Source organism: Vicia villosa, linkage group LG1 (genome assembly GCF_029867415.1).
Source record: "Vicia villosa cultivar HV-30 ecotype Madison, WI linkage group LG1, Vvil1.0, whole genome shotgun sequence".
NCBI lineage: Eukaryota > Viridiplantae > Streptophyta > Magnoliopsida > Fabales > Fabaceae > Vicia > Vicia villosa.
The window spans coordinates 33180082-33252170 of NC_081180.1; the positions used below are offsets into that span (position 1 = coordinate 33180082).

The 72089-nt window shown below is 33.4% G+C and overlaps 5 protein-coding genes and 1 long non-coding RNA gene across 7 annotated transcripts; 1 reads left to right on the forward strand and 5 right to left on the reverse strand.

The window, feature by feature from the left end:
• Window positions 1–4985: 4985 nt before the first annotated feature.
• On the reverse strand, window positions 4986–6762 carry LOC131633483 (uclacyanin 1-like). 2 transcript variants are annotated; one of them, XM_058904204.1, is made up of 4 exons: window positions 6369–6762; window positions 5818–6276; window positions 5419–5712; window positions 4986–5379 (listed from the first exon to the last, which is right to left on the reverse strand). In XM_058904204.1, exons 1-4 carry the CDS (start codon window positions 6550–6552, stop codon window positions 5189–5191), a joined length of 1128 nt encoding a protein of 375 aa, XP_058760187.1. In that variant the 5' UTR covers window positions 6553–6762; the 3' UTR covers window positions 4986–5188. The 2 variants fall into 2 exon arrangements, with proteins under 2 accessions (XP_058760187.1, XP_058760181.1); XM_058904198.1 differs by having other exon boundaries at window positions 4986–5712; window positions 6369–6757.
• Window positions 6763–12761: 5999 nt separating this feature from the next.
• LOC131633503 (early nodulin-like protein 14) lies at window positions 12762–14221 on the reverse strand. Its single transcript, XM_058904220.1, has 2 exons — window positions 13842–14221; window positions 12762–13748 (listed from the first exon to the last, which is right to left on the reverse strand). The coding sequence occupies exons 1-2, from the start codon at window positions 14050–14052 to the stop codon at window positions 13348–13350; spliced, it is 612 nt and encodes a 203-aa protein (XP_058760203.1). The 5' UTR covers window positions 14053–14221; the 3' UTR covers window positions 12762–13347.
• A 1477-nt stretch (window positions 14222–15698) lies between these two features.
• On the reverse strand, window positions 15699–19552 carry LOC131633495 (glucan endo-1,3-beta-glucosidase 11-like). The gene is made up of 3 exons (XM_058904212.1): window positions 19164–19552; window positions 17471–18498; window positions 15699–16246 (listed from the first exon to the last, which is right to left on the reverse strand). The coding sequence occupies exons 1-3, from the start codon at window positions 19213–19215 to the stop codon at window positions 16163–16165; spliced, it is 1164 nt and encodes a 387-aa protein (XP_058760195.1). The 5' UTR covers window positions 19216–19552; the 3' UTR covers window positions 15699–16162.
• Window positions 19553–52143: 32591 nt separating this feature from the next.
• Window positions 52144–53638, forward strand: LOC131633520 (thylakoid lumenal 16.5 kDa protein, chloroplastic). The gene is made up of 4 exons (XM_058904235.1): window positions 52144–52525; window positions 52633–52775; window positions 53168–53240; window positions 53335–53638. Exons 1-4 carry the CDS (start codon window positions 52204–52206, stop codon window positions 53442–53444), a joined length of 648 nt encoding a protein of 215 aa, XP_058760218.1. The 5' UTR covers window positions 52144–52203; the 3' UTR covers window positions 53445–53638.
• Window positions 53639–53805: 167 nt separating this feature from the next.
• Window positions 53806–57860, reverse strand: LOC131633512 (methyl-CpG-binding domain-containing protein 11-like). The gene is made up of 3 exons (XM_058904229.1): window positions 57750–57860; window positions 57466–57576; window positions 53806–55130 (listed from the first exon to the last, which is right to left on the reverse strand). The coding sequence occupies exons 2-3, from the start codon at window positions 57568–57570 to the stop codon at window positions 54099–54101; spliced, it is 1137 nt and encodes a 378-aa protein (XP_058760212.1). The 5' UTR covers window positions 57571–57576; window positions 57750–57860; the 3' UTR covers window positions 53806–54098.
• Window positions 55895–57459, reverse strand: LOC131633532 (uncharacterized). The gene is made up of 2 exons (XR_009293347.1): window positions 56287–57459; window positions 55895–56151 (listed from the first exon to the last, which is right to left on the reverse strand). It is a non-coding gene; the product is annotated as an uncharacterized LOC131633532 (long non-coding RNA).
• Window positions 57861–72089: the final 14229 nt, after the last annotated feature.

Here is a 72089-nt window from a genome sequence, read left to right on the forward strand (position 1 = left end):
CTCAAAATTAGTGAGAATTAAGGAAATTATCCTTTGTTGCACATCTCAAAATTAGTGAGAATTAAGGAGAGATCAATATTGTGGTTGACCATGTTTTGCAGCCATATCCAAAATCTTAGAGGCAAAAGGACAATAAAGAAAAAGGTGGGAGGAGGATTTTGTGGATCTTTGACAAAGATTATAAATTGAAGGAAAATGACAATTTATTTCATTAGGTTCTCATCAATTGACATCCTATTGTGAATGAGTCTCCATACCATTTTGAATTAGGAACGAGGGATTGCAATATTTAAAATTTGATATATCTAATATTTCTTAGTTGAAGGATTTACAACATAGTTGTCATCTTTGAGGACAAGACGGCCAAAATTTGTGTGTTTCCGGACAAGCATACCTTTCATAATCTCAATAGGAATGGTGATTTTCCTAATATGAGTAAAAGATTAGGCATAAATATATGGAGATAATGAGGAATGTGTATGTCATTATTAGAAATAAAATCTTCCACTATTACTTTCAAGTAGGGTTGAACCGATGGGGATATTAAAGAGTTCACTAATAACACCATTTTACCAATCATTCAGCCAAACGTTAATCATAAATCTTGATCCAAACAACCATTTTACCAATCATATTAAGTTAAAAATAAGGCTTAACACTAGTCCAAATTGAGAAAAATATGTTATATTTTGATGCTAGTTTGATTCCTCATAATTTTGTATCTCATAAAAGAGACCCATTGATAAGACGAGTTCAACAAGTCCCAACCTAATTTGAGGGCATCCCCATTTAGAGTGATTAAGGGCCTTAGACCAAGCCCTCCATTAGTATTAAGGGATGTGCTAAAATGAGATATGTTCCAAAATATCACTAACTTTAAATCATTGAAATGATAATAAAATTATATATTATAAATAATTCAGTTAACTAAATTTAAGTGAAAAATCATTTTAAATTGTTTAACTAACTTTTTTTAAAATATTATTCAAAAATATTTTTTAATAAAAAAAAATCTTATTAAAACTTGTCTTTTGAAAATTAATTTACAAATTAATTTTTCTAAAATATAAAATTTTAAGAAAAAAAATATTTGTTTTAAAAAATGTTTTTCTATCCGAAATATTTTAGTTTTTGAATACAAAATGAATTTCTTAAATAGATGATACGATATATTTTATTATGTGTCAACCAAATAGATGATACGATATATTTGGTATCATGTGTCAACCAAATAGATAATACGATATATTTTATCATGTCTATATTATATTCTATTTTTTTATATTAGAGGTGACTAAATAGGTCGTGGTCAGCCGGTTCGGCTTGCGCACCCGCTTAACAATGACGGGTTGAGTAGGGATTTTGACCCACCGCCCATCAAAGCCTGCCCGCTAAAGTCCCTCTCACGCCAAAGCTCTTCTTGCAAAATCCACCGCTCGCCAAAGCGAACCACCTATTCGTTTAACTCGTCCCTCCTTAAACCATCAGCCTTTTTTTTAGTTAATTCTAATAATTATAATGATGATTTTATTTTATATATTTATTTGTGAATATATGTAGGGTCTGTTTGGTAAAAATAGCGGTTGACAGATAAGCTAACTGATAGCTTATAGCTTATGACTGATGGCTGATGGCTTATGACTGATGGCTGATGGCGGATGGTTGAGACTGATAGCTTATAAGCTAATTGAAGTGTTTGGTAAAATTAGCAGTTCAATTAACTTATAAATGTAAAATGATCTAAAAGATATTTAATATATAATTATTTTATTTTAAATTAAAATAAATTATAAGGGTTAAAAATTGATATTAATTAAAATAATAAGGATAAATAAGGAAGAAAAAATAATAAGCTATAAGACATAAGCTAAAACGCTATTTGAAATAGCGTCTGGAAAATAATCTATAAGTTAGTAAAATAAACTATAAGCTCGTGATGAAAAGACCGTTACCAAACAAGTCTAAATTATATTATGAGCTTATAAGACATAAGACATAAGCTATAAGCTCGAAAATATGTCTTACCAAACAGAGCCGTAATATTTTTTAAGTAAAATTTGTTTAAAAGATGTTTTATAAAAAATTGTTCTAAATAATAAATAAAAAATCTAATTGAAAGATAAAAAACCTATTAATTTATTAAAAAATAAAAATAAATAAATAGGCGGACAAGCCTGCTGTCCACTAACCCGTCACCTTGATAAAGCGGACTAAATTTTTATACATATTTTTACTTAACGAGCTTATCCGCCTCACCTTTTTTTACAAACTTAAGGCAGACATACATGTCTTCTGTTGCCACCCCTACTTTATATCTATCTAATTTTTATCTAATTTTTATCATATCTTATATCTTATGCATCAAACAATATCTTGCGTAATAAACAAGTTCTTAAATTCTATTGATACATATGTTATATTAGTAGAACTACCTCTATCATTCAATAATATACTCCCTTCCCTTTTTTTTACTATAAATATCTTTTTAAAAATTTACTGAATAAATTATGCATCTAATTTATTCCACAAGGTAAAAACATTCAAATTTTATGTAGGTTAAAAAGGGCCGAGTAACAGATAATTTATTCAAATGTTACTTCCTCCGTTTTTTATTATAAGTCGTTTTAGACTTTTCACACAGATTAAGAAAAATAATAATTGTTGTATGAAAATGAGAAATTATGAAGGTTTTACAAAATTATCCTTCATTAATGACATGTGGAAGATAAATTTATATAATTGAAAAGAGAGAATAATAAATATTTAAGGATATAATATGAAAAATAGCATTAATTATTCATTAGAATTGTAAAGCGACTTATATTAAAATACATTTTTTTTCTTTCTAAAATGACTTATTATAAAGAACGGAAGGAGTAACAGCTAAACACTTAAAAATATAAATTTTCATAATTTAAAAGGTACTTTCGGGACACAAAATGATTTATCAACATCATTAGCCACAATAAGATAATATTCTAGTCGTTTCGATCAGGGACCACAAACAAAACTAGATTAGTATTAGTTTAGCTAAATGTTGAATCTCGTGACCACAACGCTATGGACTTTTTTTCATCAATGAAAAGGAAGGCAAGTGACTTCCAAATGTCACTATATTCTTTCTCCAATTAAACTAATAGCATCTTTTCAAGGTTTTTAAAGAAAAAGAAAGTAGCATCTTTTCAAAATTCAAAGAAGTGAAGTTATCAACCCTCGTTTTAATTCAAATTTCAAATTAAAAAAATGTCACATTTTCTCCACTGCCCCCCACAAAACGTGATTGCCACTTCCGCCAGAGAATGTTACTGCCACTTTGTCTATTAGAAAGTCATTCATTCAGCCCACGTATATGCATTCAGCCCACCTATATCACATTCATCCTACATATTGTACCACTCTGACTATTATTATTTTAGTAGGGGAACTTATATTCATCTCCTCTAAAATATACTAAAATGACACTAATATCACATAAGTTCTTATTAAATAGATAAACATCTTCTTTTATTTTATAATAATTGACATATATATCATTAATAAAAGTTTTTAAATAACATATTTGAGTTGTAAATACTTTTTTACAATTACAGATAATATTGTAATATATATTTTTCATGTCAAGAATCAATTTCTTTCTCCAAATTTTATATAGAAATACAAAAATAATAACGTAATACAACTTCGATTTACAAGTAATTTTATAATATTTTTTTTATATATTTAAATATTTGACACTATAATAATTAGAGGTGGCAAAATAGACCGTCAGCCCCATCCAGTCTAAAGCCCTTCAAAAAGAGAGTGAGATGAATAAATCCGCCAAGTAACATGGGTATAAAAATCATTCCGTCAAGGAGGTGGATTGGCGAGCGGCGCACTTACCTGCCTATTTATTTAATTATTTATTTATTTATCATTCTTAATAGATTAAGAGTCTTTTTTTACCTTTCAATTAAATTTTTTACTTATTTTTTAGAATATTTTTTTATAAAGCATCTTTTAAATAAATTTTACCTAAAAAAATATTGCGTATATTTATAAATAAATGTATAAAATAACCCATCAAAAATTTGAATTACTAGAATTGATAAAAAAAAAATACGAACTTAAGACGAGACGAGCTTAACATATAGGTGAGACGGGCTTTAACGGGCGGCGAACTTTTGCAAGATGAGTTTAGGCGGATGACGGATTTTGACGGGGCGGACTTTGGTGGATAGTCGGCCCAAAATTCTAACCAGCCATTTTTTTTCCGGATGTACGGACTGACCCGACGAACCACCGTCTATTTTGCCTCCCCTTACAATAAGTGGTAATATGTAAACTTTTTTAGAAAAAACAAGCTTTGAAACACTTAAAAAAACATATAATATATCATTTAAAATGATTTAATTAACTTTTTAGTTCCTCTAAATATTTCAGATTTTAAATTTTGTTTTTAGTCATTATAAATATTTCTTTCAAAATAGTTTCTTTAAAATTTTTCATCCACACTTTTAGTGTCTCCTATTAATTATGTCTGTTAAAAAGAGCTGACGTGGAACTGTCAGTGTGGCAAATATGCTGACATGGAGGCCACGTGCCATTTGATCCTCATTTTATATTTTTTATATAAATTTTATACCGAATTTATATATAATCCGTAGCTAATTTTAACTAATTTAGCGACGAATTTTAGAGACACTATTATTTGAAAAAAATATTTAAAAAATTAAAAACGAAATCCAAATTATTTAAAGGAAATAAAAAAAATCATTTACCTGTAAAAGAAAATCTACTATCCAATCAATTCAATCCACAAATAAGTGATGGTTATTTACCTCACTTAAACTTAATTTTGGTCAAACCAAACTAGAAGAGACCCGTGAACACCCTTAATAATTGGTTAAGAGTCATTCGTAATTATAAAGACAATGATCTTAATATTAAATAAATAATACAGCGATATTTATTTCAAAAAAACTATTTATTTATTTATAAGCATATTAACACAACCGTACACCACCTATTATTCTCATAAAAAATAAAAATAAAATGTAAAACCAAAACTGTAGCAGAAGAACATCAACCTAACATCATTGTATAATGTCCCAAATAAAAACTCAATCACAAAAGAAACATAAAGAATCACGTACACCAACAAATCAAAAACAATCCATCCTCCTAACTAGGATCTCATCTCGTTTCTCTAACAGAAAAATGATGCAGCAACCGAGAGAATAGCCACAAATAATCCAGCAACTCCAAGAGATGCGGCACCGGAGTCCCCAGGAGGAGGGCTGACAGAACCACCTGGAGACTGAGTAGCAGGGGTAACGGTAGGAGACGATGGAGGAGAAGCAGAGGAGGAAGGTGGAGTAGCACCGGCAGCAGGAGACGGTGATGAAGCAGGAGAGGGTGATGATGCCGATGGAGAAGGTGATGAAGCAGGAGAAGGTGATGATGCCGATGGAGAAGGTGATGAAGCAGCCGGAGAAGGTGATGTGGCGGGGCTGCTGCTGCTGCTGCTACCACCAACATTGATGGAGAGCTTTTGTCCAGCAGAGCAGTGTCCCGGAACACCACAGATAAAGTAATGAGCACCAGTTTTGTTAAGTGTGACTCTCACCGGTGGGTTGCTAAAAGTTGCAATCGGAGAAGATGAGCTGCAAGAACCATATTTCTCCTTTGTCACCTCTTCCACGTTGTGTGCATTCAACGGAAAATTGAAAACTGCATCATTATAAATACATTCAAATTTTTCATTAATATATATATCTCACAAAATATGGTATATATAATATATCTAACTTTTTGCCTCTCTAGTTAATAACTTACCAAGGACGTCTCCAACTTTGAAAGATTTGCCAGAAGCCCAAGCGGTATAAGCAGCGGCACCGTTAGAGGGAATAGTCCATCCGATCTTGTCACCAACTGTGTAAGTGACAGGTCCAGTAACAGGTGCTGAAGCTGGGGAAGTAGTGGTGGTTGGTGCTGGTGCTGGTGTTGGTGTTGGTGTTGGTGCTTGTACTGGTGCTTGTTTTGGTGGAGAAGAAGCACTGGGTTTAGGAGCAGAAACAGGTGAAGTTGAAGCTTTAACAACGTTAATTGAAACTTTCTGACCAAGAGAACAGTGAGTTCCAACGGTACAAATGAAATATTGTTGTCCCGTTTCATTCAGAGTCACCGTAGCTGGACCGTTTGTTAAGATAGAAAGTGTGTTCGCTCCATTACAACCATCAAACGCTGATTTTGTTACCTTAGCAACATTGTGTCCTCCAGTTTGAAAATTAAACACTGCAAAATCAAATTTTAAATATATATAAAAATTAGTTAATTACACGAATCGAAACGACAAAGACTGAATTAGTAGATCTATTGTTTCTTACCAAGAGTGTCGCCTACTGTGAAGGTATTTTTTGAAGCCCAGTTGACATAAAATGAAGCACCATTGTTTGGGATAGTCCAGCCTGTGGTATCACCAACCACGTGTCGTTTTTGAGCTAACGAACCATGGAGAAGATTTGCTATTGCAAGAAGAACAAAAACAAGAACATTTAGGTTTCTTGCCATGGTTGTGTGTAGTGTGTTCTTTTGAGGTTTGGGTCGCCCCTGTGTTTTCTAGGAATATGAGTTTGTTGTTTTTGTTCCGAAATGGAAGAAGTTAATTGTAAATGAAATGTGTTTTGGTTTGTATTTATAGGGAAAAAAAAGAGAGGTTGCGTTTATACAGAGCGTGTTATTTTGATGCTCCAAGATAATGGACAAAAAACAAACCAACTAGAAGGATCAAACGGTGACGTTTAACTGTTTAAGGCGGTGTGGGGGTGTGTGCTGTTTTTCATGCAGTAATTTGTTAGGTCAACGAAATTAGTGTTTAGATTTGCGGAAATTTGAGACTTGGAAGTATAAAGAAAGTTAGAAAATGGGTAGCCGCGTGGGAAGAGACTAATGAGGTAAGTTTACCAAACCAATTTGACTTGTAACGTTTGCATGAGACAGAGCAATAGACATGGAGTCAAAGTCAATTATTGAATCTTTCTACACGTTTTTATTCTACTTTATTTGATTTTAATTTATTTTTATTTTTAGTATTATTGCTTCAAAATGATGAAATTGTTGCGTAATTTTTATTAGAACTTTTTATTAAAAAATAATTTAATTGAGTTATTAGATTTTTAAAGGAGTTGCTAGTCGATTCTTACTAACTATCTAATTTTTTTAAGACAATATATTATAATTAACTTTGCTATTAGTATAAATATTTGTTTGAAATAAGTAATTCTTAATTTATTTTATTTGAAAGATTTATTTAAGTCGTCTCAACAAAGACCCAAAAGAAAAGGAACCGGTCCTCTCAATCTACTTACTTAGTAATACTATTCTTTTTTGGGGTTACATTTACTTATTTTTCTTTAATTTATTTTTAACAATAAAAAAAACTTTTTAGTTTACATAATTTTCATGAAAAAGAATGTAGAAGAGAAATAGATGTGCCTAAAATTTTAAGGCCAGGGTGTTCTCGAAATGAAAATAGAGTAAATATTAAAAATTAATTATAAAGTATTAAGTATTATTGTTTGAGTTCCTTTCTATTTGTCGTTTAAACATTATTTACACTAAATATTAGTAAGATCCTAAAATCTCACATTGGTTGGAGATAGAGCATTGAAAGAGTTTAAATAGAGTGACACTCTTCACCTTATCAACCGATTTTGTAAGGATGAGCTAGGTCAAACTCTAATATGATATCTGAGCCTATCGATCAGACCATGGGCTGCCCACCATTAATATCCACGCACCAAGCCCAAAGAGAATGTTGGGTGTGAGGGGGTGTATTAGGAAGATCATAAAGTCCCACATTGGTTGGAGATAGAGTATTGAAAGAGTTTAAATCGAGTGACACTCCTCACCTTACCAACCAGTTTTGTAAGGATGAGTTAGGTCAAACTCTAATATTAAACAACAAAATGAATAAATTTTGTTAGTTTTAATAGAATTATAATTTTGTGGAACATACACAAACTATGTTAATTATGTTGGTGAATCAGTGGAGAAAAGTGATAATTGAAAAAAAATGAAGTAAGAAAAATGCTAGAGAGAGAGAGAGTAATTGAGACGAGAAGTGAATTTGACATTAACAACAAATATTACACTTGAGGGTACTTATATAAGCTAAGTAAAACCAGTCGAATACAAAACAACTTAAAAAATAAGCTAAAGAGCCCAAAAACGGGCTCGTAATCGGTTAGGTCACGCCAAATGTTGTGACCGGTCACGCCTACTCAAAACAGAAGTGCAAAACTGAAAATTCCTCCCGTAATCGGTAACGCCTTTTCACGTAATCGATTACGCCCTCTAAAACCCAATTCCTGCAGTTCCAGAGTGCTTATTTTAATTTGCTCTCATCAGTTTGCTCCCAAAAGCTTATACAATGCAATGAATTATTATATACTTTCAATATAATGCTCTTAATTATTTGGTCCAACATTTTTTATAAGAAATTGAATTGTATTTGTTCTGGTCTGGGTCGAGCAGGTCCAACACTTAGGATTAGACCGAATGGGCCCAGTCCGTTACCCTTGGCCGAACAGGCCCAACTCCGTTCCAGGCCCAATAAACACATGGATTGGTCATTATAAGCAACAATCCCACGTGCTCATAGAAGAGCACATGGTCAACACCACTAACGAGGAATTCGGGAAGCTTGCTCCGAACCCTACGCTCCATTTATCCAGAATATGAGTCATTTGCTGACTCACCCCTACCACGTGGAATTCTGGCAGTTTTCTAGCACGTGGGTCTCGAATGGATTTGGTCCAGTTAGGAAATCTTGGCCCAGCGTCGGGGGCTATAAATACCCTATTTCACTAGAGGCCCAGGTATTCATTATTCACTCTAACCTCTCTCCACTCTACTTGCTCTCCTTGCTCTCAAACTAACTTAGGCATCGGAGTACCTTGCAGGTACACCCCCAATTCATAGAAGTCCACCATGTTGCCGACCTTGACGATCCTTCTGATCCAGTAAGATCAGTATTAAACTTGAGTATAAGGGAGTGTGCAACCCACTACAAAAGAGAAACAAGTTAGAAAGAGAAAAATCTTCAGACTATAGAAAGCAACTTAAGGGATTTAATACGCTCCATTTATCCAGAATATAAGTTATTTGCTGACTCAGCCCTACCACGTGGGATTCTGGCAGTTTCCTAGCACGTGGGCCTCAAATGGATTTAGCCCAATTAGGAAATATTGGCCCAATGCCGGGGGCTATAAATACCCTCTTTCACTAGAGGGTTAGGTATTCATTATTCACTCTAACCTATCTCCATTGTACTTGCTCTCCTTGCTCTCAAACTAACTTAGGCATCGGAGTACCTTGCAGGTACACCCCTTAGTTCACAGAAGTCCACCATGTTGGAGACCTTGACGATCCTTCTGATCCGGTAAGATCAATATTAAACTTGAGTATAAGGGAGTGAGCAACCCACTACAAAAGAGAAACAAGTTAGATAGAGAAAAATCTTCCGACTATGGAAAGCAACTTAAGGGATTCAACAACCAATGAGCCTTATTACAAATAACATTACCCTTAGTTCTAACTCCAAACCAATCCCACGAAATCAATCTGGACAAGAGAACAATTTTGATTACTGTCGTGGCATAAAAAATACTCGAGTGCATCACACACTCAAAATACAACAAAGTCACCACCAAAATTTATTTGTTCCAAAAGGAAAGGGGAATATCGATAAAATCCTCAAACAAATGAGAAATGAATAAGATGGTAATCACAAATAAATTAGGGTTTGGGAGTCGCTTATGCAAAGGTAAGGTATTAGCACCCCTCACATCTGTTGTATTTAATGAGATCCATTTAGTTAGTTTCGTGATTGAACATTAGCGTGATATTTACTTACGTCCTAACTTTAAGAGGCAAAGAAAGGACAAATGTTTTTGGATTTTAGTTTATTGGACTCACCAAGACTTTGCTTCTTGTGCCTAAGCACTACCTCGTGCAATGGAAAAAATCATAGCTTCGTAGTTTGGGTAGAAATGTTTGTGGGTTGGTTCTTTTTAGCGAGATGTACATGGTCGCATTCGAATGGAAAACATAACTGCCCAAAACATGGATATGTGATTCAATAAACTCTTCAACAATTACAATAATCTCTAAGGTCAATTTGAAAGATCATGGGAAGCATAGTGATATATCAAAATAATCTCTAAGGTCAAATTGAAAGATTCTGGGAGATATAGTGATAAATCAAAGCAAACTAATCTTACTCAAAACCTCAACAAAAGTTTTAAAAAACACCCCCTAAAACTTAATTTGTTCAATATCTTCAAAGGATCACTAAGTTTGACATAATATCAAATTAAAAATACTCACAACCTAAAATATTAAGTCAGATTATGGTGAATAACATATACACCCACCACCCAAAACTTTCAACTTAACAAACAACGAACTATAGGCATAAAGAAAACAATAATTGGGATTTTGAAGTGTTTGCGAACAACCATTAGAGGGTGAAGACCAACTTTGAGTTCACGTGCTAGTCGCTCTTGGAATTCTTTGATATTGTAGGAATCAAAAGGTAATTGAGAAGAAAAATCGGTGATTTAATGCTAGTCCCTGGTGTGAAATCCATTGTGTTTTCTTAAACCCTATTTTTTTTTTTTGCCTTTTTTATGTTCAGTGTTAAGTTTTTCAAAACAGGGAGTAATGGAAAGTGTTGTTTGGCTTTGTATGTAGCACATGTTCAGAAACTTCCCTCTGAAGTTGGGTTTATCTTGTTTTTCTTTTGGTGTTACAACTTTGCCAAACACAATGAAATAACACCGAAAGGTTTGGAGACAACCAAAAGGTTTCAACACAAAATAACCAAATTCAAAATATTCAAAAAAGAGCGGGTCAAATAACACAATACCTCTTAGACTGCCACATATGCTAAAGTTAACGTTTTTCCCCAATATTTAACGGAAAGGATTAAGTTGACTAACAAAACTATTGTTATAGGACCAGTACGTAACGTTTATTGAATAAGGGACTAAAGTGAAACCTTAAATTAAGTTAAAGAACCAAAATATGCATCAAGCCAATGAAATAAGATGTTTGGGATCTCCCTTACCAATCATAGTTAACTAGACAAAAGATCAAAAGGAACATGAAAGAGAAATATCTGTTTGATCAACTTCAGAACTAAGAGACAAGAGTTCATGCGTGAAAAACACAAGACCAGTGAATATTAGTATGCAAACAAAGTAAAACCAGAAAAATAAAATATAACTAAGATGATATAGCTTTAAGTTGATGCACTAAAAAAACTATACGAAAAAGAAGAAATTTGTTAATGAGAATGGAAATTGCATTTTACATGCATATTAGAGCATCCTTAAAGGTGTGGTAAGCTTATGTAGCAACTCATTGCGGTGTCTTTAAAGGTGGTAAAGAGAAGCTTGCCCTTCAGAGTCGCTGGAGTCGATGATATCCATATTGATTGAGGCGACATGGTCACGAGGGTCGATTTTTCTGTGAAACTTTGCCAATGAGAAGGGTTTCAAATTTTCCAACATGAGACCCCCCTAAATTTCATCAAAAAGAGGATGAAAGTCCAGGAATCGATTTCTTTAAGGAGTTCAACCTCCTACTATCGCTGATGCAGGTTGACAACATTGTCTTCCAAAGCTTGATTGTGGTGGCATAATTCTTTGATATATAGCAGCTTTCATTTCTTCCATAGTAGTGACACAGTTATTCCAAAGCTTGATTGTTATCAGGACCCGCTACCATTCGACGTGAAGCCTCGTGTGGCTATCTTCTTGAGGATGGTGATTGAGGTGGTATGTGATGGAAATGTGCGTATGGTATAGGTTAGTTTTGTCAGGGTCCCACAATGAGTGTCAATTGTACTACGTAAAGGTACAATAGTTAAGAGAAAGCATGCTCAAGGTGGAATTACGAAAAACTCTGTGTGTTTTCTTTTTGGAATAAGTGAATGCCCTCCCTTATTCTAGGGTTAGGGTATTTATAAAGGACCCATTGAGCCAAACTAGAAAGCAATAGAAACAATTTCTCTAGTTCCTAATCCTAAATGTGAGAGTGAAGGAAGATTGATTCTTCCTCAAATTATGGGGGAAGACAATTTTCTCCCCTTGATTGATACCCCCAAAGGCCACATGTGTTAAATGAAATAGATCATGGATTTCAATTCTGACAGGAAGACCCAAGCCCACTTCATAAAGCATACATCCACATGCACACACGCAAGTGCAATTAACTACCAATTAACTCATTCAAAATTTCATGATTATACCGATTAAACTTTCAGTTGCGTTTGATTGACCACATTTCATAATTAACCTAAAACACCCTATACAACTTTTTTTTGTTTTAAAATGAGAAGCCAAAGTTGAGTTGTTGTACCAAATAACTTATTTACTACAAATATATATATATATATATATATATATATATATATATATATATATATATATATATATATATATATATATATATATATATATATATATATATATATATATGGACAGAAAAAAAGTATACTATTATTATGTTTATGATAAGCTACTTTTCATACTTATAATTGAAATTCTCTTCCTTTGTCTATTCCAATTCCATTGATTAAATAAATGAAACATCACTTGAAATATTTCTCTCTATTTAAATTTAGAAGTTTTTTGTTTGTTTGAAAATAGTAGTAGTGTTGAATTTCTTTCTAAATCGTAAATTTTCTTGCTTGATTTTTTAAATAGAGTTAAGAAGGAGAGCATAGCACGTCCAAATCTGATTTAATCTTAGTGTTAATTTTCACCAAGTCTAGCATAATTGAATTTAAAAAAAAACTCCTAGTTGTATTATTTAAAAATGATTAATTATCATGATGTCCTGTATTTCACTTTGAGCATGTCTTGAGAAGTCCAATTTGTAGGAGAGTGGAGGCTAAGCATCAAATAGTTGACTTCATTTTATAAAGTTAATTACTGCCACTTAATTATATTCTACTATAGCTTTATTATTTCTATTGATATATACATCAAGTCACATTCATATTTTTGTATATTGTTACAATGTAATTTAGCTGTTTGAAAGTCAAAATAACATGTGAACATGCCATGTTCATATGTTCTATCATACAGCTAAAAACCAATTGTTAAATGCAAATTCAATTTAAGTTTTTCATTAGTAGAAAGATAAGACTTTAGTAAAAAGCTAATGTATTCATTAGCCTATAATATAATAATAATATTGTTTATTCATATCATATTCATACCAAACACGATATTTTTGTTGAAAAGCTTAAGGTGTTAGCTTCTCCAGAAACCACCATGGTTCACTGTGATTCTGTCAATCTCGTCGCGAATCAAAACATGCATTTAAAATTGAGAAAAAGTTGAAGACAATAGTAATGAGGAGAAGAGTGAAGGTAGCAGCCATAGGTGTTGCTGAAGCTGAACTCTGTGGTGGAGTAGCAATAGCAGTAGAACCTGGTCCAGTACTTAGTGATGGTGGAGCTTCAGCCGGTGAAATATCAGAAGAAGCATTGTCTGTGACTTTAACACTTAGCTTTTGGCCACTGCTGCAATGACCTGATAAACTACAGCTAAAGTAGAAATCACCGGTTCGATCCAAGGTTATTTTTGTTGGTCCTTTGTTAAAGGTTTGAATATCATCATTTACATTACACTTTTCATAGTTAGCTTTGTTTAGTATAACAATACTGTGGCTTCCAGATTCATAGTTGAACACTGAAAAAAGGCACCAATAATATTACAACTATTTTTGACTTCAAAAGTTTAATATAGAAAGAAAAAAAATGAATTTGTGATTAATTAAATTACCTAGATTGTCGTTCAAATTGAATGTAAAATTTGCAGCCCATTTGGAATAGAAGGAAGAACCACCAGGTGGAAAACTGGTCCAACCTACGGTGTCTCCTCCTACTGTGTAATCTTCAGCTTCTGAGGTTTGTAGTGACAGTGTAACCACAATGATTACAATGAAAATTGTCGTGTTTTTTGTTTGAAACATGTTTTTATTGGTGTGTGTCATGTTGCATATGATTTATGGCTCCTTGATTCTGAGCCCCATATGTGTATTAGAAGAGAAAGAGTAAGTAGAAATGCATTAATAATGCACCATTTGTGTTGATTGTTTCATATATAAAAAGTAATATAGGCTAATTCAAAGTAAGCATTCTTAACATAAATTAAACATAATTACAACGTTTCGGTGTCGTATCTTATATTGATATATGTCAAACACCAAACATATTTTTATTTAATGTTATGTTGAACACTGATATATGTCCGACATCATACACATATTTATTTATATATATTGATCTAATATAAACAACCTTTGACAGTTGGATAGTGTGTTATTAGTTTTCATCACCGCTTGATAATAGTTGACTGATACTATTTTTACATCCATCTCAGCCTGCAAAAAATGTCAACGGATGGAAATGGTCTAATAGCATAAAAAATGCCTCTAAAATATATACACTTGTGCTTATACATCGCAATTTTTATATTTTATCATTCCCATGACTACTTGAATAGTTTAGATTTTAGAATTAGAAGAAAGAAATTTTATAATTCTTATTCTGATATAAATATAATATGATTTATAGGACAGTTGAGTTATGTGCATTGTTGTTTTTAAGTTCTATAAGCTCAGAGTCAAAATAGCTTAGTGTTCAACATGTTAGACATCATACATACATCATGACAGTAACATAAATAAAATGAGTCATACTCTCATATTATATTTATCAGTTAAAATACATAAATAATAGATGATTTTTTAGGAAATGAATATTTAGCAATAGATTATAGTTGCATCAATTTAACTAATACATCACATGAAATAAAAAGGGATATCAATACGTATCTATTTAATTTGTTCATTAAAGATCACACCCTAATAGTTTATTCATTTGTTTATTAGTGTTTTCTTTGAAAATGCATACTTTAGAAGAGAAACTTTTTAAAGTTAGTTTTCAGAGAACTCCACTATATAAGTTTGGTTAGAAGCACCTATCATTCAATTATTTGATTTTTTTTTTTCTTATAATTTATTTTTAAATAAATTTTCTATATATATTACTGATATGCCACCTAACTTAAAGATATGGAAGATTTTTTTTATTCAATTGTTTTGAAAATCTCCCACAAAAAATTGTTAGAAAAAAAAAACTATGGTAGATTATTCCATTTTAATTAGTTTTGCTTTAATAATAATCTTGAAGCAGAGATCACAGTAGATATCTTGAAGCATGTGTGCAAACATTTTGATATATTTAAATGTTTCTTTTAAGTAAAATTGATTTTGATTCTAAAATTAAATTTAAAGATAAATTTAAAGCTTTTAATTTGATTAGTAATTTTGGCATTGAGTATCCCTATCATTCAACTAGCTTTTATTAAAATATATTTTAGTTCTTCCATTGAACCAAAATGAGAATATAATTTATTTTTATTTAGATATTATTTTTTTATCGCATATCTTTTTAATCACATCTAAAACATAGTTAACTCAATTGAACAATACATTTCATGATCAAAATTTTATTAATTCAACTATGTGATCAATTACAATTTTTACTTTATTTAAATTAACTATATATTCAACCAATTGAACATAAATTTGCATGTGAAAAAGGAAACACAATCAAACATAGACACAAAGTTAATTAAAATGCATATTTATACAAGATAGTTTATTGAGGATTATATTTCTCTCTATCTTGTGACAATAGATCACAACTCATAATGTGACTTACAAAAAGAAGCTTCTTCCCACCTACAATTCATTTTCAATTTTGTCCTTATATGTTAAGTCATAAGGGCTTTGATTTGATCAACATAAATAGAACAGAGAGAGTATAATTGATGAACTTACATTTGAAGTGTTCACAATTTAGTATATACTTAAAACTGAAAAGTTCTATATCTGAACCAAGTAAAGATAGGGAATGATGTTTTATGAGAAGAAATAATTATGATTATGCGATTTCTAAATATGAATAAAATACATCAAAATTTCCAGATTTTGATTTATGAAATATGGCAATCATCAATGGCATAATTTTGATCTACACTGACAGAGCAAGTAAAGCCGAGGCAAGAAAATCACTTCATTGCCAAGGAAATTAACTCTAGAAAATCATCAGTATCAGAGCTGATAAACACAATATCGTGGTGATCATATAAGACTGCGACAGACCTTGATTATTGATATCCTGCAAATCATGTAAAAACCAGATAAGAATACTTAACATGGTTTCAAACTCCTAATTTAGCAATTTAATTCACAAGTATTAATGCAAGTGCAAACTTGTCAATTTTAATTAAATACACAACTCCGCTATTCATTAACATACCGCTATAACGGATATATAAAAACACACCACTATACTGCAAAAAAGCAAGGTTGACATATCGCATTGACTACCCCAAATTCTAATGCATAATAACAACATAGTGGTGCTATTAACAACACTAATTAAACAAACAAATACGAAAGAATACAGCAAAATACATTTTACGCCGCAAAACTTTTCAAATTCTTGACAGAGTAAGTCATAGTATTAGTTTGTTACGTGTGTGTTTGACAGAATTGGGTTTGGTATAATTGATTTTAACATAATTGAGTTTAGCATAATTGATTTATGTTTGGATACATTTATGTAAAGGTGAATTAAACAACAAATTTCAATGTAAGAATCAAGTTTAAACTCAGAAGCTACAAATTCTAGCTTTCTAGTAGAATCAGTTCTGGAGGCAGAATCAATTCTACTTTAGAAGAGCCAAACACCTAAAAATCACTCCAAAATCAATTTTACACCTCTATGATTGCTTTTGACTCTTCCAAAAGCCAAACCAAACATGCTATACAACCAACTTGTGTGTCAAATTTCTTAATATTTTAGTTGTTTAAATGCACTTTTGAGAAGCCCAAACTTCCACTCAATTCCCTAAACCATATAGTTCTTTTATTTAGCGTGTGTTTCGTTTTGCAGTGAAGAAAATTGATTTTGAATGGATTGATTTTGTAAAATTGATTCAGGTTAAAAGTGAGTTGAATATAAAGTGATTTATGTTAATTTCAGCAAAAGTGAGTTGAATAGGAAATTTCAGTGTAAAAATCACAATTAGACACAAAAACTATAAATCCTACCTTCAATTAGAATCAATTCTGAAAAGCATACAAAATTCTACGGGAGAACAATCAAACATATCAAAATCAATTCTACACACCCATAATCAATTATGGGTGGCTGAAACCAAACATACACACTTAGAAACTAGGATACATAAACCAAACATACACACTTAGAAACTAGGATACATAGTTTCCAATAAGGTAGTCTAAGTATAGTAAAAGTTTATACAATGTCTATGCTAGAAAAGTTGTAAATGAGCATAAAACTAAACAATATAGCATCAAATGAAATTTATAGTACCTTAAGAGACAAATGAGATGAATATCCAGCATTAAGTCCATGATACCCGACATCGTATGATATGCTCCCATCAGCTTTGAACAATCCATAATTTCTCTCGGAGGTAGGACCATTCTTCGAATCCTCGTTGAAGATTGCAAAAATATACGCTTTTACAACATTTTTAGGCCTATGCGGCGTTCCTTTCTTCTTTGCAAGCCTCTTGCGCAAGTTATAATTATACGTCCTCGCATTAGTTACATTTGCTCCAGGTTCAGTTTGGTCTCCTGCAGAGGCCCACCCTGTCTCCGTAACTATGACTTCCATTTTATAAAATCCAGCATCCTCCAAAGCAGCATAAGCTGCATCAATCTGAGCATCGAGCATGTTATCGTAATGCAGTTTAAACTTTGGATCATAAATTCCCTTTGTTGGTTGAAAAAGAGCATAATTTATATCAATATCCGCTGGATTACTCACATAAGCTAGGAAAGGGTATGCGTTCAAACAGAAAGGAGATCCAATTTGTTGGAAGAACTCTAATAGCGGCTTCATGTACTGCTTAACATTATCTTCAAATTTACAAGAGGACGGAGGGTAAGAATCTTTAAAAACGGCAAATGAGTTAGCGGTAGAAATCTGAATTAGCTTATCCAGATGAAGTTTCTTCGTAGCATTATAAATATTTTTCGCAGCATCCAAAAGAACCCCCCACAAAGAATTGTCAGACCCACCCAAAACTTCATTTCCGATAGCAATTCCAACAATTCGTGTCTCGGGAAGAAACGCCTGCACGTTTTCTTTAACCCAGTTCAAAGCATGGTCCGCACTCGAACTCATGTCTTGCAGCTGTCCATTGGTAACTCCAATAACAATTTCAAGACCGGTTCCACTAAAAGCCTTGAGAACACTATGATCAGCATCATAGATTCTAATGTTCCTTATTTTCGAAGCTCTGAGAAGCGTAACAACTTCATCAGGCGAAGGAATGTTATCGGCAATCCTCCCATAGTTTATACCATAGGTTCCAGTAAATGCTTGCAGCAACGCTGAAAACCCAAACAAATAACATTAGACCTCCAAAACGAAAAAAATCCATCTGATGCCATAAATCGTGGATCACACAAAATAGCGATTTGTTATATCTAATTTAACACTTCACATTAAATCGCATATCGCGGAAAGATAACAATTCATCCAAATTCCACTACACTAGCCACAACACTATAGCCGCTGTTTGACAACACTGAATCAATCCATAATTTGAGCAACCATTTGATAGAACTAAAACAATAATAGTAACCAATATACGAATCGAAGAAACCGTGGTCCCATCCCAGGTGAATTTCAGGTACATACATACATATACTAAACTAAGTAAGGACACTCCTCAATTTCAATGTTATCATAATGATAGCATAAGAGGAACACAATAAATAGATGTATTTTTAAGAAAAATCAAAAATCAAAATCTCAACCTAAAAGGTAAGAAAGCAAGAAAATTCACTATAGTCCAATTTTAATTGACATGAAGATAGAAAAAAAAAACAAAAACAAAGAAAAAGTTAAAAAAAAAAAAAAAAGCAATAATATTAGCAAAATCATAATCTTAATTCAATTCAACTCAAATCAACTCAAAACGATGAATCAAAATCATAAAAACATATAAATAAAGAAAAATATATACAAAAAAATAAATAAATAAAGAAAGTACCAAATTGAGTGAAGAGTAGAAGAAGAAAAGGATGAAAGAACCGGAAAATCATGATGATGAAATAGTGGAAATGAGTGATCCAAATTTGATCTTCGTTCTCCTTGGGCAATCCATAAGAGAAAGAAGAAACGGTTTTAATTTTTGTTGAGCAGCGTTTCACTATCACTATCACTCTTCACACTGCGTTTTGATGATGCGAAAGTAAAGCAGAGAAAAGGATTTGAGAGTGAAAAAGGGAAGAAAAAGAGGAATTAAGAGTGAGATTTGAGAGGTATTTATAAAGACAGAAATAGAAAACGCGGAACAAAAGAACAATGAGAGGTTTCAACTGAAGTGTAGCTTTTTCTATTGGTCTATTCAATTCTAGGTTCGTCTTCGTGCGTTCCTGGTGTGTTTCTTTCTTTTTCTTTTTCTTTTTTTAGTTAAAGTTGGGTTTTTTTTTTTCATATGTGAAAATATCTTACATTGTAAGTAATCCTAATTTATTTAAAATTATATTTAATATTATTTAAAAAACTAAGTTAAAGAAATGGTCCAAACAAGAATGAACATTTATGAAAAGGTTTATTTTAGAACTATCTCAAAGTTTTTTTTTAGATAGTCATACTTGAGAATAATGATTGCAATCTAATATTTCTGCATAATCATCAACTGAGGTGTTATAACCGAACCTTTATTTTTACATAAATTATTTGAGTTTTATAGTATAAATTTTGTAAAGAATATTATTAATTTTAACAGAAAAGTTATTTATATATTTAAAAAAATATATATATAATATTTTAATATTTTGTACATTTGATATGTTTAATGAGAATAAAGTAGAGAGACCTTTAGTGGCTCAGAGGAATGACTCTGGAGTTGAAATCTTATATGGAGAATGTAGTTGTTTGTCTAGAAGTAGGAGTTGTTTAATAATTTGTTTTTAGTCACTCATGACTCTACTCTCTTATACACAAGGATCACTTGTGGTGGTGTCATGGTAAGGATGATGTTTATTCAATTAAATTAATTTTTAGTTTATCAAAAAAAAAAATTAAATTGGTTTAGGTTATCCTTCCCGATTTTAGCCTTCAAAAGGATAACCTCTTAAATAAGTTAGCCACCTTCTGCTTCTAACCTGTAAAATTTGGGTCTCGTTTAAGGTGCTAAAAGTGCAACGAGATCATGGAACTACTCAATAATGCTCAGGTCCTAAAAATAGTGATGAACATTGGTCCCTTTTATTTGAAGCTTGTAAAGGAGATTATTGTGAACATACCCAAAGAATTTAATGGTGTTGTAAGTAGTGAGTATAAGAAGGTTCATGTACGAGGCCATTGCTTGCAATTATCAATGACTATCTTGGAAGACGGAGGCTAATTATTGTTGACAGTGTCCCATCTTTGAAGACCATTGCCAAAGAAATCATTAGACATGTTCATGATGATTGACCATCTAAGGAACTGCTGGTTGCTTCGAACCTCGGTGTGAAATATGTAATTCTCTACAAAATAGGCGTTCCAAATTGGGTGTCTTTTTCCTATGGTTCTAGTATTACTCCTAGTCTAGCTAGTTTACTTTATCAGAAATGAACTAAGGTTGCTTTCGAATTTGGTGATTATGTAGTTAAGCATGTTAAGTCGTATATGGTGAAACTTCCAATTAGGTTCCCATCTTTGATTTCTAGTATTTTGATTAACCAAAAGAGTGATATTTTTACTGTTGAGGATGAAGTAGGTGTCTCCGCTGGATTGTTAAAATTCAATTATGTTCTTGCTAAAAACACTAAAAGAGTTAGCTTCCTTGATAAAGACAGAGAGAGCCTCAAATGTATGGATATTCTGTGTCTGTTTTGCGTGATTTCTAGATATCTTTCTCATTCAGGCAGATGCCTTATATAGCTTTTTCTATTGGTATATTCAATTCTAAGTTTCAACTAAAGTGTAGTTTTTTCTATTGGTCTATTCAATTCTAGGTTCGTCTTAGTGCATTCCTGTTGTGTTTCTTTCTTTTACTTTTTCATTTTTTAATTAAAGTTCTGTTTTTTTTTTCATCTATGAAAATATTTTACATTGTAAGTAATCACAAATATATTTCAAATTATATTTCAAATTATTTTTAAAAAATTAAGTTAAAGGAATGGTCCAAACAAGAATGAACATTTATAAAAAGGTTTATTTTTTAATCTTCTTAAAGTTTTTATTTTTACCACTAGGATAAACTATTAGAGATTTTATAGTATAAATATTGATCTAATTTCTTTATTAGTTTTTTTTAAATGCTTATTAATTTTAATAGAATATTTATTTATATTTTTTAATAAATATTATACAATATTTTAATTTATTGATGAAGTATAAATAATTTTTAAATTTTAAAACTTGATATGTTTAATGAGATTAAAGTAGAGAGACATTTAGTCACTCGAAAGAATGAGTCTGGATTTGAAATCTTAGAAGGAGAATGCAGTTGTTTGTTTGGAATTATAAGTTGTTCAATGATTGTTTTTGGTCACTCACGGCTTTACTCTCTTCTACATGGGGATCACCGGTGGTGGTGCCATGGTAAGGATGATGTTTATTCAATTAAATTGGCTTGGGGTGTTCTTCTTGATTTTAGCCTTCAAAAGAATAACCTCTCAAATAAGTTGGCGACCTTCTACCTCTTACTTTGAACATTTGGGTCTTATATAAGGTGCTAAGAAGTGTAACAAGATCATGAAAATGCTCAACGATGCTCATGTTCTGAAAATGGTGATAAACATTAGTCTCTTTATTTAAAGCTTGTAAAGGAGTTTCTTGTGAACCTACCCAAAGGATTTAATGATGTTGTAAGCAGTTAGTATATGAAGGTTCGTGTACAAGGTCATAACTTTGGGTTCTCGCTTGCAATTATCAATGACTATCTTGGAAGATGAAAGCTGATTGTTGTTGATTGTGTTATATCCCTGAATATCATTTCCAAAAAATTCATTAGAAGTGTTCATGATGATTGGCCATCTTGTAAGAACAAGATTTGGTTATGCATCTGGCCTTTGGTTTTGATGATAACAAAACATTGTTTCTTTGAGAATAATTAATGGTTTTTGTCTAGAGTGTAGCTTTTGCTAAAATGTTCTGACTCTGATTAAATAGTGTGTTACGTCATCAATTTTTGGAATCAACACACTCTGATTCTAGAGAGATACAAGTGCACTTTATAAAGTATAAGTTAAGTTTTGGAATGATACTAAACAACGGTTCTGAAGAACGTTTATCTTAAAGCGTCTGACTGTGACTCAAATAGAAGAGCTTATGAAGTTTTCAAACTCTGAAGATTGTGCGCTTCCAAGTTATGAGGTTCTAAAGACCAAGTTTTGAAGAATCAGAAGACAAGGTTCTGGAGAACAAGTTCTGAATACTTTGAAGAAAAGGTTCTGAAGACTCTCTTTTAACTTTTGATCCTTCTAAACATGCTTCACCAACATGCATTATGAAGCCTATGAAGATTAGAAGATAAGATAAAAAAGGTTTGACGTGATTGAATAGTACATGGTACAAGATCAAATATTCCTTCCACTACACTAATTTTGTGGCGTAAAGACAATACTATGGTACCATTTTGTCTACCACTCTCATTGACCGTTATGCAAGAATACAACTAAGAATTATGGAATTTCATCTTCACCCTTCAACGGATCTTTCTATGCCTATATAAAGAAGACTTAGAAGAATGGAAAATACAATAACTTACTAGAATTTTTTATAAAACTCTCACGCGAACGTTTGCACAACATCTTGATCTTAAATATTTCATCTTTGTGAAAATAGTTGTAAAGCAAGAAACTTTTGTTCTTATACTTTCTATCAAACACTTTTGTGTTATTCATTGTATTTCATTTATGTAATCTGCTTTCATAGAAGCATATTTGTAAACACACCTTTTGTATCTCAACTTTTAAGTTGATATTGTTCCTTGAGAGACTATGGTATAGTTAGAATTCTCAAGAAGACATTGACAGTGGGTCTTTGTGGTTGTAATAAGTTTGGTTATTGGGGATTAAGTCATTGTGAGAAGCCAAAATCACCTTGGCGGGAGGACTGGAGGTAGCTTCATTAGCAGCGAACCGGAATAAAAATATTTTTTCCATTTTTTTATTCTAAGTTCTTTGTTTATTTTTCTTGGTTGAGAAAAAGTTTTTATTCTTGAAACCCAATTCAAATCCCCCTATTTTTGTGTTTCCTTTACCTTCAATTGGCATCCGAGCTTCGGTTGTGGTATTGATTATTATCAAACACTTCACCGTGTCAGATAAAGATCTAGAAATTCTTTGAAACGTAATGATAGGAAATGTCCCTCCGCCAACTGCACCTGCTATTAGTGAAAGAGATCACTATAGTGCCAAACCTCCAATTTTTTATGGAGAAAAGTTTGATTATTGTAAAAATAGAATAGAAATTTTCTTTCTTGGCCATGATGTAGATCTATGGGATATGGCAGTTAATGGCTATGTTCATCATGTTGATGCTAGTGATAACAAGATAGAAAGAAGAGTGATGACTAACCAACAAAAATAAAGACTACAAGGATCATCACAAGGCTAGAACCATTCTGTTGAATGTTATTTCATACACTGAGTATGAAAAGATTATAAACAGAGATGCAACTAGGACAATATTTGATTCATTGAGAATGACTCATGAAGGAAATGCTCAAGTGAAAGAAACCAAGGTGTTTGTCTTGATACATAAGTATGAAGCCTTCAAATTGGAGGATGATGAAACTGTTGAGAGCATGTTCTTAAGATTTCAGACTCTAGTTGTAGGACTGAAGGTTCTAAATAAAGGTTACTCTACTACCGATCATGTTAAGAAGATTATCATAAATCTACCCAAGAGATGGAGGCCTATGGTAACTACGTTGAAATTGTATAAGGATATGAACAACACTACTCTTGAGGAACTTGTTAGTAATTTGAGAAGTCATGAGATAGAGCTTGAAGAAGATGAGCCTCAAAGAATAGGAAAATACGTGGCTCTGAAATCTATGGGAAAGTCTGAAAAAGACTAAAGCCTTTCAAGCTAAATAGGAAGAATAATCTGAAGAAGATTCTGAAGAAGAACATGAGTTGTATCTTCTCTCCAAAATAGTTAACCAACTCCGGACGAAAAAGAAAAAATTTCAAAGGATTAAGAAGGACAGGTGATCGCTTCGAATATACTTTTGGATAGAATAAATCTGGTGCTACCAAAGACATCACATGCTTTGAATGCAAGGAGCCATGTCACTACAAGAATGAATTTCCTAAGCTCATAAAGGACAAGCCCGATGAAGAAATGGTTGATGGCTACCTGTGATGATTCTGATTCTTCAGAAGATGACCCTGAGGAAGAGCACACAAATGTGTCGCTCATGGCAAGCATAAATGCATCTGATGAAAACATTGCATCGTAATCAGAACCATAGTTAGACTCTGAAGAGGTATTTTTTGACCTATCTCGTTCTGAATTAGAATTATGCTTATATGAAATTCTAGAAAAGTGTCGGAAGCTTCATAACAAATACAAGGATCTAAAACAAGTCCATGTATCTGAATCTGAAGCACATGGTAAGCTTAAGAAAGAATTCTCCATTTTAAATAAAGAAATTGTATTCTAAAGAATGACAACTCTACCATTAAAAGGAAGAGTTCAAAACTTGAGGAAGAAATTATTTCCGAAGCTTCTGCGGATAGTTATAATGTCATAAAGAAGTATGACAAATCTTTTCAAACATTTATGACTAAAAACATAGATATAAGTAAAATGGTTTCAATAGTATATGGATTTAGCAGAAAAAGAACAAGAGGTCTTGGTTATGTGCCTAAAGAAAAACCTATTTCAAAACCAAAGGCAAAACCAAAAGCTCTTAATACTTGTTTCCACTATTCATACAGGCTTGATTATTCTGCACCTAAACCCAAGTTTGTTAAGAACAATGGGAGTACTGACAAGAAAGGACCCAAAAAGATATGGGTACATAAGGGCAAGATAATCTATGTTGCAGACATCCTTAGCAGCTCAGTTAAAACACTAGTCATAGTACCTGGACTCTGGATTCTCATGACACATAACAGGAAGAAGGCATATGTTCCAAAGCCTAGTACTTAAGCCTAGTGTCTTTGAGGTTTTAGAGATGATTAGAAAGGGAATATCATAGGCTCCGGAACAATTGGTAACAGTTCTCTCCCTTTTATTACTAATGTTTTATTTGTTGATGGATTGCAACATATTCTATTGTCCATAAGTCAACTAAGTGACAATGGTTATAATATAATCTTTGATCAAAAGTCCTGTAAAGCTATTAGTCAGAAAGATGACTTTATTATGTTCAATGGAAAGAGGAAGAACAAAATTTACAAAATTAGACTTTCTGATTTGAAAGAACAAAATGCTAAATGTCTCATGTTTGTAAATGAAGAGCAATGGATCTGGCATAGATGATTGGGTCATGTTAGCATGAGATGAATTTCTAAACTAAAGAAACTTGATTTAGTCAGAGGCCTTCCAAATCTGAAGTTCTCTTCAGATGCTATTTATGGCCATAAAGGAAAGTTTTCAAAGACTACTTTCAAAGCAAAGAATTTTGTTTCTACTTCCATACCTTTGGAACTCTTGCCCATTGACCTCTTTGGACCAGTGAAAATTGCTACTGTCAGTGGAAAAAAGTATGGCTTAGTCATTGTTTATGACTACAGCAGATGGAAATGGGTTAAGTTCTTAAGACAAAAGGATGATTCACATTATGTGCTCTCTACCTTCTACTCACAAGTTAAAACGAGAAGGATATCAAGATTATTAAAGTAAGAAGTGATAAAGGCGGAGAGTTTGAAAATAAGCATTTTGAAAAAACTCCGATGAGAATGGTATTTCCCATGATTTCTTTTTCCCTAGAACTCCACAACGAAATGGAGTTGTAGAGAGGAAGAATAGAACTCTGTAGGAGATGGCCAGAACCATGATCAACGAGACTAACATGGCTAAGCACTTATGGGCTGAGGCAGTAAACACAACATGCTATATTCATAATAAGGTCTCTGTAAGACCTATTCTGGGTAATACTCCTTATGAATTGTGGAAGAAAAGAAAACCCAACATTTCATATTTTCACCTACTTGGATGTGAGTGTTTTATTCTTAATACTAAATATAATCTGAACAAGTTTGATTCTAAAGCACAAAAGTGTTTAATGTTAGGATATTCTGAACGCTCAAAAGGCTATATAGTGTATAATACTAAAACACAAATTGTCGAAGAATCAGTTCATGTTAGATTTGATGATAAGCTTGACCCTAAAAAGTTAAAGCTAGTTGAGAAATTTCCAGATCTGGGAATTACCTACTCAGGTTTTGAAGATAAATAAGTTGCTGCAAAAGATTCTGAGACCAAAGACTCTGAAGGTTTTCAACTAGAAGAGGTTGAAGCTGAGACTCCAATGATAATGCACAAACAAAAGAATTTATTCTGGGAGACAAGATTGAACCAGTCAGAACTATATCCTCATTCAAACCTTCTGAAGAGACGCTTTTGAGTTTGGTGTTCTTAATAGAGCCTACATCTGTTGATGAAGCACTTCTGGACACTGAGTGGATTCTGGCTATGCAAGAGGAACTTAATCAATTCTCCAAAAATAATGTTTAGGATATGGTGCCTAGACCCAAAGGAACTTATGTTATTGGGACCAAATGGGTCTTCAAAAACAAGCTCAACAAGAAAGGATAAGTGGTAAGAAACAAGGCCCAACTAGTAGCACACTATTATTGTCAGCAAGAACTGATTGACTATGTAGAAACCTTTGCACCAGTTGCCAGGTTAAAATCTATTCATCTCTTAATTTCATTTGCAATTAATCATAACATCATCTTGTAAAAAATGGATGTTAAGAGTACATTTCTGAATGGTTACATAATTGAAGAAGTGTATGTACACCAACCCACTGGTTTTGAAAATCATATATTTCCAGAAAATGTTTTCAAACTTAAGAAATCATTGTATGGTTTGAAACAAACTCCTAGAGCATAGTATGCAAGACTAACCAATTTTCTCTTAGAAAATGATTTCACCAAAGGAAATGTTGACACTACTTGTTCGGTACGACACTTAAAAATGATATTCTAGTAGTTCAAATATATGTTGATGATATTATATTTGGTTCTTCTAATGCTATTTTGTGCAAGGAATTATCTAAGTCTATGCAGGTTGAATTCGAGATGAGTCTGATAGGAGAACTCAAGTTCTTTCTAGGAATCCAGATAAATCAAAGTCAAGAAGGGACATTTATCCATTGGAGCAAGTACACCAGAGAACTTTTGAAGAAGTTTGACATATCAGAATGCAAGATAGTGAAGACTCGTATGTATCCTACATGTATTCTGAAGAAGGATTAGGTAAGCAATAAGGTTGATCAGAAGGTATACAGAGGTATGATAGATTCTCTCTTATACTTAACTACTTTTAGGTCTGATATCTTATCCAATGTCTGCTTATGTGCTCCTTTCCAATCAGATCCTAGATAATCACACTTAGCAGATCTTAAGAGGATTTTTAGGTATATGAGAGGTACTACTAACCTTGGTTTGTGTTATAGAAAATCCAATGAATATAAGTTAGTAAGTTATTGTGATGCTGACTACGCTGTAGATAGACTTGAGAGGAAAAACACTTCTGGAAGTTGTCAGTTTCTGGGTGATAATCTTATCTCATGGTCCAGCAAGAGACAATCAAACAATTGCACTATCAACAGGAGAAGCTGAGTATATAGTTTCTTCTAGATGCATCACTTAGATCCTATGAATGAAGAGTTAGTTAGAAGACTTCCTGATATATGAGATTAACATTCCTATTATTTGTGATAACATTTTTGCTATATGTTTATCTAAGAATCTTATTTTACATTCAAGAGCGAAACATATTGAGATGAAGCATCATTTCATAGACTATGTTCAGAAGGGAATTTTAAACTTAAAATTTATTGATACAAGCTAAAAATTCTGGTATGACAGACTCGTATGTCATTCACGATGTCAAGACATCTGATCTATTATTAATGTAGCAGAGGCCAAATAGAAAGATCCCCCAATTTTTAATTACCCCTAAACAGGAGTCAACGAGACCAGGAATCACATATGTTCAGTCAACACAACCAGATTGTAAAGATTATATGGTTCTGTAAAGGAACACCTAACACTTCTGAACCAGATGTTATTAACGATGCTATAACATCCATGACTGAACAAACAACATAATGCAGAAGATAAATAACACATTCAATTGTTAACCCAGTTCAGTCTAACTACCTACTCTGGGGGCTACCAAGCCAGGAAGAAGATTTCACTATCAGTAGTACTATTTTATGTAAACAACCTCAGGTTTACAGATAAACAACCTCTGGTTTACCTAGTCACTACCCAATGCAACCTTTATCTCAGACATCCATCCAACACAAGAGAACCTCTGCTTACTCCCTAGTGATACCTAACTATTACAACCCTGCAACAACTATTTACACACTTAACAATGAACAATAACTTGATCTTGCTTCACAGCTTCAATCAAGAATACAATACTCAACTCTTACCTACAGGTTTCGAGTGAGTATAATCACTGCTCTTACCTACAGGTTTCGAGAAGGACATGGCAGCCATCCCACAACCTGAGTGGTCTACCTATAGAAACCCTAATGACTACATCGTTTCTAAACAAGGTTTTCTATATAAAACTAGGTTACAAAGATTTCTATTTATAACATATTCCCAATTGGACTTGGGCTTACAAATCGCAGCACTCCTTGCTGTTACAAATCTGCAGAAATCTTCTGCTACAATCAAGGTCTTTTTAATCATGAATTTCCTAATTTATCTCCTAAATTAGAAACTGCTGAATCTTCAATCTTCTGATCTGATTCTTCCTGAATCTTCAATCTTCTGATCTGATTCTTCAAATATTCTTTAGACCTTTAAATTTGCGCCACATAGGATTACAAAATATTCCAAGAATATTCTGTATCTGTTGAGTACAAAACTGAATCTTCCTTCCAGTTCTGCAAGCGCGATGTCATGACATTCCATATAACATCTTTCTTGTACCTGTTTTGTTCTTTTTATATTTGCAAGATTCATAATTCATTATGTTTTGCTGCTTATTATGTTTTAGCCAAACATGGATGTCAATCAGCCAATAAAAGCACTAACACAAGCCAACAATGGGCTGATATCTTTACAAAACCCCTTGTTGAAGATAGATTTATATTCATTCTGAAACATGTACTGATGGTATTGTGTCCGAAATGGGAGAAATGAAAATCTCATAATGATTATGTCTTAGAATGCTAAGATAAGATTCTGAGATCTTGTGTGTTTATGAACAAAGAGACTTTTGAAGTCCGAAGCACTCGTGTGTCAGAAATGTTTGCTACATTGAGTGCTGTCAAGCAAGTGAAAGTTTTGTGGTTTAATTTAAGAATACTGTCTTTTCTTGAAACACACCAAAACACTAGAGTGACATATTGGGTATAATGGTTTATTAGGATTAGGTTAAAATTTTCTCACGCCTCCCTTTTTGTCACAAATTTTTACACTATCAAGATTTTCTCATCATTGCATTAATATCTTTTTATTTAAATTCACTTCACTCACCTTTCACACACTTTCGCCTCTATCTCACACTTTTGCCCTAAGATAACCCTTAAGTTCTTTGCAAATCAAAACTGTCGTTCTTCATCTTCTTCGCAATGACTGCTTAACAATATTCATCTGCTCAGCAAAAAAAATGTTACTGAATCATCAAATTAACTCGCTTAACCCAACAAGTGACTACTATTCAGCAACAACAACAATAATCTTTTCTTGGACTTCAACTATCAACTTCAATCGATGAATCGAGAGTTCTTAAGGACCTGATTGTAGATTTCAAAAATCTTAAGGACAATGATTTTGATTTCTCTGCTAAAATCAAAACTCAAGGTTGGGAAACATACTTTGACCGTCTTCAAGGTCCAGTTTACACTGAACTGGTGAAGGACTTTTGGATTCATGCTTGTGTTTATCCAAGTAACCAAATATTCTCAAGTGTTATGGGGAAGAATATATGCATCACTGAAGCAGAAATTGCCAAGTTTCTTTAACACAATGGAACCAACATTCACTGATACAGTAAACAAAGTATTTTGAAGAATACGACTAAGTTTTCCATCGCGGAAAAATTACATGAGATCAGTGCGTTCATATTTCAAGATGGAAAGGATTCGAATCATGCTAAGAATCTCAAGAGCAATCCAAGATTATGGCTAAAGATTATTCTAGGGTGTATTCACCATCATCTCTTAACAAACTCCCCATATCACGTCAATAAATATCAAAAGTACATGTTGTGCTACCAAGCATCACCAGTCATCATTAATGCCTCTTACCTTGAAGTTGCGTGTCTCTATTACATTCAAGGGAGACCCCCAATACGGTTTTTTTATTTGTCTTATAAACTTTGGTTTCGTTTGTTTTTTGTTTATTGAATTTCACTATCAATTGCACGTCATTGGATTGAAATTTGAATCAATTCGTTTTTTAGCATGCATAATTCAAATGTTTTTATTTGAGTATGATCATGATGGTTTAAGTCAATTGGTTGGTTGAGTTAATGGAACAAGAACCATATTAGATGTTGGATCAAGTTAGGTGGAAATGGAAATCTTAAAGTATTTTGAAAAACTTGAAAATTTGAGATTATATGTGCATGACTTATATCATGTACATATCCTAACCCTAGTCAAAGTGAACAGGGGAAAACAAATTTTTTCAACATTTATGATTAGAATCGCAATTTTCACTTTATTCGAATCAGACAGCTATGTGACTCGAATCACAAGTTGCACTTTCTTCGAATCAGACAAATCCTCTCAACCACGACCTCATTTGATTCAAATCACACTTTCTACTTAACTTGAATCACACTATTTTTTTCACATTTTTTGTTTGGATTTGTCCAAATTGACTAGATTTAAGCTTTATAGATGACTCGAATCATGAGCCTTCATGACTCAAATAAGAGATATAAGGTGACTCATATCACACAAAAAATGGGTCAATTGTTAATGTTGATCTTGTTCCACTCTACTTGCTCATTTGACTCAAATCATGAAACGTTCTTGACTCGAATCTAACTAACTTTTCCATCCATTTTTGTGCTTAATCTCAAGCACATATAAACTCCTTTTGTCATCTCATTCCAAACATAACGCACATAACTAATATCATTTTTCAGAGTGATTTTGTGAGAATCAACAACCTTCATTTTTAAAACTCAAAATCTCTTGCAAACAAAATTTCTTTCATCTTCAACCTCTTGTTTAGGTTCTAATCTTGAATATGGAGATGTATAATATTTGAGGGAGACATGTGTTGACACTAACTTTTCTTGAAGAGTTTGTTAATATTTTTGTAAGTTTGCAAGATTGTGGTTGCTTTCATTAGTACTGAAAAATTCCAATGAAAGAAGGAGGTTCTTCCCTCCAGTTGACCTTGGTAGTGACTGTGTGGAAGGCTACAGACAAGGTGGAGTTATTCTCAATCTTTGGACAGTTCATCGCTCAATAAATTAGTAGGATCAGGGGTGATTGCCATGCACAAAGGCTGTGAGTATATTGTTAAAGCTAGAAGATTCAAGAAGCGAGAATCGAGTAAAGATTTCACATAACAGTTTGGCATTAAGTTGTATACAAGTTAAGATCTAGATAGGAGATTTATTTTTCTCAGCAACATTGTGGATTAGTGTTGGTATGAAATCTTGTAATATTTGTCAAAACATAGTGGAAGAAAACAAATTCCAATGGGAAACCATTTAAGAGTGGAGTAGGCTCCTGCGAGGATGATAAAGTGGAACCACTATATTTCCCGACGTACTATCTCTCACTCTCACTCTTGAATTTTAATTTTCATAGGATATTGCATGCTTAGGTTATCAATTCTTAGCATAGTTTATCATTTATTTTTGTTGGTATCGATTTATTACATAAGGTTAGGTTTTGTTAGAATTGGTACCCAATTGAGCTTTAGTACTGATTAAAATCAGGAAAAGTAATGTTGCTACAATCCGATATTAATTGAATCATTGTACATGACACATCTCGTGTAATCTAGAATTACTCAATTAAGCATTGTCTTTGAACAATTTGTGAGATTTTAAAATTGCGTATTTGTAAACGTGGTTGACTTCCTATGATATTGATAAACCTTTAATTAGGGTATATTCACCCCCTCTAGATCGTTCCCCTAGTCCATATTCTCACCCAACACACCTCATGTGAGCACGCCTCCTTAACCACCTCAAAACACCACCGTATAGGGCTTCACGCTGCTGTGGGCAAGCCTTAACCACCATACCGTGTTATAAACACACTAAGGCCTCTGAATCTCCATGCCCTTGTAGGGGGAACTTGGAGACTTGTACTTTTTGACTAGTACATGTTTTCTCTTTCAACTCTATGATAACGATGATCAACTTGAAGATATCTTAATTCTCATCAAGCTAGAAGACTTAAGGTTTTCGTGTGCTGTTAAAGTCAAATATAATGATGCCGAGACTTGAAGCTTCAGAGTTGTAAAAGAGAGTAAGTATGAAAGTTCGTTTGGCTGTGTCCGTCTGAGTGATCAGTGTCTTTTAAAGGCATAAAGGTACTTCTAGAAATTCTATGGAAAAATCACACATACACACACACTAAAAATCTTTAAGATGTCTATCTTTTTTTGTAAAAACCACCTAAAAATGTTTTTAAGGCCTAGATAACTGATTAGGGGATTGTTTGATCAATTAGATGGCTTTTTACAATTGGATAATTGATTATCCTTAAAGCTCTAATCGATTATTTTTACTTTTTAACGTTAAAAATCGGTTAGGACAATCTCTTAATGATGGGTAACAACTAAATATCGTAATCTTCCATTTTTTTTCTTGAATAATCAATTATTAAGGTGCAATAATTGATTAGGCTAATCTATTATTGCAATTAATTTATCCATGGATTGCTTACAAATTTAAGCCACAATTTGGCCTATAAATAGAGAGATTATATATCATTTCAAAATAACTTAGAAAAAGATTTTGATTCTACTTTCTCACTCTCTCATCATTTTATATAAACCTCTCATTTCTCTCACATATATTTTGCATTTTTGCTTCAAGAGTGGTCTTATGTCTAAGTGAGGATCATTCTTATGGGTGAGTTCTTAATTGTAATTTACCAAGAGTTTATCATCTCTTGAGTAAAATATTCTTCTATAAGAAGTTGTTTGATCGGGAGATAACTCAATAAAAGCTCTTGTTTGGTTTGAGTATTGTCTTAAGAGGTCTTCATTTGGCTATAAGTTTCGCCTGCATCAAAAGCTCTATTTTATTTGTGAAGATCATCCATTAAAATATCCACAATGGTTCCTGAGCTCAGCGTAATGTAAAAGCTTGGTCGGTTTGAGATTAGCTTCTATAAAATCTCACATTGGTTCCTGAGTTCTGCCTGGTGTAAAAACTCAATTGGTTCGAGTTTAGCCTGTATGAAATATCACCTTGGGTTGGAGGATAGCCAATGTAAAACTCCATCTTGGTTTGAGATCATCATATTCAAAATCTTTGTTTGGTTTGGAGGATAACCTTTCTAAACTCTATTTGTTATTTTGGTTGGAAGTTAGCCATTGGAAAACATCATATCCTCGTAAGAGGAGGTTCGTGGGCATATCCTATTGAAATCTCCCAAGTTAATGGATATTTTCAAGAAGAATTATTAGGTCGAACCTGTATAAATCTCAGGCGTCTCTCTCTCTTTTCCTTATTTCCTTTACTTTATTTTCTTTTCTTTGGCTTTCCATTTATTTCATTTTAGCGCTGCCTATTTACTCATTTATTTACAAATATTTCCAAACTCTAATTTTCCAAATTATTTTGATTTCAATCAATTTTTTCAAACCTCCAAAATGCACCCCCTCTTGTATGTGGAGGAGTCATATGTCCAACATCCTCTCCACTAAGCCACATAGCCTTATACCTCTTAAATATTTGAGCATCAATAATCTTGAGGAAGGACTAGACATCTACAAAAGCTCTTATCCTAAAGTTGACCTCGTCTCTTTGGAGGGCCTTGTCTCCTGCTTTAGAATACATGCACCTAATCGTCAGACACCATTATTATGTCAAGACGACTAGCTGTTAAATCGCTAGGTTGAACAACATAAACCGCCTACCCAATGAAGAAAGATATAAGAATCAAGATGAGAGATGAAGCTCTCGAATTCATTGGAATCAACTAACCCATATACTTTATGAACCTCCCACGCATCAATATTTTCATTCACCGAGCATAAAGAATTGAAGTCTCTAAAATACATCAAACATTACCCTCTAAAAAAATCCTTAGGACTCACCAAGTCGATCACTCCACATAACGTGCTTGTCAAGCAGGCATGTTTTAAGTAAACATTAACCACAAAGCAATAAAATGGTGATTTTTGGGCCCGTGCAACCTGACCCGTTGCAGATGACCTCAAAAAAATAGGGACTTCAAATTTTTAGGTGAATGGAGTTATAAAGTATAAAAGTAAAATTTGTACAAATATATAATGTTTGTAAAAATAGGATGTGTGAATGTAGTAGCCTAGCGGTTGGATTTTGAAATTAATTTATATAATTTTATTTTAAATAATAAAATAATTTTTCTTAAACCTTGCCATTTTATTTTATTTTTTATTATAAATTTTAGATACTATTTATAGGTCATAATTAAATATTTAGAAATTTTTTAATATCAAATTTTATAATAGAATATAATATATTATTATTTATGATTTAATATATTGTTATTTTACTATTGAAAGATATATTATTAAAGATTATTTTATAATAATATATTAAAAAGTTAGAAAATTTAATATTATTTTTTATTAAATAACCATAATTAAATAAAAATAATAATAAATTTAACTATTATATTTAAAATATTTTCAAATTATATAACTTAAATTAGCTTAACATAAGATAATATTTATTAAAATTTTATAATTTTATAATTAATTAAATTTTCTTCATGCTTCTATATTAACTGTAATAAAATTTTACAATCCTTAGCATAATTTTTCAAAATTTTACGGGTTTCACAATTTTAATAATATTTTTAAAATATAAAATTTTAAATAACACTGTTTATTTATTAGTATGAATTGATGCACAGTTATAATTGATAGTTACAAAAAGTCAAATTTTGTTCAAATATTTATAGTCATAGATAATTTCTTTGGGAACGAAAGGTGATTCTTTCATTGATTTGATAAAGGTTTGGATGATCTCAATGGTAGGAATCCAGATATTAATCTTAATAATCTACTATCGTTAGAATAGGTCGAATTTTAAAATTAGAAAATAGCCTCTAAATTATTTGAGATGGTCATGCACATATGTAACTAGAAACACCGACATCTCTGAAAAAATACGTATTGTTGGTGATTTTAGTATCATCAATGTATTTTGGTAATAATGTGATTTATTGTAGGCCGATGCAATTATGCGTTAAGCTTGAAACGAGTTAGGGTAGTGCGGAGTGCACGCTCGTAGAGCCAAACGTGAAATTGAATACGAATAATAGAAACGGGGTTCCAAGGGGCGGAGCCCCTGGCGGGGTGCGGGGCAGTGCCCCGTCGGGGTCTAAGGGGCGGAGCCCCTGCCGGAGTGCGGGGCAGCGCCCTGCCGGGGTCCAAGGGGAAGCGCCCCTGGCTGGGGTCCAAGGGGCAGCGCCCCGAACGAAATTTTCGTTTGAATAGTTGCACCCTTTCCCAACCGACATAACCGTTTTGCCGAACAGGTGCGTCGTTTCCCAACCAACATAACTGTTTTTACCGAACAGGTGTGTCATTTCGGTTTCTATTGTTGATCTCCTATATAAGGAGTCATTTGGTCTCGGTTTCGAATACGAAAAAAATACTTCCTCTACATTCTAATCTGTTCTCCATTGTCAGAAACAGATTGTTCTTCGAGAATTATCCCCGCAAAGATTTCGTGAACCCAGACAAGAATAGGGTCGAAATACTTTGTTCGGAAAGTGAACGAACACGATTCTTGAAGATATCCAGGATTATCATACCTATATCTAACACGTATTAGTGTCTGTATCAGACACTTGCATCGACACTTATGATTACATTTACTTTATTCATTTTTTTAAATTATTACTCATGTTTTTGTGTAAGGGTTGAATTCAGATTTAGATTGTCCTGCTTCATAGACCTGGACTAACAAAAGAGAATAAAAATGTTCTTTTTGCATAAACCACATGGAAAGAATCCCATCATTATTACTCTAGCAAGGAAAAGAAATAATAACATCTAAAAGAAAATAATTTGAAATATATGCAGCCAACATAAGAAGGCTTAATAATTATCACATACTATAATAACACAAACAACACCCAGCTCTAAGTTTGTTTTGTTCTGTAGCACTTTTTGCTTATAAAGAAAACCTTATTCAACATAAGATCATAGTACAATCTGTACATTCTAGTATTTTGTTTATTCAATTCATTCAAACAATTTGACTACATCATTGAGCGATCGACACGTGGTTAACAATAGCAACGTAGATTAAAGCTACAAATATCATTTCAGACCACAAAGTTGGAGATGATGTAACCATTATAGAAAATACTAAGACAAAAATTTGAGACTAGGTGGAAGCACTTTAATAATAATCAATGAAAAAGCTAAGCTATAAAAAGGAACTATATATTGAATGAAAGAGCTTTAATATTGTAATGTAATGTACGCGGTTATATGCTTCTCTAACGCTTAATCAGTAAGGAGAGTGTGAAAGCAGTGTGATCATACTCTCATCAACAATATATGGTTCCTTTTGATCTGGCTAGTGTTTGATTTAATAACACAATTGTAAAGAGAGTAGCTTTTGAATCAACCACTGTTTGCTTCCCACGTAAGGGAATCTGCTTTTTACGTATTCATTTCAAAAAGTGGTAACAAATTTAAATTAGTGAACTTCACTTTTTATGTGGGCCAGTGTTTCTTATTGAGGCTTCAATGTTTGTGTGTGGATAAAAATATTTAAAATCATACGATCATGATAATGAATCAGCTTATATGTCACCCAAAAGTTACTGACTATTATAGGCTATGGTTGTGTTTGAGTAAGACAAAAAGATTGAAGATAAAAAGACTTGGATTCCATAAATGGGACTTTGGAAAAATCATCTTGCATTCACATAGTCAGTCACTTATCTCTTTTGATTTTAATTGAAGAGTTAATAATTAGATATAAAATAGAAAGTTAAAATGTGGTGTTGTTTGGGCTACGATTTGAAACCTTAATAATGCATGATCTCTTTCTCTCAATTCACCCACCATGACTTCTATGAGCTATTGTGTGTTATCGTGGCCTTACTTTGGTACACCATCTTTTTCTTCTGATCTTTTTAATATCAATCATCAAGCAATAAAAATAAAAGAAATGACCAAATCATTTGCTCTAGCTCTCAGGATGGGCTTAATCAAATCAGAGCTCTCGTTCTAATTTAAAAAATATGTTTAAATTTTAAAAAAATTATTATAATAATTTAAAATAACACATCAAAAATATAATTATATATTAATAAAAAAAGAAATATAATTATAATTATTTTGATTTTAATCTCATTTTTTTAATGTATTAAGTTTTTATCATAACATTTTTTTAATTTATTGGACTTTTATAATATTTTTTTATACTTTTTAATATTAAAGTAAAAAAGATTGGATTTTTCAAGATTTGGGGGCCTCCAAAATTTGGGGCCCTATGCTGTAGAGCTTGCTGCTCCCCCTGTACAGGGTCGTGTTTGCTAGCTCTCAATAATAACATTTGTGATAAACTTATTAATCAACTTCTCATATCTTGTGTGAAAGGCTTCTAGCACCATATCTGAAAATGAATTTCTTATTGGCTATGAAACTTGAAAGAACGATCTCTATGGTCGTATAGTATGTTCTAAAGGCACTACACCTCTAAAAATAGATGTCTTGTGGTCCAAGCTTCGAGTTATATGGACTTCCCTTGGTAAAGATTATCATGAGTTATTATTCTCCTCGATTGAGGATCTCAAAAACGTGCAATCGGTGTTATTTCGCGTTGAAACCAGAAATAGGTGATGTAGGTGGGGAGGAATCCTGAACCGGTGCTGTTGATCTCCAGTATATAGTGGCGCAAGGGTGGATATGGAAGACTGACACTCAAACGCCCAAGTTAGTTCAAAGTTCAAGATGAGTGTAAAGAGAAATGGAGATCATAGAATGTGTCTTGCTTTTCATGTAAATGGTTTTATACCTTGGATTAGGTGGAGTGAATTTGAGTTGAATTGGGCCTCAACTATTTGGACCTTTTGCTGGCCTAGAACATGTGCATTCATGGAACATTAATATTCGTTATTTAAAGTTCTTCACATAGAGTTAGGACTTCAACCCTAATATGCAACATCAAAATAGCACTTGAGTTTAGGTATGCATCCTATAACTTTTTGTGACACCCGGTTTTTTAATTTAATATTTTTAGTTAAATTTAGAATGCTTAATTTAATTTGATGGGAATTTTTTAAATGATTGAATTTTATTAGAGTTATTTATGATTTTATATAATTAAATTAATAGAAAAATAGAGGAAATTAAGACTTTAAGAGGAAAATAGGATTTTTGATATAATTAGTGTGGTGAGGAGAGAATTAGTGAGAGTTAAGGGGAGTTAGTGGATTAGTAAAAATAGTAGGCTTTTATTTAGATAGAGAAGAAAATTAGAGTTAGGAGATGTTTGAGAAGAAAAGGTTGTTAGCATAGTCAGAGAGGACCCTTATAGAGCAGGAAGCATGAGAAAAGAAAGATCCCATTGATGTAACTTGAAGCTTGCTGCGAACTCGAGGTATAGGAACTGTTCATACTATGGGTGCTTAAGCATGAAAGATATAGAGAATTCCTTATCCTCTTTCCCTTTTCCATTTCTATTTGCTTCCATTGATGGGTTTTGTGAATTTTAATTTAATTTATAAAACTCGGTTTTTTATTGACGGGTTTTGTTAATCCATCCGGTTTTTTAATTTAATATTTTTAACTAAATTTAGAATGCTTAGTTTAATTTAGTTAGAATTTTTTAGATGATTGGGTTTTATTTGATTTATTTATGATTTTATATAATTAAATTAATAGAAAAATAGAGGAAATTGAGACTTTAAAAGGCAAATAGGATTTTGATATAATTAGTATGATGAGGAGAGAATTAGTGAGTGTTATGAGGAATTGGTGGATTGATACAAATAGTGGGGTTTTATTTAGATAGAGAAGAAAATTAGAGTTATGAGCTATTTGGGAAGAAATAGTTGTCAGCATAGTCAGAGAGAATCCTAATAGAGCAAGAAGTAGATGAAGAGAAAGATCACATTGCTGTAACTTGAAGCTTGCTGCGAATTCGAGGTATAGGAATTGTTCATACTATGGGTGTTTAAGCATGAAGGATAGAGAGAATTCCTTATCCTCTTTCCCTGGCCTTTTCCATTTCTCTTTGCTTCCATTGATGGGTTTTGTGAATCTTGAGATGGTTTGGACAAAATTTCTCTTGATTGTTGTGTTATGATGTGAAATTCGTGCTCTGCTAATAACTAATTTTCGTGCAAATCTTTATGAGTAATTCTAAGTTTGGTGTTCATGTTGATATGTTTTTGATTTGAGTAGCTTGATGCTGAATTTGTGGCTTAATTGATGAAATAAATGATTAATATGTGTTGTATGATGTGTTAAATGTTATAAGAACGATGTAGATGTTTAATTCATGGTGTGAAATACTTGGGCATGTTAAAATATAATTGGATATGGTTAGGAATTGTTAAATGTTGAAGAAGATAAGTTTAGAAGTAAGATTTTTGAGAAAGTTCCAGGTAACAATCGATTGCCTCCCTGCAACAATCAATTGGTTACATGCTTCGAGCGAAAAAATATTTGACTGAATGTCACAACAATCGACTGGTCCCATGCTGTAATCGATTGGTTCCCCTGTTTTTGCCAAAACATGAGTCTCGTGACTCTGATTGAGGCGTGGTTTGAAACATTGGCACGTTGACGCGTAGGACTACCTCATGGTAACATCCTAAAGGGCTAAATGTTCAATTGGGGAAGTTAATTTAATGTTTTACTTATTGGGTAATGTTATGTGATGGTTAATAATGATAAAAGAACCTCTAATTATTGTGATTGATTGAATTGATGAATACCTCATAAGGAGGGACGTTGATGTTGATGTTGATAATGAGAATTATAGATATTGATTTTCTTGTGTTATTCATACATCATATATATCGAAGTTTAGATTGCGATGATGGTCCTACAGTGATGGACCTAACCTTACGATGATGGTCCTACGATGATGGACTTGGCCTTGCAATGATAGTCCTACGGTGATGGACTTGGTCTTTGAGATGATAGTCCTACGGTGATGGACTTGGCATTGCGATGTTGGATGTTTAAGTAATACACTTCTGAATATTCGAATTTTGGTACCACGTGCATTGGAGTTGAGGAGATGAATGCATTGTATATATAAATTGCATTTGTGATTGATTATTGTTGTGAATGAATCGTATGAGTGATTGAATATGCTATATAATCTATCCTTGCTATTTTATGCACCATTAATATATATGGATGTATTTTTACCCCCTGTTTGTTTCCTGTGTTGTTCTTTATGCCTATGGTGCAAATACTCGGATAGATTCGGAAGAGCTTTAGATGTTGCTTGTGTTGGAAGATGATTTAGTTGGCCTTCTTCGTTTATTTTTTATGCGTTATTTACTTTCCATGTTGTTTACTTTCCATGTGTCGCTCTAATAGTGTAACACTTAGGTTTGGATTCCGCAAGTCGTTGATGTTATTTGATTCATGATTTGAATAAATTTGATTTTATTTTATGAGGCAAAAGAAGATGTGTTTTAATTATTTAATTCCGCTGCTATCTTATTTTATATATGTCGAAAAGATGTTTATGCAGAGAAAATGTAGCACCCTTTTTGAGTAATTATTTCCACATGTTTTATAAATTAAGTACTTGGGATTTAAGCTGTTACATTTTCTATAAAATATTGGAGGCCCAAGATCATATATGTTATTGATGTTAGTGTGGGGTATGTTCATGTGTTTGGATAACAACACAGATAAGCCCTTGTTTGATAGAATCTTTGGTCATCACACTAGAATATTGGTTGATGTTAATCTTTCTAGTTAGTTACGAGACAAAATTTAGGTGAAAATAAGTGGTTATTCTTTTTATGTTGATATTGAATATGAAAAAATCCCTTGCTTTTATAGTTTTTGTATGAATGTTTGTCATTCAACCGCATAATGTAAAAAAGATAAAGTTACCCAACAAGATCACAAGGACAATTTTGTGTGGAGAAACAAGGTTGTTAATAATTCCAATAAGGATTTTCTCAATGTTGATCATAACACAAATGATAATGACATCTCATATGAGGATGGTAATCTGCATTCTGTCAACAATGGGAATAATTTAGAACCTACTAGTGTTTATTTTGAGGGTGTGTAACCTCCTCATTCGAACACTAATGTCTCCGATGAAAATGATGCTCCTATTAATGGTTATGATGATGATATACCAATAAAAAATGATAACTTTGATAATAGCTCAATGAACTCAGAGTTTGTGGAAAATACACAACACGGAGAATAACATATCAATGAGAAAGCTATTGTTAAAGAAAATATTATTGTGTGTTTGACAAAAATGCTAATATACAATGTGATTCAAAGTTACATGAAAGCTGCTAAAAAGGTAACTCGGAGGATAAGGTATACGGGGAGAAAATTTATAATCATGAGAAGAATAAGGAATAAACTCTTTTTTTCTCCATGAAAGATAGGAGGGGGAAGAAACTTAAAGATAAGAAACAACAATACCTCCATAAGACAGGTTATAGTAATGTAGTGTTATATTTGTAAAGGATTTGGCAATGGCATGAGTTTTGTAGTCCCCAAGAGGGGCGATGCCCATATGTTACCCTCCAAGAGGTATCACATCGCCCTAGGTACCTTCCACTCTCCCAACTATGGAAAACATGGGAAAAGAAATGTCTTGGGCAAAGAGAAGTCAAGGTTAGTAGTTGATCCACGTTTCCCTAGGAAATAGGAATTCAACGGCCCAACATTGACTGAGTGGGCGATGATCCTTCCCAAGGAAACCCTAGGCCCAAAGGCCTCTATAAATATTTCTCCCTTAATTGGAGAAAGAGATAGATCCAAACTTAAACATATATCGCATAATACACATAAATTCTCACCTCACGTGAGTTGACCTCTCATACCACTATAAACACCATAAAATCACCATACAAGGCTTCTTGCCACCGCGAGAAAGCCTTAACTGTTATAAACCTACAAAGGCCTCTGAGAATCCCCTACCCTTGTAGGAATACCACATACGCCGATACTTTTTAACCAGTACAAATAACATGTCCAAATAAAATGTATTTTTTGGGATATTAGGGGGGTAGTCAACCCCTCTTCCAAATTGGCTTTTAAAAGGCTTGTCACCACCACTAGTCTAATATTTTTATTAATTTTTAGTCTTGGATGAATTATAGTTACTTCTCCAAAAAGCTACTCAAGATTTTTCACTTGAAGATTTTTGTGTAATAATAGACCTTCAATAGAGACTAACTTAAATTGTCTCTGTGATAATCTTATTGATCATGTTGTTATCCAAACATCTGACCATCATGTCACCTTTTCAGTTACTCATAATAACTCATTTTTATAGAATTAGTGTTATTTATGCAACTACTATTTATATTAAAAGAAGAGAGCTCTAGAAAGTGACAAAATTTATATGACAAATATTTCAAGGTGTTGTATAGGAGATTTAACACTATTCTCGGTTCTCATGAAAATAGGGGTAACAATCATTCCTTCCAGATTTCTTGAAATGTTTTTTAAGCTTGGAGTGATGTCAACTATCCCATTCATTTACAGACTAGAGGTTGTTTCTTCACTTAATCCAATAAAAGAAGAGGTAATACTTTTATTGGAAAAACTACTTGATAGAGTCATTTGCAATCATAATTGAATTTACAATTGGACTCCACCACTTGTTGCATTCTTACTAAAAGTAGATTTGGTCATTTTCATTTTATGCTTGATTATAAATTTAATAATATTAAGAATGTTGCTCCCTTTAAATTCATGAAAATGTGGTTCATTGGACCTAATTGCATCAAGGTCATACAATACAGTTGGAATCATCAATATAATGGTCATGATATGTATATTTTTCTTAGAAATTGAATAACCTCAAGACTTTTTTTAAATAATGGAAAAAAAAAATGTCTTTGGTGATGGCCATAGTAATGTTTAGATATTATGGATGACTATGAATCTTAAACTTATTAGTATTTCCACTTCCTTTGAAGTGCATCATGCAATATTTTCCATGATTTGTGATAGTGCTCTTGACCATGATTCTTTTGGATCTCATTTCTTCCAAACTTATTGGGAGATTATTAAAGATGATGTGATTTAATTTGTGGTTTATTTTTTTATTAATGGTTGGATCCTTCCTAATTTGATGTGGTGCTCATTTCCAAATGCCTTGAGGCCCGTCATTTTTACCACTAAGGCCAATAACTCTTGCTAATTTTCAAGTTTAAAATTATCACTAAATTATTTGCTGATATAGTGACTAGAGAAATTCTTTACCCACCACTCTATTTTCTTGGTCATCTCTGGTGAAAAACCCAAAATATCCTTACTTCAAAAATACATTTTCGAAACGTTTTTTTTTTTCAAAATTTGTCTTATTTCGGAAATGCACTTCCGAAAATACGAAAAAAATGTGTTTTTGGAGATGCATTTCTGAAAACACCCCCTTTTTTGGATTTTCGGAGATGCATTTCCGAAAACACCTTTTTTTTTTTGGGAGAGGGGTGTCTTCGGAGATGCATATCCGAAATATTTCAAGACCAAATTGGTCTTGGAATGTTTCGGATATACATTTCCGAAAGAATTCAATAATTATTAAAAAATTAAAATCAAGGTGAATTAATACAATTAATAGGTATAAAATCAAAGTGAATCAATAAAATAAAGGCGAATCAATAAAATCAAGGTGAATCAAAAGTTTCTAAACAATTTTAAAGTTAAAAATTATTTTACTAACTTATATAAATCAAAAACATTTTAATTTCATAAATAAATTTTGAATTATATAGAATTAAATATAAAATTTACTCATTAAATAAAATTAAGACAAAATATTTTCTTAATTTTTTTAAACTAAATAAAAAATTATAACTCATTTTTAATTATGAATCAGAATAGAAATATATAAATATATAATAATAATTATTAATTTTATAAGTGAAATATATAAATATATAATAATTATTATAAATTAAAACACTCATTTTTTTAATTTTTATAATTATTATATAAATATATAAATATATTTATAATTAATATATAATAATTATTATATAAATATATAAATATATAATAATTTTTATAAATATATAATAATTATTATAATTATTATATAAATATATAAATTAAAACACTCATTTTTTTAATTTTTATGTAAATACATAATAGTTATTATAAATATATAAATAAAAAATTATAACTCATTTTATAAGTGAAATAATTTTAATTTTTTTAATTAAAATTATTTTAAATTTTAAAATATGAATTCGAATAGAAATATATAATAATTATTATTCATAACTCATAAATTATATCAAAATATATAATTATTATTATTCATTACTCATAAATTATATCAAATTTTTTATATATGAATTAATTAATATCCTAAAATTAATTTTTGGGATTTTAGATTTTTTTTTTCCGGAGATGCATCTCCGAATTAATCAAAATCCCAATTTTTTGAATCTTTTCGGATATACACTTCCGAAGTCTGGAAAAATTTAGAAAAAAAATGAAAACTTCTTCACCCACCTCCTAACCTTCTTGGCCACCTCTGGTGAATTTACCACAATACCCCTAGTTTCGGAAGTTCATTTCCGAAAACGTACTTTTTTTGAAAAAAAAAGTGTTTTCGGAAATGTATCTTCGAAAAAGTGTTTTTTTTAATATAAAATATTGATTTCGGAGATGCATCTCTGAAATAAAGTTATTTTTCAGAAAATGTGGTGTTTTCGGAAGTTCATCTCCGAATTCACCCCCCTTGGAGGAATTCGGAAATGTACTTCCGAAATATTGTCTGGACAGAAGAAAGATGAAAAGCAAGAACGATTCGCTTTATTTAATCGGGTGAAGATTACATCGATCACATTACATAAGATTAAAGTTACATATTGTTAAACACGGGTAGGTGGGGATGAGTCAACATTTTGATAACGTCGTCCGCCGATCTTTAAAGTTTCGCGTCCAACTCGATCGGGCCCTTCGAAGAAAATCGGTCGAACGTTGTCCACAAAACCGCTAAATCTTCGTCGTTCTTGATCTCAAAAGGTGTGAACTTAATGTGTCCCTCGTCGTTAAGCGATGGCGAGCGGTACTCGAGCTTGACAACCTTTCGATTCTCGGGATAGTGCAAAAACGTGTTGAGCAAAGTTATCAACTCCGCAAACGGCGTGTCGCGCGAGAAGCGAAATTGGAACGGCATCGGGTAGCCGGTTTCAAAGTAGACGAATGCTAGGTGGGGGTAGGTTTGTGTCATTTGTGTTTTGTGGTGTGAAGAGGATGAAGAAGAGTGTGTTGTATTTATAGACTTATTGGAGCAATGATGGCCCAACAAACCTTATCCTGCCTCAGGGGACTTTTCGGAAATGAACTTCCGAAAATTGGAGGCAGACTAGCATATTTCGGAAGTTCATTTCCGAATTATGCAGAAACAGAACAAAAATTTTCATTTTGTTGATTGCTTAGTGTGTTGTGTAAATTGAACAAATGGAATTCACAATAAACATAAATTAGACAAAGATGACATAAAACATACTTATATTATATATGTATTGAATCGGTCCGATTTTACATGATAAACAATAATACATACAAAAATGGTCATTACAAACAAAAAACGATCCGGAACAAACTAAAATTCACCGAACCAATCGGTGGATCCTAAGTCCAAAATAGGTATGTTCTTCGACCGCTCTCTATTTTGCTCGCGCTCTTGGCTCATCATTTCTTCAAACTCCGCCATTCTTGAAACGAAAGGATCCGGCCAAGTCTCCGCCTCATTTGAACGATGTGCCGTCCATTGACAAGAAGTGGCCGGTATAGGACACCCCGGTTTCAAAAACACTTGGACGAAGTGCCGCGATCGTAGATACCCAATGCATATGATCCGGCCCGACGCGTCCAATGGCGGTCGACTATGAAGTGGAAAGAAAGTCTCACTTAGTCCAAACCTCGTCAAATCGACGCATACAATATCATATGAACTTGCTATTAGATGACCCATATCGGGGAATGACATCCACTTCGAAACCGGAGCGATACCGGTAAGTGATGGAACAAGTGAATCATGAATTTTCGCAAAGTTTTCTTGATTTTCATATAGTCGGCCGTAGATGTCCCGATACGAAGTCAACTCCGCAATAAGTTCCCGTCGGACTAAAGTGTGATTATTTTCCCCTTTACCGAGCAAACCCGCAACGGCCCGATATCCACAATTGCCGTCGCCTCCAACATCAATGATGTTATCGATATATTTGTGCATAAAAAGTGGCATCTCATCAATGTAGACAATGGGTGATTTTTTTATCGGCGGTGTGCGAGGTGGCTTCGAAATACGGGCACCTTTGTTACCACTACACTTGGACTTCGGTGTCGGTGAATCCGGGAACGATGCATCAACATGCTCAAAGTAGGAAGGAGATCGTTTTGTTGACGTGTCATCTTGTGTAATTTTGGACTTTTTCGGTGCACCTTTCGTCTTAACCGGTTGAGATGACGGTTTCAAATCGGTGGTCTCCGGGAATGCGATTTTTCGTAATTGTTATTTTATATGCATTTTCGTTGTGTCATTCGCTTTAGCAAACTTCTCCATTATCACTTCCAACTCGTCGGAGATGGTGATTTTGGAGTCATTTTCTTTCGGCGGGTCAAAATCATCAAAACGAAGCTTCTTCCAATGGTCGGCTACCTCATCCATGCGTATTGGTGAATTCAACATCTTCTTTTTTGCAAGTATACAAGCACATGGAAGGCCGTATGTCTTTCTAATGGTGCACCCACATAATGAACTATCCGGCCCCGTGGTCTCCGACCGCTTAGCTTCATGAAACAAAAAATTCAAACCCGTTCGGGATATGTTGTAAATCAATTGGGAGAATAGAATTTGGCCCTTATACCGGTGTTCCATAACCGTCTTGCTCCGACCAAACGATGTTTGAATTTCATTGTGTTGATTTTGGAGCATTTGGTTGACGGTGTCCCATCCCCGACACAAATCTCCCTTGCTATCACCCAACCACCTCTTGAAGACAGCATGTGCGGATTCAACTCGGTTAGTCGTGGTGCAACCAAGATGTCTAACTCGATTTGTCCAAGCGCACACGACTTTTTCTCTAACTTTGTCAAGAATGGTGGATTCGACGTAATGACAAAATGTCTTAATGGAACCACACAAAGACCTAAAGTGTACCAATTTCTCGGTATACACCTCTTCGGAGTATGCATCCAAAATTTCCCTCCATGCCGCCATTATCCTATCAACCACAACACCGGTTTTGATATCTTTACCATTTTCATCCGGCCTATCTTTTGTCCCAACCGCGGGTTTCAACTTGCTTCTCACGTTGCAAGTTATGTGATACCGGCAAAGTAACGCGGTAGATATCAGGAAGACGGTATCGACCGCATTCATCAAAGCATTGTCCCGGTCGGTGACAATGACGTTTGGCATAACCTCTTGATCAACTAACAAAGACTTGCAAATTCCCAAGGCCCATGTAAAGTTGTCTTCTTTTTCACACTCCAAAAAAGCAAACCCGACCGAATAAGTCTTGTCCGTCGAGGTCACACCGACTATCTCTAGAAGAGGAAGCCTATATTTGTTTGTCTTGTACGTCGAATCCATGACTAGAACGGTTGGAAATGTGTTGAATAATTTGATACTTTCGGGATGAGTCCAAAAAATATCACGCACCGTAACTTTGTCCTTAGAGGTTCGGAAGGTTGAAACATATTTGTTATCGCCTAGTAGTTTCAAAAGTTGTTGCATTTCCGACCGAGGGCCCATATTCAAAACTTTGAGATTGTGTCGTTCATTGTAAACTTGTTTGATATTTGAAACGCTATCCGGTTTCTTACGCTTCAAATCGGCAAGTATGTTGCGAGGCGCCACTTTGACTATCGTTAAGTCCGATATCACATTCCTCTCTTCGCGGGACAAACGACACGCCATTGGATGTCCGTGTAACTTGACATCCAAGGCATGATTATGAATTCCACAAATTACGGTTAACCGCCACAAATCATCAACCCTCCGAGTAGCACGCAACTTAAAAGGACACCCGCACTTTCTCGATTCCGTGTCGTTGTGTTTTAGCACCTGGTTTGATTGTACATAACTCCCACCTCGTTCGCAATTCAAAACAACAAAAGCTTTCCGCCTACTATTTCCGTTGTCCGACCTTAAAATAACAATTCCAAATCCAAGTTTACTAGCTTCGTTCCGAACCCACTCAATCAATTGTTCGCGACTACCGAAGCTCCGATCATTTGTAAATTCTTGCCGAACATCAACCGCATTGATCATAGGATTAACGTCGATAACCGAATCATTATTAACGCTGACAACTACTGGAACTACTGCGTCATCGTCTTGCACAATATTGTCCGGATGCACCATACCTAACAAATGAAAAAATTAGCAAAAGTTGGCCAAAACAGTTTTTTTTTACTGCCAGGGCATATTTCGGAAGTTCATTTCCGAAATTTGTTAGGTAATATATTTCGGAAATGAACTTCCGAACCATATCAGTTTCAGCATAAAATTCATCAATCAATGTAGTGAAATAGGGGAATAAATGAGTGATGTTTACTTGAAATTGTAGCTTTCTATGCTCCCTTTAACGTGATCAACGGTTTGAAACTTGATTTTAGGACGAACAATGAATGGAGATTGATTGGGTTTTAGAGAGGGTTTGGGGAAGTTTTGGAGAAAAATGATGAAATAGTGAAGGAGGGAAATTTGTATATGCAGCAATATTTTCGGAAATGAACTTACGAAAATATTCACGGTTTTGAACTTTTTTGACTTCGGAAATGTATCTCCGAAAACACCACTTTTTTGGTGTTTTCGGAGATGCATTTTCGAAGTCAAAAAAAATTCAAAAAAAAAAATAACTTCGGAGATGCATCTCCGAAGCAGAGGCAGTTTTGGGTTTTCGTTGGGGGTGACCCCATAGGGAGGTGGGTAAAGAAAAAACTTAGTGACTATTATAGCTCTCACGATCTTTTCTACTCAAGAAATAATGGGTTTCTTTCATGGTAGGTAAATATTTGATTACATTTTCTAAATTCTAAGGCTATCAATGATGTGTACCACAAAACCTTTGGAGGTTATAGGACCCTCAAAATTTATATCAAATTATTTTGATATTGTTGATTAAAATTTTCTTCTTAAAGTTCTTTAAAGATATTTCAGCGTCTAAGTCCATCACTATTTAGAAAATAATTTATAATAAGTTATCTACTGATGACAACGTGTGCCCTAGAGGTTAGGTCATTGTTTTCAAATGTGACATTTCTGATACTAAAGGAATCATTTTTACATTTTTTTTCTTGTGTTCTTTTGATAAGCAATTTTGAAGTTGGTTGTATAATATCATTGGTATCCGTATCGACACTAGTTCTATGCAGCATATCCTTAAATCTTTTGACAAATATTGGTTTGGCTAGTGCAAACTTGTCATAATCCATATTATCATTATTAATATATTTAACATTATTTTATATTTAACATTATTTTGTTTTATAGGAACGATTTTTTGTTTCAAGATAAGAAAATAGAATGGAGACATGCTTTTAATTCTAATATATCTAACAAACATTTATGTTACTCCCAACATGGTAGAATTTGATATTCTTACTAATGTGAAGATTGATCTTTATAAAACTCCTAAAATCAAAGAGACCTTGTGAGAAAAGGATTAGCTACCTTTTCTCTTGGTGATTTTGGTGCCTTTAACACTAATACTAAGAATTATGTGTATAAAAAAATAGGTGTGCTATGTGTACACTATATTACCTACACCATACCGTAATTTTTTAAAACATTTTAAAAGTGGCACGGAAACGTAGACAAAGAAAAAATAATTAAAAAACAAAGAGTATATGAAATGGTATATAAATATAGTGTAGTTGTCATTTTAAAGTGTAACTCTATTATTTCTCATTAAAAAATTAATAAAATTATGTATTGAAGTGAGAGAGAGAGAGAGAGAGAATTGTTGTGGAAGTGTTCTCAAATAGCACTAATCTAACTTTTAAGTTACTTTGCTTATTGATATTTCTTTTGCTCTTCATGTTGAGTTGATGGGATCTATTTTAACTATTGAAATTAATTTTAATAAAGGTTGACATCATTAAAGGCGAAAACTGAATCACACCTTGTTAGTTTGTCTTTCAAGCAGCTTTGCATTAGTCATTTGACTAACTCTATTTAGAATGATTTCAATCATAATAGACTAATTTACCTTTTGTATATATTTGTTGATTTGATTATTTATCTTTGATTCACTATTATTTTATCTCTGCACTATTTTTTTCCTTCATCCAGATTTTATCCTCTTGAATTTTTCTTGAAGGTTTTCAATGAGACAGACTGATTCTCTTACCTTGAATATTGGCAAAGCCCCTTAAAATTCTTTTGTATCTTTCTCATTTTATTTTATTAATATATTTCATTAGGATGCATCTTATGTAGTCTCTTTGAGATGCCAACATAGTTAAATGTCATACGTATTACTTTTGTATCATTTTTATTTTATTAAAAAAAAAAGTGGTACATAGTTAAATGTCATACGTATTACTTTTGTATCATTTTTATTTTATTAAAAAAGTGGTGTTGTAGATTGTTTTGAATTATGCATAGTTATGACCTATCGTATTTAGAGTGTGTTTAGTTTTGTGGTATCAAAAATTATTAAATGAATTGATTTTTTAAAATTAAATTTGATTAAAAGCAAATTAAATTTAAAATAATTTATATTTAAATATATTTATATAAAAGTGAGTTGAATAACAAATTTTAATAAAATTACATTTTAATTTAAAACTAAAAATCTTTTAAATTATAATCAATTGTGAAAATGAAATTAATTCAATCAAAAATAATTTTATATATAAAAAATTAATTATAAAGACTTAAAAGTAAAACAAAACATAAGTGTAGAGTTCTTAACAGCTCACTTGCTCAAGTAATTGGTTAGACTAAATTCAGTAAAAAAATCAAGTAAATATTAATACAAGTTAGGATAATGATCCCATTTGACTATGATAATAATAAATTTAAAACTAATACTTCCTTTAGTTTTTATATGAAAATTTTTATTTTTTAAATTTATTAAAAAATTAATATATTTAGACTATATGTCATCTAGATATATTGATTTTCCAATGAACTAAAAAAAAAATTTACTTTACAAATTAGTATGATGGTCTCATTTTTTTTTTTTTTTTTTTTTTTTTTTTTATAAACTGATGGTCTCATTTGACTATATTAATAATTGATAGACCAAAGTCTTTACTATAGCCAGGAATAAAAAATGAACATGTCATGGCCAATTTACATCCTCTAATTCAATTGGAATTTAAGGGACAGTGCCACCGTGATAGTAGTGAAATGACTAGAATGCCCTCGACGATCTAAAAAATGACTGGATTAGATTACAGAATCCAACAACAACCTTATCCTCCAAATGTACCAAATTGCCACCATGTCTTCTAAATTTTCATGCGCCAAAAAATAAACAAAAAACAAAAGAGAGAAAGAGAAAAAGAAATAAAGAAAAAATGGCAACAAATTTTCTCTCAACAGCAAACCTTTTTCATCTAGCAACACCAACCTATGTTCACAGCAACCAAATCATCAAATGCAATGTGAAAAGAGAATCAACCATTTGCAAAGTAGTGAATCCAAGTGTGACCAAAAGAGGCATATCCATAAGTTTTGTTTCCAGTTTGGTCCTTTCATTGACCGGTAAGGGTTTGTTTGATGCTAATGCTGCAATACTTGAAGCTGATGATGATCTTGAGCTCTTGGAAAAAGTGAAGAAGGATAGAATCAAGAGACTTGAGAAACAAGGTGTCATCAGTTCATCCACCAAAGAAACAGGTAAAGTGCATTCTTGTTGATTAATTAGTGATGAAAAAACTCAGAAATCAATCACTAAATTCGTTGCTAACTAGACGAAAAGGACTAACATGGTAAGTTTTTTTCAGGGTATCTTCAGGATGTGGTGTACAAATTGAGTGAAGTTGGTAAGGCAATCGAGAAGAATGATCTAACTACAGCTGGTTCTGTCTTAGGGAGTGGCAAGGATACTTCTGATTGGGTCCAAAAAGCCAATATAGCTTTGAATAAGGTAAAATCTTGTTTTTTAAGTAATGCATTCACTATGATATGAACATGTAACTATCTCTATCAAAAAGAAAGTTGTCTGTTAGTATTCAATTCATTACAATGCAACAATACTGATAACTTGATATGTAAATGCTTGTAAAGTAGTAGCATTTGATTCTGAATTTCAAAATTGGAGGAAACTGGTGTGCTTATTAACGATTTCAAGTGGTAAATTTAAATCCAAAACTCGTGCACGAGATACAATCTGCGTTGAAGCACACTCTTTAATCTCAATTTAGATGTTTGAACTTTTTGGTTGATGGACTTTAAGGAGAATTTATTTATTTCATTGATTCTTTCCTGGTTTGCTTCTTAATTATATATATCTCAGATTTTTGGGTGATGTTTTAACAGCTGAGTTCCAGTCCTGAAGAGAAAACTGAGGTGGACACATTCAATTCTTCACTTGCTTCACTGGTTTCATCAGGTGTGTTGAATTCAATTAGGAATCAAGCTTCATACATGACAGAAAAATATGTTGGCTTAACTGAATTGAGTTAATCCTGGTTTTTTTTTGGCAGTTGCTCAGAATGATGTGAAGTCCTCCAAAACTGCCTTTGTGTCTTCAGCTGCAGCATTTGAGAAGTGGACATCCTTGACAGGACTAGTTGGTAAACTTAAAGGGCTTTGAACATGGAATGAAGAAGCTACAAGAAATTTTTATTTCATCTTTAGAGATATAGAGAATTCCACTAATTTTCCCTTCTGGGTCACCAAATTGTGGTGTCTAGAAAAGACCAACAAACTTATATTTCACGGCTCATGAAGTTTGGGCAGTCTCAAAAAATTGTAATTTTAATTGTAATGTAATTGATAATTTGACTACATGCATTGTTGCTCATCAAATAATGAAATTGAAAGAAAATTGAAAGCTTATGCTTAAATTTAATGTTGTTATTGATGCTTATTTAAAATATGTAACGAAATAAAACATATGTAAATAGCCTCCAGATAAATGAGACTTGGCGCTACGTTGGAAGACACTAATAACATATTTAGAATCAAGGTACTCACATGATTATAGGTCCATAAGATTACAGGTATCATACAATACAAATGTTACATGGGAACTAGAAGCTACTCTCCAGAACATAGATAGTAGATGGTACATTATAGAGCTACTCTATGATTGTCTATAGTCATTTCAATGAACAATCAGATAAATAACATTAACAACAAAAACTACAGTCATCCTCGGACAGATCTAAAGGCATCACAGTGACAGAAGACAGAAGCCAAGAGTTTATTATTCTATTCCTTGTTCATGAGCTTTGGCCTCAACAATTCAGCTTCCATTCACGGTCACCTCAGACTCTGTCTTGTTGATATCATGAATCTTGTAATTTTCTTCAGCATGCACTTTGGTTGCTTCTTTCTCCTTGATTTCTCCTTCAGCCTCGCGAGTGAATCTGTTATCTTCCTCTTTATTTTCCCCTTGCACTTCAGCTGGTTTCTCAGCAGTAAGGGCAGCTTCTGGTTTCTCTGCTTCCCCAGATCCACCATCTTGTTTTGTCTCGTCATGTGATTGTTCAATCTTTTCTTCATTATTCTGAACAGCTTGCTTTGTCTCCTCCTGTGGTTGTTCAATCTTTTCTTCATCCTTATTCTCAACAGCTTGCTTTGTCTCCTCCTGTGGTGGTTCAATCTTTTCCTCCACAATCTGAACAGCTTGGTTTGTCTCCACCTGTGGTTGTTCAATCTTTTCTTCCTCCTTACTCTGAACAGCTTGCTTTGGCTCCTCCTGTGGTTGTGCAGTCACTTCTTCATCCTTACTCTGAACAGCTTCAGACCCCTCAGCTCCTTTGTCATCAATCTTCTCTTTGGATGCTTGTAACTCTCCATCGGCAGTGTTGGATTTCCCCTCATCATTTGCTACATCAGTTTTTTCTCCAGGTTGAATGGACTCTTTGACATCTGCGCCCTCAGGTCCCTTATCATCTTGATCTTCGTTAACAACATTCTTTTCCTGCTCTGAATCTTTATCATCCTTAGTTTCATCGGCATCTTGCATTTCCACATCTTTTGTCTCCTCTTCCTCCTCAGAAGCTTCTTTCTTTGAAGCTGATGACTTTTTGTAACGTTTCTTAGAGGGCTCACTTTTTGGTTCTAGCGGAGGAGATGCCTTGACCTTCTCACTGATTCTTGACGATCTTCTTGGAGTCTCGCCAGTGCCCCAATCAAATTCTGAGATGTTTGGCCCACCAGGGTTTGCTTTCAAATACTTATCCAGCTGCCTCTTGTTATGGATCTCCTCTCCTGTTGGTGCGGTGAACACAATCTCATTTTTCTTGGGAGTTCCAGACTTTTTTGGAAAGAACTGCAAAGGAAATATAATTGATGAATACTCATTGGCGATATAACACGCAACAAATTTACAATTGTAACACATACAAGATCTTGTTCTAAGTTATTAACTTCTACATATAGTCCCTAATGTGAAAAATCAAACTCTTCCCTACTCTCACATCATAATACACTACAGTGTTTTCTTATCCTCTTCAATTCTTCCACTCAGGCTGTACCCGGGATCGGTGTGAAGATTGAAGACAGGTGTCCATGGCTCATAATAACCAAGACACAAAAATGGACGCATATGGACAGTATACAAACCATTTCCAATCTATAGCTGCAGTAATAGAGAATACATAGACAGCATAATTTATTATGAAACCAACTATTTGTCTCAGGAAATAAAGTAAGCAATACTTCTCATGCAATGCCTACATAGATGCCCCTTTAGTTTTGTATTTTATTATACAATAACCCAGAGAGCGTGAGTACCAAGAAAAAAGAGTGAGTCATATGGAGCTTGGGAACTCAATATCACATCGGTTAGAAATAATCACCATAGAGATGTGCAATAATTTATTGAGTAAACTCATATTCTCTCCATAGACTGGATTTAGAAAAAATAACAAAGGAGTTGTCTTTCGTAGAATAAAAAAACATTGGTGAAAGCATATGTTCTATAAACCTCGGGGAATATCAAAGCAATTTACTTCAAGAAATATGAAAAGACTATTACATGATGGGCATATCCAGTGCACAATATCAAAGAATACTAGAATAAACAGTTACAAATTTGATAGAATATAATATGATCATTATTTCACATTTACATGGTAAGAGACAAGGTTTATTTCCCCCCTAGTGACTGACTTATACATGGGCATGACTTATTAACTGGGTTCAATAAACCATGTGGATCATGTTCTAAAGGAACGAATCAATGGAGATGATCTGTCAAAAGATTTGAAAATTTAATATCTTGATATAGATGCTGAACAAAAATGTAATTGTTGGATCACTGTCTTAGAGCAATCTGAACACCTGACAAACTAAACAGAATAAAATTTGAGATCAACTGAACAGCAAACAAGAAAATATTAATGTTTACAATTTTGGGAGAAAGAGGCATTTGTTAAGAACTTATGGAGTGATGATATGATGACAAATGAAGAATGATAACTCACCTTACTCACAATCATGAAGTTAAACATCATTTACTGTAACATAAACAACAAATATTTATAATCGAACAAATTATGCAAAAATATAAAATCAACTAAAATCATAATATGCTCACTATCTATCATAGGGCTTATAGAATTTCATAATAGTATGAAATTTTATTGAAAATAGGACCCAAACATGAAATGTCATAATCTACCTTACTGAATTTGCAACTTTTGTCACCTCTTTAGGGAAGAGGGATTGCTAAGAAGTAGCAACTGATTTTGATACAAGAAAACAAATATCATGATAATCATTATGTCTTTAGTCTTAACTCCTAAAATAAATGTTTATGAAATGACATCCAAGAAAATGTAGAATTATGTCTTTAGTCACAATTAACCTGTGATTTCTTATCTTTTAGAAAACAAATATTGTATACCCATCTATCATTGTCAAAAAGGAGATTATATGGAAATTTCTTCACATATTAGGATTATCCCTAGAACAAACAAATAAACACAGCAAGACAACAATACTGAGAAATTATTATCATCCCCTGGTAAATCTCAGAGCTACGAAATGCACAAAAGTCATACTTCAACAAGTTTCCTAGTCCAAGTGAAAAAATGATCAAGGATAAAACACCTAGATCAGGAACAAACAAGCCCAAATGCACAGTACCCAAATGTACATTTAAGCAAAATTTCTATACTCAAAATTGCATTCCTATATGAGCAACAAACTTTTTTGTACCAAGCAATACTTAGAAAGAACTTATATTTCAAGTAACCAAGAAACACCCACAAAATAGCATATATCAATTTGAACATGAACAAAACCCGCCCATACAGTGCTTAAATTGTCAGCAGAAGCCATACAAAACTTGACAAACACTCTAACAGACAATACATCACACAGAACACAGTAAGAATCTTGAAAATCCCTTGCAGCTAGACAATTTTCCAAATTCAGAGGACAGAAATCCTAAATCTCAGCCGTGAATCTAGAAACAAACACCTTCACCAGGTCAAAATTCAAGAAAACAAAAAACCAAATCGCTAGTTAGCAAATCGCAAAATTAAACAACCCCCACACAAAAATCATCCAAGAACCAAGAAATCACGACAACTTGAAATTCAAATTACCCTAAAATCGCAAAGTCAAAAAAGGGGGAAAACACGAATCAAAAATTAAACCTTTTTCGTCCAACCAGATGGAGCTGGAAGCTCCAAAGAAACAGGCTCCTCAGCTCCAGCTGCAGCTACAGCAGCAGAACCCTCCTTCTCCACCGAACTCGCCATTTTCACCTGCAAATTTTCCCCAAAAAAAACAAAAAAAAAAACGGTTAAAATAACAAGAATACCAGAAATTTAAACGATAATTAACAATAATAAAGTTCCAATTTCGAAAAATTGAAGTTAAATTGAAAAATTCTTAGAAGAATTTGAAGAATCGAGAGGGAAAAAAGGAGAAAAAATACTTAGGGTTTTTTGGGTTGGGTTTGTTTTGATTTTTTCCTTTGTCGAGTGAAATTGTGTGTTTTTAAGTGTAAGGTGTAGAAAGAAGAAATAATAAATATTTTATTTTATTTTATTTATTTTTGAAATTGAAAATTAATCACGGAAGAGACACGTGTGGAATCTTACGAAATATGCTTGTTCTCTCACTCACCAAAAGAAAGCTTCTGAATTGATTTCTGTGTTGGGCACCTACATCCGTCACAGTAACACTCTCCTTCTGCCACCTGTCCTTTTTTTTCTTTTCTTTTTCCTCAGACGTTTGTGAAAGAAAAATTTGAAAATTTTGAAATTGGAGTCTTTTGTCGTCTTCTGGCAAATAAGATATTCAAATTATCCATTTGATGAAAAACTGTGAAAATTTATATTTTATTTAATATAGCCACCACTTTCACGAGGAAGTCAATAAACAAAGGATAGATAGATCTAATAAGACGAAATTGTTATCTACGCATCACAATTCTCAAGCAACTTCTATCATGGCTATCAGGCTATGAGTACAACCCTCGTACTGTAAAAAAAGAAAAATTGACTAAGAAAAAGAAGTTAGATTTGCTACTTTATAGGAATTGTTTTACACTTACATTAAGACGTTGCATGGAGCTTAAGTAACATGTGATACTTTTATTAGGTTAGTCATGCTCCTTTTCACTAAACCCAGGGCTTAATTCATGACCCAAATCGGACTAGACATGCAGAATGTTTTACAAACTTTCTCGTACGGGATCTTTATACAATCATAACACATCATTTTCCATGGATGACCACAACGGCTATTAGGTCAAGATCCGTTGGAAGGTTGTTGTCTCGAACGGCTTAAGATTATTTCTTAAATCCTTTCAATATATATATGGAGCATATCAAGTGAGAGCACTTTTAAATGAGAGATGAGAGGAAAAAATATCAACCATTAGATTCATCAAGAGAGAGAATGTTAATACATTAATGAGGCTATGAATTTCTCTCTCTTGATGAATCCAATGGTTGATATTTCTTCCTCTCATATCTCATTTAAAAATGCTCTCACTTGATATTCTCTCATATCAATATACATGAAGATTCGTTACAAAGATCACATGAATAGAAGATCAGAAGTTCTGATAGAGTAATGCAGTGACATACAAAAAACTACAACAACAAAGTCACACGCGGACAAGAAAAGAAAATACATCCTCAGCCTACAAAGTGCAAAAGTTCAGAATCAAAAGAAAAATTGTTACAAACATCATCATTAGCAAAACGGTTGCAACAAATTAATGGAACAACTCCCAAGGTTAATTGAAGAAGCAACCCACATGCATCGCGTTGGAAAAGACAAGCTTAACCAAGGAAACACGCTACTAACTGTCATCATCACGCTAGAGATAAGATTATGTTGTGAACAACACTTGTCATTCCTGATTCAATCGAGACAAAGCATTCAAAGAAATCTTCAAACAAATCTCAACGGCTAGATTCCAACGATAACACATCAAGCTATATATAGATTAAACTCCAAACTTGAATGTGTGCATCTAGAGTGTGTATCCATAGTGCATCTACAGAGTGCAACAAAAGAGAGATCTTGAAAGAAAATCTATAGAAGAGCAGCTGAGCATGAAAGCGTAAAAGAAAAATATGAAACCATGCTTCAGAAGTTACACTAGAGACAACACATACTCAGTATGTGATGAAATAAGCAATAGTGTTGTTATACACAAATCATAAGCTTGTGTGAAGAAAATACAAAAGAGTGAAAAAGAGAAAATCCTGCTGTTAAGCAGTATGCTCCAATGGAGTCTTAAAGAAATTCACTAATACTTGAACAGTCCTTATATTGTTCATATTGGATGACAAAAGAAACTGAATACACTGGGTTGTTGTTCGAAAAGTGTTTCATGTTTACTGATGTTAATCAATCTGTATGGAAGCAATAGAAGAAGAAGAAGAAGAAGAAGATCAAATCAGAAGCACTTCACAAATAGAGTTGTTGCTCTAAATCTGCTTAAGAAGATGAAGATCAACGAACAAGAAGCAATTCATACAAGAGTTGCTGCTCTTAATATGCTTTCAGAAGAAGAATAAAATCTCATCCAGAAGTTGAAGAAAAGAAGGCTGCAAGAATAAGTTTCAATTCTTGTAATTACATGTAAAACACAAGAGTTGTTGCTCGGATTGTGTTATATCTTAGGAAACTTCTGATAGTTTATTTAGGCACCATAAGTGACTTTTAGTCAGTGTGTCGTAAACATTTGTACTTAATATAGGAAAAATTTTGCTTAACTAAGAAGCACACTTAAAATCTCCAGAAGATTGATGAACGTTATATCCTGATGGGATCACTGAAAGGTTCATCATCTACAGTTAATCACGAGCAATTGGCTTGTGTAGGGTCAGTCACAACAGTTTGGTTGTGCAGGGTTAATCACAGCAGTGGGCTGTGCAGGAGTCAATGGATGTTATATCTGTGGATCAAATCACTAAACAGTTCATTGCAGTTAGTCACGAGCAGTTGGCTTGTACAGGGTTACTAGATTGATGAACGTTATATCCTGATGAGATCACTGAACGATTCAATCATCTAGGGGTTAGCCACTCGTGGGTAGCTTGTGCAGGGTTAGTTACAGTAGTTGGATGTGTAGGTTGTTAGTCACGACGGTTGATCGTGCAGTTGTAATAAAGTTTGGTTATAGTGGATTAAGTCCTTGATTGAGAGAGGCAAAATCACCTTGTGGAGGGTGGACTAGAGGTAGCCTTATTCAGAAGGTGAATCAGGATAAAAATGAATGAGTCTTTTATTTTCTGTATCATTCATTTAACTTAGAACATTCACACAAAATATCTTCAGAACTGTACTGAGCAAAGTCAGAAGTTCTGATGGAGTTAAGAAATTAATTTGAACATATATCTCATTGGTTATGCCATGTTATCTAGAACATTGTTCCACAACAATGATCTAAGCATATCCAAATGAATGAGATATTATGAAGAAAGAAAAAGATTTTAAAGAAAGGGAAATTTAAAATTATGAAAGAACACAATTCAAACCCCCTTTCTCTTGTGTTTTTCTCCACCTTCAATTGGTATTAGAGCATAGCTCTGTTATTGATCTCAAGATCAAACACTTAACCGTGTAGAGAGATCCAGAAGGATAAAAACCAACACTGAGTTGAAAACAAAGACTTATTTATACACTCAGTGTAATCAAAATATGTCTCAACAAAACCTCAAGACTTTGTGCACATTATCTACACATCTAAAGGAGTTTTGTGAATCAACACCAAAATTTCATAAGAAGCTCAAGACATCAGAAAGAAGAATATGCGCTTAATGGAAATATCTAAAGACAAACAAGTGTAGCAGACTCAAGTCAGTTGGTCTAAACCAAAGCCAACTCATCAGGACTAGATCAAAAAGTGGAGACACAACAGAACAAGACTGAAGTAGAAACAGACACAACTTCTGCATAAGAAGATGCTCTCTCTCTCAGAAGAAACTGGAAGAAAGGTTTATCATCTAGAACGGTCAGATCTTTCTAAAACTTTCTCTTTTATAATTCTGCTAACTTAAATATGAGTTTATTAATAATGTATATAAATCTCTTTTGCATGTCTAGTATTAGTTGTCGCCTACTCTACTACCTGTCATATTCTCCATGCATGTGTTGTATCTCTGAGTTATTTTTAATTACTGCATTCATTTCGTATTTATTAGCTAAACAACCAATTCTGAATAAATCTAAGTCAAATTAAAATCTGTCTCTAACACTAACGTACGTCAGTATCTCTTGTATGTTCCTGCATGCTCACCAAAGTTAATGAGAAAAGACTAGTCTCTTAAGTGTGCATTAGTATCCTGTCATAGCTTAACTGACACCTCTTTATTGTCTTCTACATATACTAACATTAGATCTAAAACAACTCTCAACAGTTTCATCTAACAAACAACATCAAATATCCTTCTATCCCTCTTCCAAATCTTCCTCATCCTCTTCAGAATACGTCTGCCATAACCTACCAAGGAGATGAAAACTATCTGAAGGTCATCTCTGAGAAGGACCCAAATCTTGATTTTCTCTTAGAGGATGCAAGAGAATTAATATGGAGTTCCCAAATCCAGTACTGGGAAAACTACTTCACCATGCTCTGAGGTCCTATTTATCTTGTTTTGGTAAAAGAGTTCTGGAAGTTTGCCAGAATCAGTGATGATGGAACACTACCTTTTCTGAAATCTTCAAACTCTCCATTTCTGTTACCATCCCATCCATTGTCAAAGCCACAGGATGTGTCTCATCTGGAGTCACCACTGACGAGTTCCAATCTGACCTAAGGTTGGTAAACTTGTTCAAAACCCTATTTGATGATTTTGTTCCTTGTGAACCAAACAATCCTGGACATCTCCTCCACTATCCTAAAATCTTTTTCAAATTCTCCCCAACTAACCTTCGTCTTAGAATGCAAGTAAGGGATGTCATGTCCCATGATGACAGGGTGTTGGTGTTTCTTCTAACACACCACTATATGGTTGATCTTCCTAAAACCATCTTCAACCATCTAAAGGACACCATTAGGATATCCCGAAACCAGACACATTTCTACATTCCATATGGAAGAGTTCTGTCTGAACTAATCATAAATGATGATATCTGGATATTAGTTGGACAAGTAGGGCCTAAGCGTGCTCTCACTTCGGAAATGTGTGAGCGGGTGAACAAGATTGAAGAACTCGGAGACTAATTTCTCTTACGGAGGAATTCACTCAGAAGTTCTGATCAAGGCACCCAGCATGTAAGTCATCTGAGACTAGTGGAAGAAGTAGTAGTTAATAATCTGCAATGCCTAAGTCTATGACTCTGGAAATATTGTGATCATTGTTGTATTTTTATTCTATGACTAAACTTAGTAAAACTTCTGATTGAAAAATGTTTCTGCCTTAACCATCATTCGAATAACTAAAGGAACAAAATAAGTCATCTCCACAAAATCTGTTAAGATTCTAAAGATTTAGAAAACCCAACCACATTCGTTTGTCTAAACTAACACACAATCAAAAGCCATTAATTTCTCTTCCTAGAAATCATACAGGATAATGATAATGATGTTTCACGAATAATGACCTCGAGCAACTGAAAAATCAAATCCTTTAGACTTCCCCCATGCGTCTCTGTGTAATGATTAGCACTACACTCTAGGTTCATCTCCTTTGGAAATCATTACCCTAAAAACCAAACCATCACTCCATAAACTTTTCCTCTCCCTGACCGTCTCTATAAAATCCTTCAGGCTTCAACCCAAAACCTCACTGCTCCTACTCATCAAAAATATTCCTCTTCATCTTACCCAGCAAAACTCCAGTTCCATGGCTGTTAAAACCTTCCTTGGAAACGAAAGCATGCTTGTGATCATCAATGAGACAAAGCTAAGCGACTCAAGTGATGAGTACAGTTTCCATAAACTCTTCGACCATCAGGGTTGGAATAGGTACAAAGAAGTTCTTCTTAAACCCATCTATCCAAACCTAGTCAAGAACTTCTGGGTGTATGCATCAGTCAGTAGTGACGGAAAAAGGATTTCATCTCACATATTCAGCTCCAGAATTGGGATTTCCAAAGATTCCATTACTAAAGCAATTCAATGTCCTTCCGATAGAAATCTCATGCCTTTGGAGTTCTTTGAACTCTCCAAGCTTCCAATCATTCTCAAACGATTCTACAATAATCCAAAAAATCTAAAACCCTTAAGTAGAGCCTGGGCTGAGTTCGTCATGACAAATATTATGCCCCGAGGAACCTGCAAGAATGTCTTATCCTCCCGAGATAAACACCTTGCTCGATGTCTCTATCTAGGTCATAAATTAAATCTACCAGCTATCCTCTTTACTCATCTGAAGGAAGTTGTTTTGTCTTCCAGAACTTCTCAAGAGACTTGCTATATACCCTATGGACGAGTCATCTCTGAATTAATTGAGAAAGCTGGAATTCTAACTAACCTTAGACAAACTGCGCTTGCTAGGAGCAACATCATGTCTAGCTATAGATGTGAAGAATTTTTTTTATCAGTTGTAATTCTCTTGAAATATAATGAAATGTTCTGGTCTATTTAATTACTGTTTATGCTATCTAATATATATACTTAAACTTTTTGAATTCTCTTAATTATGAAACAGAAGAAGAACTGAATAACATGACTAAATCACCTGATGATGAGTAACATTATGATCAATACATGTTTATTTAATCTGATAAGTCTTAGGAGTCATTAAACTCAACTCACGTGCCGGAAGTAATTGTTTAAAAATATGCAGGAAGATCTGATAATAAAGGAACTTATTTTCAGAACTTCTAAGAAGATGCACGTATACATAGCTGGATTTATTAATCTTCTAAAGAATCAAGAAACTATTTCAGGGGGAGTTATAAATCAGAAATTAATTCATAGGGTTATCTAATTCAGGGGGAGACTACACATCTCAGGGGAAGAATACTATTTTAATACACCTAATCTTATCTGACCCTCTTGAAGCTTTTTTATTATGACAAAAAGGGGGAGAAAGAGTAGATTTTGATGAATAAGTTATTGAAAAATAAGTTGCTTGATTGAACATATAAAAAGGAATGAAATATACTTGCTTAATTATTATCACCTCATAAAATTATTCCATCAAAATACATGGTTTTTGTCATCATCAAAAAGGGGGAGATTGTTAGAACAAGATTGAGAATCTATGTTCAGATTCTAGTTTTGATTATAACAAACGTATATTTTGTGAGTAACAATTTTATTACTAATGATTTCATTGAGTGTGCAGATATTATGCAATAAGCCTTATACGACAGCATCAGATAAGCACAACATTAGAAAATCACTCAGACGAGAGTTAAGAATTTAAAAAAAAATCAATATACATGAAGATCCATTACAACAAGAAGATCACATGAATAGAAGATCAGAAGTTCTGATAGAGTAACGCAGTGAAATGCAAAAAGCTATAACAAAAAAGTCACACGCGAACAAGAAAAGAAAATACAACCTCAGCCTACAAAGTGCAAAAGTTTAGAATCAAAAGAAAAACTGTTACAAACATCATCATTAGAAAAACGGTTGCAACAAATTAATGGAACAACTCCCAAGATTGATTGAAGAAGCAACCCACATGCATCGCGTTGGAAAAGACAAGCTTAACTAAGGAAACACGCTACTAACTGTCATCATCATGCTATAGATAAGATTCTACTGTGAAAAACACTTGTCATTCCTGATTCAATTGAGACAAAGCATTCAAAGCAATCTTCAAATAAATCTCAACGGCTAGATTCCAACGGTAACACATCAAGCTATATATATATATATATATATATATATATGTGTATATATATATCAAACTCCAAACTTGAATGTCAAAGTGCAAAAGTTCAGAATTAAAAGAAAAACGGTTACAAACATCTGTCATACCATAATTTTGACCCCCCTGAGATGTCACACCTCCAGACTTTTCATCAAATTCAAAACAAATGCTCAAAGCAGTCACTTAGTCATTTGGCACTTAATCAAGGATGTTCAAGGACAAAAGAGCACAGGCAAAGGATCAATCAATAAAAGGATTAGTCCCTAATACAATCATAGGACTCAAAATCTTCATTCTATTCACCTATGATTTATTAGACACCAATCATCTGGACTCAAGTTTGCTTAGTTCACCAATCTGGGGTTTTGAGCCCATCAAGGACTGCAATCAGGGACCACATTTGGGAAACCCTAAAAAGCTCCAGGGCATCACTCAAAGGATTCAATCATCTTCAAATGAACCATATGACAATATCCATAGGGCATTACACTTCAATTCAAGATCTACAGATTTCATCTGGTCGACAATTAGGGTTTAAGACCTAATTCACTTGCACAGTTGACTTTTAATCAGGACAAGGATCCACCACTTAAAACATGGCTCAAGAACCTCTATTAATTCAATATAATCCTTTCATATCATCCATTTGAGGAGGAGAGCTTGATTCAACACAAAAGCCCAAAATTTCATTCCATCTAGAAAAAGTCAACTATACAAGATCACCTTTGACTTTTAAGGTTTTTGGTCAAAACATGAATTTTAAAGACCAACATCATCAATATATGATTATTGAAGTCATTTGGCCAAAGAAAATCAAGAAAAATCATCAAGGATCAAAAAGTCAACAAAAAGTCAAACTAGTGCATTTTGACCTAATTCATGGATCTCAAAATTTCACCTACACAACTCAAAAAACTTCCAACATGAAAGTTGTAGATCTCATCAAATAAAACAACTCCTTACATAACAACTTTTTTCAAGAGATCAATCATTTGAGAGATTTAGGCTTTGGAAGTTATAGGTCATAAAAATTTAGAAAAAATTCTAGTGTTTTTAACCTAGTTTTCTTCCAACTTTGGGCCCTTTTTTCACAAATTTCCCAAATGATTCTGAAGAAACCCCAAACTAATGAATTGAAGTACATGTTAAGGGCTTTCAAAATTGTGCTCAACCTTCTCCAAATTCATTTTGATCTAGGAGTTATGTTTGTTCAAAGTTGGCCTCATGAAGTGAAATTATAGGTCATGTACCATTTTGAAACTTTGCAAAATTGTGCAAATGACTTCACTAATGGATGCTACACGACCAATAACACATAAGAAAAGATGCCATGCATTCATTTTCACCATGGCACGAGGATTGGAGAATATTCCCAAAATAAGAACATGTGATTATGTAATGATTACATTTCGGAATTTATGGCAAATGGATGAATCACCAAAGGAATCTTCTCACCAACCAATTGGATCACACTCTGCATCAGAAATGTTCCCCAAGATCACAAGAGATCAAGGGATAGGGAGCTAGCTCGAAAATGCAATGATCACATCTTGATATTCTTTGAAATTTCTTCATGCTTAAGAAACCAAACTTACTTCACTAAGCAAGCTCTCTACATCCAAATGCTCTGAACCTTTTTCCTATAAATAGGAGAGCCCTCCTCAGTATTCAACACACCAAAGCAACTCTACTTCTTGATTTCTCTTTCTCTCCCTCATGATTATGGTTTTCAAAAGTTCTTTGGCAAGAAGAATCGATTTCTTCAAACCAGAGCTCTTCTTTTGAAAGTAAGCATTCTAACATCTCAAGGGGGTTCATTAGAAGTGATCCAAGCACCTGGATCATTTCTGTAAGTGGAGGAGCACCATAGTCACTTCCATTTTGAAGCTCGAGCAGTTTGAGGTCTGTAGCACAATTCAGGAGGTGTCAAGCAAGTCCAAGCATCCAAGCAGGTTCCTTAGGGTGTGGTGAAGCTATCCAGATGGTCGCAGCTCATCTGTAAGTTCATAATCCTCAACCTCCATGTTCACTTGAAGCTCAAATCGAAGGAGTCGAGCAGGACAATTCTGAAGCATTCAAGTTACAATAAGCATTCAGTTAGCATCACTGAGTCCCCAGGAAGCTTTTAGGATCATTCAGCCATAGCCAGAAGTTCTCCACCATAGCCATCGACCTCCATTTTCAGAGGTATTTTTTCAAACTCTAACACTCATATTTAAGTACTCTTCTTGATATATCTCGATACCAGTTTGTTCAACATCATCAGAGGATTAAAAACCCTCTATCATCATTCATTTATTCATCTTGTTCATCATTTAATTTTAAAATTAGGGTTTATGTGTTCTTCGTGTTCATACTGAAATTCATTAGTTACACTTAGAATAAATGAATTTTGAACCCATGATCTTATTCCTCGTCCAAAAACGAGCAAAATTGATGTTTACATCATACCATTTGGTTGAGAAACCAGAGAGTTAGAAATTCAAATTCTCACGAGCTCGAGGAAGAAGATGACTATGGTGGCGCGCAAATTTGAATCTCCTGGGCATTTTTAAAATAAAACTAATTCAGTATGGTTATATTGCAAACTGAGCGCGTAGCTCAGTTGGTCAGGTTTTGTGAAGTGGTTATCAAGGGCGTGGGTTCGAGCCTTGCTAGGACCAAAACCAATTTTTTACCACTTTTCTTCTCTAATTTCTTCATAACTTAAACCATTTAATTCACCTATCAAATTAATTCATTTTAGCTTCATTTTTCACACACTTGTCAATTAATATATTTATTTTATGAAACAATTAAAAAATCACAAAAATATTATTTATTTCATGTATTTTTATTAGGTTTAAAATGGTGTATTTTAAATGTTTTCTTAATACTTCAAATATATGTTTTCCTTTGTTTTTAACCTAATTATTGTATGAATAATTTTGTGATAAAACCCTAAGCCATTTAGGTCTTAATTAGGTATAGATTTCATCTTTACTTTAATTAAGTTGACTTTTGTCAAAATTCAAGACTATTTTCAATATCCGATCAAACAGACAATCCAGGTTTTCAGACAACAAAACCTTCTATCTCCTCAACTGTTTCTCAAAAACAGTAAATCATTTTCATTGGGCCTCTAATAGAGTGTAAGTCCCAACACCTTTTTATTTTCTTAGTTTGTTTTCAAAACTGTATTTACAAAATCTTCTTTCTGTTTTCAAAACATTCTTCTGGTATTTGAAGGGCATTATTCCCGGTGAAACTCTTCAGATACCTATGTGACCTATGTCCATCTTCACTTCTTTTGTTTTCAAAAAACCTTTAACTGTTTATCATAAATATTCAACTGTTATCGATAAAACAACAAAATTGCTGGTAAGGCTTTGTACATACATCTTCAAAGGCCTCCACTCCATCCAGGTTAGGCTTTACAAGCTTTCAATTTACAGTCTTTATTTTAAATTACTGTCAAATATAAATTGTTTATATATTGTTTAGGACTGCGTCTGAGTGTAAACCTTAAGACAGTTAAATTATATATATATATATATATATATATATATATATATATATATATATATATATATATTATAGGACTATGGCCTAGGATTGAGAATGTCTTCCCGGTGAAGGCTCTTTCCTAATTAGAGATCTTTAGTTCAAAACCTCAAGATGAATTATTCCCGGTGAAACATCTTGAAAAAAGCCTTAGAACCAAACTAGGCCACATCCACCCAAGAGGAATTATTCCCGGTGAAACCTCTTACCCATATGCTTAGAGCCAAAATAAGTTCAAAACCACATAGCTTTCTCTTGTGCTATAACAAGGACCCTCGATGACCCTCAATTAGCCTCCTCTTGGGCTTTGTACAAGGACCCACAAGCTTCTTAAAAGCATTCCCAGCTTCCTCTTGAGCTTGTATACAAGGACTCATCAGGTTTCTTATAAACATAGGAACGAGTCTTTAGTCACCTCTTAGCCTACCCTGGTGAGTTTCTTCCATTCTTGAAACCAGACTTTTAAACAAGCTAAGAATGTCTCAATCTCAGTATTGAGTACACCTTTTGGAATGAGAGACATGGACAGTCTTTGTCACCCTTATCTTCCATAATTTTCCTTAGCAGAGTCTATGATCCATAATTGTTTATTTTCAGTTAGTGTCAGCCTTAATCTTGGGCTTTAAACAAGAAGTCTCAACTAGATAATCCTTCTGCCATCATTCATAAATCCCTGGAAAGGGTTAGCCTCCATTAATTCTTTCATTTTGATAAAATTCCCTGGAAAGGGTTAGCTTCCAAAAATTCAATTCTTAAAAAGATAATCTCACCAGTCTCAGTCAGTAAAAGACAAAATCCCCGGTAGAGTCTACTTTAGGTAAACCATTCAAACAGGTCACCAGTAGAGTCAGTCTTCAAACCTGGGTCTTTCATTCATCAATTCCTATTAACAAAAGCACAATTCCTCAGTAGGGTCAACCTTTAGGATAATCCTCAACAGAGTCAAAATCCCCTCTGAGTCAAAGATCCCATACTGGTGGATCTTTCCCTTTTTTTTAAGATTCAAGCCTCAACCTTGGGCTTTGTACAAGGCACATACTCCTTTTAAAGTCAAAACCCTGTTCATAGGAATTCCCCTATCTAGAGTCTGCCACAATCTTGGGCTTTGTACAAGGAAGAAAATAGTGTCTCCCCTAGAGAGTCAGCCACAACCTTGGGCTTCGTACAAGGCAGCAAATAAATAATATACCCCCCAATAAAGAGTAAGCCACAATTCTGGGCTTTATACAGAACACCAAATAAAATCTATCAAATAAACACTCTCCAGCTAGAGTCAGCCTCAATTCTGGGCTTTGTACAGAACACAAATCTCTTCAGTTAATTCCTAGTAAAGTCATTTCCTAGAGTCAATAAAAATCAATCAAAAGAAGCTTGGGCCTCATACAAGCCAGCTAAAAATCAAATCTTTCAAACAGTAGATAAACATAGCTTATCTCTATAGAGAGATATTTCTCCTATCTCACCACATTCAAACAAACAAACATTTCAATTTCAATTTCAATTTCAATTTCAATTTCAAACATTCTCCCATTTAGGACTTTGAAAGGCACGCTCTGAGGAAAACAAACCCAGACTTGTACACTTTCCCTAATTTGGATGAGAATGCTTCTTTCATTCAAGAGACACGTGACTGGCATACTTGCAAACACACAAGTAAGGTCCCTCTCTTTGATGAAATGAATTCAGCTTTTCTGTCACTCTTTTAGATGTTTGTGGTGGAATAGTAGAAATACCTCTCTGTAAAGATGATTTCATGTCTCTTTACTGTAAACATAGATTTAATTCAAGCTTCAACCTTGAGCTTCAAGCAAGGCCCCAAAAATATTAATTTCCCTAATTAGTTCCCCGAACTACAAAAAGCTCTGACTTCCATTAAGGATATGTAGGCATGACGTTCACAAGGAATCTCAGCGCGCTAATAAAAAACAAAAAAAATGGTCAGTTTGTCTGTCTTCTTTTTAATTCAATTCAATTCCTTCTCCTAACACAAAGGAGAAACTTTCCCAATCAATCAGCAACAAACACAAACACATAGACACAGAGAAGGTTCCCGTAGAGTACTACGGATATGTAGGGTGCTTAAACTCTTCCCTATGTATAACCGACCTCCCGGACTCCGGAATTTCTAGTCTAGGTGAATCCCCACACTTAGCAAACTCCTAGGGTTTATTTGAGATCTTTTTCCCCTTTCCTCCTCGTAGGATAATTAAAAAGTTCGTGTGATATCGTAGGAGGAGTTGAAATAAAATTCATCCCGCCACGGGCGCATTCTCCTTCCAAATTCCGCGTGAAGGGTCTAGCGTGCCGTCCTCCCAAGTGAAACGGGGAGGTAAAAAAACGACACCACAACATCATCATTAGCAAAACGGTTGCAACAAATTAATGGAAAAACTCCCAAGGTTGATTGAAGAAGCAACCCACATGCATCACGTTGGAAAAGACAAGTTTAACCAAGGAAATACGCTACCAACTGTCATCTTCATGCTAGAGATAAGATTCTACCGTGAACAACACTTGTCATTCCTAATTCAATCGAGATAAAGCATTCAAAGCAATCTTCAAACAAATCTCAACGGCTAGATTCCAACAGTAACACATCAAGCTATATATAGATCAAACTCCAAACTTGAATGTGTGCATCCAGAGTGTGTATCCATAGTGCATCTACAGAGTGCAACAAAAGAGAGATCTTGAGAGAAAATATGTAGAAGAGCAGTTGAGCATGAAAGCGTAAAAGAAAAATGTGAAACCATGCTTCAGAAGTTACACTAGAGGCAACACATACTCAGTATGTGATGAAATAAGCAATATTGTTGTTATACACGAATCATAAGCCTATGTGAAGAAAATAGTGAAAAAGAGAAAATCCTGCTGTTAAGTAGTATGCTCCAATGAAGTCTTAAAGAAATTCACTAATACTTGATCAGTCCTTATATTGTTCATATTGGATGACAAAAGAAAGTGAATACACTAAGTTATTGCTCGAAAAGTGTTTCATGTTTATTGATGTTAATCAATGTGTTATCAACTCTAACAAGCTTCATGATCAGTACGGAAGCAGTAGAAAAAGAAGATCAAATCAGAAGCACTTTACAAATAGAGTTGTTGCTCTAAATATGCTTAAGAAGAAGAAGAAGATGAAGATCAGCGAACAAGAAACAATTAATATAAGAGTTGTTGCTCTTAATCTGCTTTTAGAAGAAGAAGATCTCATCCAGAAGTTGAAGAAAAGAAGACTGCAAGAATAAGTTTCAATTCTTATAATTACATGTAAAACACAAGTATCTTAGGAAGATCTCATCCGGATTGTGTTATATCTTAGAAAACTTCTGATAGTTTGTTTAGGCACTAGAAGTGACTTTTAGTCAGTGTGTCTTAAACATTTGTACTTAGTATAGGAGAAAATTTGCCTAACTAAGAAGCACACTTAAAATCTC

What these genes read in the sequence shown, in the direction of transcription:
- LOC131633483 (XM_058904198.1), bottom strand. Translation starts at nt 6,552, where the DNA reads ATGGCAAGAAACCTAAATGTTCTTGTTTTTGTTCTTCTTGCAATAGCA. An exon ending in CACAGTAGGCGACACTCTTG is followed by an intron (nt 6,277 to 6,368) that starts GTAAGAAACAAT and finishes TTGATTTTGCAG; the next exon opens with TGTTTAATTTTCAAACTGGA. An exon ending in CAAAGTTGGAGACGTCCTTG is followed by an intron (nt 5,713 to 5,817) that starts GTAAGTTATTAA and finishes ATAATGATGCAG; the next exon opens with TTTTCAATTTTCCGTTGAAT.
- LOC131633503 (XM_058904220.1), bottom strand. Translation starts at nt 14,052, where the DNA reads ATGACACACACCAATAAAAACATGTTTCAAACAAAAAACACGACAATT. An exon ending in CAATTTGAACGACAATCTAG is followed by an intron (nt 13,749 to 13,841) that starts GTAATTTAATTA and finishes GCCTTTTTTCAG; the next exon opens with TGTTCAACTATGAATCTGGA.
- LOC131633495 (XM_058904212.1), bottom strand. Translation starts at nt 19,215, where the DNA reads ATGATTTTCCGGTTCTTTCATCCTTTTCTTCTTCTACTCTTCACTCAA. An exon ending in TCTACTCTTCACTCAATTTG is followed by an intron (nt 18,499 to 19,163) that starts GTACTTTCTTTA and finishes TTGGGTTTTCAG; the next exon opens with CGTTGCTGCAAGCATTTACT. An exon ending in CATCTCATTTGTCTCTTAAG is followed by an intron (nt 16,247 to 17,470) that starts GTACTATAAATT and finishes CATGATTTGCAG; the next exon opens with GATATCAATAATCAAGGTCT.
- LOC131633520 (XM_058904235.1), top strand. Translation starts at nt 52,204, where the DNA reads ATGGCAACAAATTTTCTCTCAACAGCAAACCTTTTTCATCTAGCAACA. An exon ending in TTCATCCACCAAAGAAACAG is followed by an intron (nt 52,526 to 52,632) that starts GTAAAGTGCATT and finishes AGTTTTTTTCAG; the next exon opens with GGTATCTTCAGGATGTGGTG. An exon ending in CCAATATAGCTTTGAATAAG is followed by an intron (nt 52,776 to 53,167) that starts GTAAAATCTTGT and finishes ATGTTTTAACAG; the next exon opens with CTGAGTTCCAGTCCTGAAGA.
- LOC131633512 (XM_058904229.1), bottom strand. Translation starts at nt 57,570, where the DNA reads ATGGCGAGTTCGGTGGAGAAGGAGGGTTCTGCTGCTGTAGCTGCAGCT. An exon ending in CATCTGGTTGGACGAAAAAG is followed by an intron (nt 55,131 to 57,465) that starts GTTTAATTTTTG and finishes TTTCCTTTGCAG; the next exon opens with TTCTTTCCAAAAAAGTCTGG.